Source organism: Dermacentor variabilis, chromosome 11 (genome assembly GCF_050947875.1).
Source record: "Dermacentor variabilis isolate Ectoservices chromosome 11, ASM5094787v1, whole genome shotgun sequence".
NCBI classification, from domain to species: domain Eukaryota; kingdom Metazoa; phylum Arthropoda; class Arachnida; order Ixodida; family Ixodidae; genus Dermacentor; species Dermacentor variabilis.
In genome coordinates, this window is record NC_134578.1 from 79,018,147 (window position 1) to 79,090,235 (window position 72,089).

General features: G+C 44.5%; 2 protein-coding genes across 3 annotated transcripts; one reads left to right on the forward strand and one right to left on the reverse strand.

Annotated features, from left to right (window-relative positions):
• Positions 1-228: 228 nt before the first annotated feature.
• LOC142563688 (venom metalloproteinase antarease TserMP_A-like) lies at positions 229-45,734 on the reverse strand. Of its 2 annotated transcripts, XM_075674284.1 has the most exons (13): positions 45,580-45,734; positions 44,965-45,131; positions 44,233-44,325; positions 39,630-39,753; positions 31,219-31,370; positions 28,925-28,996; positions 21,317-21,441; positions 21,055-21,104; positions 14,122-14,230; positions 13,920-14,051; positions 13,646-13,796; positions 3,819-3,932; positions 229-1,078 (listed from the first exon to the last, which is right to left on the reverse strand). In XM_075674284.1, the coding sequence occupies exons 1-13, from the start codon at positions 45,626-45,628 to the stop codon at positions 1,031-1,033; spliced, it is 1,386 nt and encodes a 461-aa protein (XP_075530399.1). In that variant the 5' UTR covers positions 45,629-45,734; the 3' UTR covers positions 229-1,030. The 2 variants fall into 2 exon arrangements, with proteins under 2 accessions (XP_075530399.1, XP_075530400.1); XM_075674285.1 differs by lacking the exon at positions 44,233-44,325.
• A 6,991-nt stretch (positions 45,735-52,725) lies between these two features.
• On the forward strand, positions 52,726-70,514 carry LOC142563691 (uncharacterized). The gene is made up of 5 exons (XM_075674287.1): positions 52,726-52,985; positions 59,501-59,706; positions 64,785-64,888; positions 68,269-68,370; positions 70,275-70,514. The coding sequence occupies exons 1-5, from the start codon at positions 52,878-52,880 to the stop codon at positions 70,478-70,480; spliced, it is 726 nt and encodes a 241-aa protein (XP_075530402.1). The 5' UTR covers positions 52,726-52,877; the 3' UTR covers positions 70,481-70,514.
• The last annotated feature ends 1,575 nt before the right edge of the window (positions 70,515-72,089 follow it).

A 72,089-nucleotide genomic window follows, 5' to 3' on the forward strand; every position in this document is an offset into this window, starting at 1 on the left:
TCACTGCTGTGTGCTCAAATTCAATTAGTGGCACTTGTGACGCTTTGCTTTGCTTCATGCTTCGGCAATAGCGATGCTGTCGGTGACAAACGTTCTGACGACGAAAAAAATCATCGTTGTGGAGTCGTCGAGGATAGCAATGGTTGTCGTCGGTGTAGCAGAATGGGCGGACTGACAAAGCCAATATAATTTTGACCACAACTGATCTCATCGTCATGAACCACTATAAAGCGTTCTCACTTTTATTCAAACAATCAAATAGATTTCTAAACGCGTTTAACCCTTCGCGTGCACCGATTAGAACCGTTGATGACTTGGGAGAAATGTTTAACACTGCTGCATACTTATTGCGTGTTTCTTTTGCACAAGGCGCGCGGTCACCGCGATGGGGAAAACGAATTGAATCCACATTATTTAGGACCCCTCCCAGTAGGTGCAGCATGGAATGCATCTTTCTTGACTTTGCAGTCGGTTCGTTGCTGTGATCAGAAAATGGCTTCTATATATTTTCCATATTGCAACTTCTGACACTTACACGGTATTGCTCATCTAACTCTTCAAAGAAGGAGATCAACTGGTTTGGAATACATATTTTCCACGCCCCCCTAAACCTGCTCAGAACTGAATGTTAACAACATTGTTTGTGTCATCAGTAGTGTTGCATTTTTTGCCAGATATTCTTGGCAATTGTTCTTTGAGGCGTTTCTTCATAACTGTGTGTGCGGTTAACTTCCATTCGCTATATGGGGTTCCGCGCTAGATACGGAGCATCGTGGAACATTGAATACACGTCTAATAAGAAGGCTAGATCATCGCTGGTGTAGGTAATGAAGAATAACCATTGCGGTCTTCGAGTAACAGATTGAAAAAGAGCTTTAGCGGTAACTAGATACAACATGATGCTTAAACGACCAGAAGTACACAGACAATCAATTGTTCTTGCTACCCACACCATGCACCCAGAAAACAAGGCAAAAGAGATTTCGTTGGTTTCTTTGGAGATTTTAACATAAGCCGAGGAGCATGTCCTTTAATGCTGAATATATGTGTGGTTTCCGCAGACTCCTCTTTGGCATGTCTAGAAGAAGAAAGAACAAAGTTTTAGGGAACATCAATCAATAGATAAAACTCGTGCGAAGCTTGATACACCTATAAATATTTTATGCGATTGATTTTGGAGGAACATTGGGAGAAAGCTTTAGTTCGAGGCAAACTCATATCAAAAAAGGACACAGCGAAAAATAGACAAGGACACGAGAGAGCGACACGCACACAGCCCTGACTTGCAACAGTTTATTCATGAAGCCATGAAGGAATGAATATATAGGGTGCTACCATGCGCAATGTGTGAATGGCCGGCAAAAAAAAAAAAAAACCTGGAACATATTCGCAATGCTGATAATGATAGCCGCGTACCTACAGAGCGCAGGGAATGATTTCCATTCTATCCCTTTCAAGATACGCTATTTCCCAAGATGAAAGTGCATTCAAAGAACAGGCGCACAAGCTATCAAACTTCCTAATAAAACCTGCTTCAATGATTTCACGTGTCACCTGTGAACTAAGTTTATACAGCCCATTGCTTTTCTACTAAGTAGGACTTACACCGTGGGGTCCCGGCAATAATACCCAGATGGCCCTGTACCATGTTGGACAAATTGTTAGGCTTCTCCCTGAGACGATCATTTATGCACCGTCCTGTCTGTCCCGCGTACTTTCTTCCACGAGAGAGGGGAATCACATACACCACGCCACTGATGCAGGGCACTAAACCCTTCCTGTTTTTTTACAGTACAATTGCCACGCCTGGCTTGTGAAGTAACGCTGCAACGCTATAGTAGTTTTTCAGAAACGGAAAAATACACCGCAATGAAAGCTTGCTGCCCTATCCTCTTCAGTTTGTGGGACAAATAAAGTTTAAAGGAAAGTACTCCTAGTTTTTTTCTCTTTTGCCGTGGCGGGCGCGGCGCTCGATCTGCATCGCAGTGCTTGATTTCATTGAAAAGCTTTTCTGCGACAGCTGATACTAAAGCCAGACAACAAGCAGTCAACTTGTGCATCAAGACTTTTAGCATACAATGCGGACATGACCTTCTCAGGGTACTGACGAGGCAGACATTACCGATTCCTCTTTTGAATAAAACTGAACCTGCCGACTGGAAAGAGAGAAGCGGTTTGCTGTCCTTGGTTTGAACGACCAGCACAAATGTCTACTGGACATGCACAGCCTGACCTGCAAAAACGTTAAACAGTTATTTTCGGGTAGCTCGTGAATAAACTCTCGTATGTCCGTACTGTGAGCTTGTCGCTCTCTCGCGTCCTTGTCTTCCTTGCGCTGTGTCCTTTTTCCAATGAATCACCAACAATCCCAAGCTTCCATGCTGAAACTTATATCTTCCTATTCAAATGAATTTAAAACACGGAAACACTATTAAGAATACCAGTGGACTAATTTGACAGAAAATTGTTGGTTTTCAGAGAACAGTTTCTGCCAACTGTACTCATCCTAATTTTGATATAAAATGTCGAGCCTGTTACTATATTTACGGAATATTCGCAGGTAGAAAAAGTGAAAAGCGCAACTTATAAACGCTATGAGCTGCACGGAAAACCGATTTCGGAATTCGGTAAACGGCATGTGTGAGAGTATCCTTTGCAAATGGATGCTCTCGCGAGTCCATGTATGGATTTGCATCTCACGTGATTTTACTGCAGCTTTAGGACCACTTTGCGCAATTTCTACTCGCAAAGTACCCTTATACATCAGAGACGTGTATCACACATGAAATCATTGCGATTTAGGCATAATAAAAGGTGCCATTTCCAGAATTACTATGTCGTTGTTTATTGCTAAGCTCTCATGTTCTAATTTCATAATATAGTTTTCTCAAATCTCGTGATCTTCAATACGGTTGCTGAAAAGAAGTTATGGCAGCATTTTGCTTGCTAGAGGCCGCTTGCTAATGTCACTAAAAATAATTCTTACTTCAAGCAAGAAATATAATAAAAATTGATACAATGAAAGAAACTTTTTTCTTGTTCCGCTCTGTTGAAATACATCGTAGCTCGAAAATTAGAGCTTCATCATATCGTGTAGAGCTGTACACTGCTTTGGAAATTAGGTAATATATGTCAGCTCAGAAATCATTATCTTGTGGTCAGGTGAGATATACTTTTAGACATAGCATATTTAGGCCAATCTTTTATAACTTGTTCTTATATATATTTATAACGAAAACCAACATATTTCTAAAATCAGTCCCGAAAACAACACAAAGTGCTTCTTGCAGCTGTAGCGTGGTCACACTTATTGGAGCATATCCTGGTCAGTTTCTGTGAATATTTCAACAAAGCACGTTTTACCTAAATGCGAAGGTTCCACAAAACTTGTCTAATTGGACACGCTGTGATATAAGCTATCCATTTTAGTATGCAGAACAAAAGTCTCCAAGATATTCTTTCGATATTGCTTCCATTTTTATTGAGTTTCAGGCAAAAATTAAAACACGAATAAAAACCAATCCTTAAATTTTCAGCTAGCAATGAAGCGAATATTTCCGCCAAATTATGCTCAAAAATAAGTTCGTTTCTTCAATACGACGCTCACTTTAACACTTAGGTGCGCTATTTTTCAGGCTGTGACTAATATGCACATATCGAAAATGTGAAGTTACGGTAAGCATTGCAACATCTACCACCCAAGAAAAGCAGTTGATCATCGTAAGCATTCGGTTTTGTTACCGTTATTTCTACTTACTTTCTATCATGATGGTTCTATTCGACATCAACAGTGTTTTCACCATTTACGCAATACAAACCTCTCCCTTAAAGCATTCCATTCCATCCGGTATATTAGCTTCAAGGCACAATTTTATTCGATAGCTCGGTGAATGGCAGCAATCCATTTTGCACTTCCTGGCACTACGTTCACTCTGAAAAGAAAACCACGGTTCTCGTGATTGTTTTTGTCCTGCTGATTTCTCTTCAATAAACACAGTTTTGTCGGCTTGTAAAGCATGCTTTGTAAAAAGTCAACCACTGGAGGCACTTTTCAGGTACCCGTCTCCACCTTCTGCTACAAAATGCATTCGCCTGGCACATTTTAACGCCCTTAAGTGCGCAATAGATAATTATCCGAACACAATAACTGGACGGTGAGCGCCGTTTGAAAACAACCTTACACTCTTAGTCAATACCGGCTTAAAATCAACGCATATAACGCGCAAAGTAGATCAAAATTTCGACGCTTATTCCGGGCTCACACGAAGCGGCCACTGCGTACGCGGCCTGTTTTAAGCGGTTCTTGCATAAACGGCCCGCATTTAACGGCCCCATTCGTTGCAGAGAAGGGGCCGCTTAGAAAGCGTCAAGCATAAAGCCAAATCACTATGCGGTATTTCAGATCAAATCTGTCCGCCTTAATAAGCAGCTCAAATATTATGCAGCCATACGGGAATTTTTCATGAATTTTTTTTTTGGACAAGCGCCACCCCGACGGGTTTTGCACGAGGTTAAATATAGATAGGTTAGGAGCCACTTCATAGGAAATGGGGAAGACTCGTCACATGTCGACAGATTGGGAATGGAACCAGGGTACACCGCGTGACAATCGTACAGCCTAGTCACTATACCACATCGCTACGCTGACACGGAGGATTCGCATAGCCATTTGTACGTACATTTGTGCTTCCGAGGCAGCCGTCTTACGTCTATTGGTCACCGTAGCGATCATGTGTGGTAGTCATATTTCGTGTAACTGTTGACGACGCTTATGTGGTAGGTGATAGTAAAGATGTACTTGTATACGCTTTCAACAGCTGTCATGTGCGACGGGAAGGCTAAGAGTGGTAAGATAACAGAGCGTAGGAACTACGCGAAAACAAGCTGCTTCGTTGGTGTTCTTCAATGCTTTCTCTTTATTCGCTCTGCTGGAGATTGCACGATGCAGTCGCTTTTTAACCGGGAACTTGGCTTTGTCTGAGAAACGTTCAACCTCGTTCAGTCAAATATGATCCGCCGCCAACATGGACGCCTGCAAATGTAACTGACTGCACTGGCTTCAAAGTTGCGCTGCCTCGTCGTTATACCGAGAATACGGCTACACTATTCTGAGATGCCGAATAAACGGGTGGGATTTTGCCGGCACGTCTGTAAGTTTGTTGAACCGACGAATATTTTCATTCACTTCCGCTGGCCGCAACAAGGATGCACCGTCCGTAAGACTAACAGATATAGCTTGTGTAAGTACCGTAAAAATGCTCCCGAACCGTGCGTTTTATGCAGCTCCGTTGTAGTGATCAATTCATTGTTTGTTTTGGATCAGTAAAGCGCGTCACCATATCCTTTCGTGAGCCTAACGTAACTCTGAATACGTTAGGCTCATATCGGTAGGCAAGTATCCGAAGCTTCACTGCTTTGCACACCCCAGCTTGTTTTCACCTATTTACATGCCAGGTGCGCGTCAGCGCAGCGAACGTGGCCATACCTGCAGTGCTCTCGATAATAAAGGAAGGAAGGGAGGAAAGAAATGAGGGTATGGTTAAAGAGTTTACATTGTGGGACTTAACATACCGAGACTTCTGCGGATTACGAGGGACGAAGTAATGGAGAGCTCCAGATTAATTGTGACATCCTGGGGTTAATTAACGCGCACCTAAACGGTGACACAGGGGTCTTTGCTTGAGACAAGCGGAATGCGACAGGCGGGGCCGAAGCATTAGAGCCACCAGGTTACCGCGGCAGGTGTCGTCAAAATAACGATTCAGCTGTTGGAAAATGTATACCGAGGCGCTATTTTGCCTGCCCATCGAAGCTGATACCGGCTCCGTTCCTAGCCTTTCCAGTCGATGGCTACGACGGCAAATGAACATGGGTTAATGGCGACTTGCCCAGTGTCTTGTACTACGTTTGTATGATCAGCACTACCGCAATGAGCAATTCCTGCTGTCTGAAATGCAAGAAATTCTCCGTGCGCAAGACGAGCTGAATTCATGCACAAAGTACTTTTAGTCATGTCCATGCATGGTATAGAAATACCAAATGTATTAAAGTGGACACGGTGTATTATCCGGGGACTACGATATTGTGATGTGCGTCATTTAAAGTAAGGGGTAAAACTCAGAAGTATAAGCCCCCATCGGTAATGTAACTGTCTGTGTCTTCCTTTTGTGCAGAATGGCTGCTCGGGCTTGTCACCGTACTGCATGATAGTAAGGGCTTATGCGACGTGTGATGAGGTCCGCATGAATTCTCGTCCTTAGATCAGGGGGCCTAAATGTCGTCTGGTCTCCGCAGAACTTTGTGCTTAGGGACCAGCGAAGTCGGGTTAGCACGAAGTGCCCCTGGGGTGTTGCGTTCCGACTTTCGCACTGCGCCATGGGTATTGCTGAGGAGAGTTCCTCGTATGTGTTCGTCATGTTCAGTTCACTGAGGTGGTCTGCGCTCGTGTTTTTGGGCAGGCCGAGTTCAGCTTCGCAGGCGATTCGGACCCGTTGATTTGCTTCGTCGATGTCGGTTTGTATGGAGGCTTGGAAAGGGAGAGCCTGGATGATTATGCTTATGACGAAGACCTGCACAAGTTTCATAATGTCTGTCGCCATCCTACCCTCTCTCTTACATGTAATTATGTTAAAGATGCTAGTAACACTGCGCACTGAGGTTAATAAGATGGACAGCTGCAGCTGTCCGATCTCTTGCGGCTTGCCAGGCTTTGGAAACACAGTGCTGTTATACGATTTCCATGGCGCTGGTACCTGACCTCCCTAACTCCAGACGTGATCGTTGAACAGATACAAAACCTATCCGATGGCCGTGTCACTGAGATTACGGATCATAGCCTTGACTACGTGGTCTGGTCCTGGTGCCGTGTTCTTTTTTGAAAGACTGCGCGTCTGCACAATATTCCACGAAGTTTATGGGGACGACCATAACTTCGTTGACTGCCCCATGGTGCTCATTGGGTGTTGTACTAGGCGCTTGAGCCACACCAGTGTAGGTGGCTTGATTTGTTGCAATAGCTGTCTTTCTCTCTTGATACTCTCCTATGAGTTGCGGCATGACATTAGCCGTGTCTGTACGCCTACTGGGCGGATGCAGCATGCATCGAAGTATGGCCTATGGCTTCTTTGTGCTCAGTGTGCCTTTGACGGAATTACATAAGCTGTACCAGTTGCTGTTGTTGAGTGTTTAAACGTAGGTGCTTGCTTCTACCTCCAATTGATCGATTGGTCACCCTAGCTTGCCGTTGTGGCGCCGTCTTTTCCACCTCTTGTTCTGACTTTACGAGCTTCCTAGAGATGAGCCAGGTGGATGTCTATAGGCGGCCTGTCCAATGTGGTTTCGAAGCACTAAATGGTGGCATTATAAGGTTCCTTGAGGATTTTAGGCCACTCTCTTGTAGTGAGCCGTGTCGAGGTGATGTCAGCTGGCCTTATCGATATTTATTCCAGTCCGTCAGCCTGGCTGATTTTAAGGGTAGGTGGACTTTTGCCATGTTCAATGTAGTGCATAGAATGTAGCATTTGCTGGCTAAATTTTCCTCGAGGTTACTCCAGGTAACACCGTTATTCATCGCTGATAATGGTAAGATCCGGCCTAGCGTACAGAGCCACGCTGTTTCCCATCCTTGTAATAACTCTCGCTTGTGTAAGCAGCAGTATCTCGTGGGCGTGGTTGATGCGGAACAACTTGATTCCCTCACACATGGCGCTTGTACCGACAGTCGGTGTCCCATGGATCGAATTCACGAAGGAGAATCAGTCGGTCCTGCTCTTAAATTAGTGTGGATGCGTGGTCGAGGGTTGTAAACATATCGTTCCTGCGTTCGTGGCTGTACACGTGCACAAATATACATTTATGCAGTCCGTTCTTGACCGTCCAAATGGCGACTATTTCACGATGTGTTTCCATCCTCGGCGCTACGGTGGTGGCTACGGCTCAGTCCTTCCTTACCAGGTTCACTACACCTGTCTGGTTGGCGTCGATGTAAAGACGGTAAACCACAATTGGTTTCGGTGAGTTGCCAACCTCTTGTAAGCAAATGATGTCTGGTGGGACTAGCGCCACCTTGATGTATGCTGTGAGTGTAGCTTGTTTGTTATGTAGTGAGCGACGGTTCGATAGCCAAAGAACAAGATTCGCTTATTGTCTTGGTAGTTTGCAAATCATGTTAGGGAGCGCCCGAAGTTGCTTCCTCCGTCTCCGCGGTTACGATGCATTTGATAATCGGCTCATTGTCGCCAATGGTAGGTGGTCACTTGCGGTTCGTCTTAGCCCCTTGGAAAGACTCATCCACGTACCTTTGGCGCGCTTCGAACTCCTTCTACATGGACGGTATATTGGTCCTTATATTTTCTGGTAGTTCCTGTTTGACTTGAGCGAAAATACCTCCCATTTGCTATGTTAGCGTTTTTTGCGGCTCCGCGAAGAGTATCGCAGGTGATATTGGTGAACGTGGTGAGGTGCGCAACGGGACCCTCGCGCATTGGAGATGTTCTGGGTGTTGTTTCTGCAGCACAGATGAGACTACATAAATCACAAGCCAGAAATGAGGAAATTCTCGTTGCGAATGCCACGAGCTCCAACCGCGTCCAATATTGAAATGCCTATGGGAACATCGTACCTTCAATGTACAAAAATTAGCCTTCGTGACATCGTGGCTCAAGTGTCATCTGACGTTGAAGGAGTTAAAGATTTTCCCCCGCTAACACGCCACAAGTTACGATAGCTCTTTGGGCTGGTCAAATTGTTTAGTAGCTTGTGGCGCTGTGCTTCCCCAGCCTTCGGCGACCTTCTTCGCAACGCAAGCAGCCAGTTTCCGACAAGTTGCTGGTCTTCTGAAGCCTCGGCTGCCTTCATGGCCGCGAAACAAGCCGTTGCAATAGCAGTGCTTTTTGTTCATCTAAGGTTTGATGCTCCATTTGTAATTGTTATGTAAGCTTCACGAATGTTCATCGGAGCTGCACTTCCACAACTTGTTCTCTTTGACTTTCTTCACAAAACATCGTTGCATGTATTGAAGCAAGAAAATAACTGGAACGGTAAGGCACTTTTCCAGAAAGTTCGGGAAGTGATGTCTCAAAACTGGTCTCATCTTGAGAATTCGTTTTAACTACATCCACCATGACTGCATTTGTATATGCAAGTACATGGCTGCACTTGTAAATTGTGACATGAGCCCTAAGGTAATTAGTTAAAAACGAAAATGTTTGTTCATTAGTCGATAATATATTTCATTTTTTGTGTAATTTCCGCGTCTTCGAGTAGACCAGATTATGAAGAATTGTGCTACCTGCCACAGGCAACCTTTGAAATTTTTAAAGTGTTCTCTCAAACACCACGTATATTCATTTTTTTATTGTTTGCTTAGTTTGTGGTACATATACTCCTCCATGAACGTAGTGCGAGATAAACTTTAATAAAAGCAGCGCCGAAAACATGTCGAGGTCGCGCGCTCACTATGCATTTAATTATTTGAGGCAAGTACGACCTTGATTCATGTGAGTAGATGCACCACTGTCTTAGTGCCAGATGGTGAATAAGGGAACACTGCAAGATCATTTAGTCATTCCATCTATTCCAGCCTAAAGGTACAGGGTCGACCAATCACATTTATCTGGTTCTTGAAAAAGCTTCTCCGTAAGGGGAAAACAATCCGTAAGGCATTCTCACAAAATCGCAAAGTAGATGAGACTTGTCATGCAATGCAAAGAAAAGCTGTATTGTAGTTTTTCTCAGAGTTTCATTTTCATATACAGGCTGCTGGAAAGCTTTTTTCACAAAAAAAAACAATAAATGTGGTTCATATGCAATGCAACAAGATAACTGCAGACTGTTGGTATTTCTGTTAGGCATATGGCAGTAGTCTGAATTTTCAGATTCCGTGCATGATTGGTAGCAGTTTTCCATTGAAGAGGACAATGCATGACTCATGACAATTGATTACCTGCCAACTACACACACCATGCTGTGCGACAGCGTTATACAACACTTTCTTGTGCTTCATGTCATTAGCTTTTAATGATTGTCACCTGTATACTGCATAAAGTAGTGTGTTCTTTCAATCTCTTTGACGTACTTTGTGACGCAGTCTCATTTTATTCTGATAGCAATTATATCGTCACGGGGATTCTCGAGTACATGGCGGATAGACGAAACTGTATATTACAATATTTACAGGCTGATGCCGCAGATTGACTCGCAGCACCTCTAGTGGCATGTCGTGTGCTCTTTCTCTTCGCAGAGCGAAGCGATCGTTTAACAACATGCTAATGTGTGATGCCTGGTAACAGTATGAACTTCTTTTTCTTGTCCTTGTTCCCTGGTGAAATGGCATAACGCGCTCTGGGAGATCGGCCTTAAATCTGGTGAAGGAACTGCTAGCATCATTTTTTGAATAAGTTAGAGTGAAACGAAACAAGTATCTTGCAAATGAGATTGAAAGCGTCTATTCTTGGACATATGACTTATGAATTAACTAAATGTCTTGTGAATTTTGTGCCCCATGTGACAATTTTCAAAAATTGTAACATACAGTTTGTTTTGTCTGACGCAGAAAGATGCAGAGGGCTTCACAAACATTCTTGTGGCTATAACCGGGTATGGTAGCCCCAAAGGAAAGAGTTGCAGGAAGAGTCGAATTCAAGCCAAGCTTTGGGAAGGGTTCTTCTAAAAATCCTTTCGTTTCAATAACAAAACGGCGGCATCTCAAAAAGGAGTGTTCCAGAGATTCACTCTCATTGCATAAAGGGCACGTGGGATATGTAGCCAGACCAGACCTGCGGAGGTAAAAGTTCAGTGGGGGGACTCGGCACTGTAGTCTTGTAATCGGAGCATCAATTTTTCTGAGTAGCACCATTTGTTGTTTCAATTAAAACTGAGATGCGGGAAATTAGATGTTGCCAATGATGACTGCGCTAATGTATTTGTATTAGCATATTTTCTTAATCGCGATGCAATGATGAAAGCTGACGAAGGTAAAATGACGATTATGGGACCATTATGGGACGCTATTGCGAGTGTATCTGCAAATTCGTTTAAGGCTAGGTCTTTGTGACCTGGCACGCGCACTAAACGAACGAGACGTGTCTTGAGAGAAAATAAAAGAAAGTTTTTAATAAATCTGATAATTTGATTGTGGTTAGTCAAGAACAGACAGAGATGCAATCAGTTAAGATTATGGATGATGACACAGATGGTGGTAATGCTGAGACAATTGCCAATAATACCGCCTAATCGGAAAAGACCAATTTAGTTGTGGTGATATAATGCCCACACCTGCATTTTTCCACACACGAAAGCATCAGTTCCTACAACGGTCTTTGCATTCAGGTGTGCAAGGTGGTCTTTCAGAATACTATTCAGATATTGATAGGGTAGATGTTTAGCACTGTTGGAAATATCATCAAATTTATTATTAGCACCTGGAACCGATGAATTTAGTAAGACCTCTTCGCATAGGGGAACATTTAATGGGTCCAATAGTTTTTGAGGGAAAACAACTTGAGGGCCACGTCAGAGATACCACTGATACTTAAAAAAAGAGGCCGGTTCATTAGCGAAAACATATTGTGATCTCCTCTGTGGTGATGGATATATCTTTAGAAAAGTTTGCACTGTTAGGATATGAACTCGCATGAGGACAGAATGCAGGCGTGGTTCTTATTATATAGTTAGCGACAAATTTATAAGCGTAATGCCTCTCGTTCTAATGGAATCACAGGTCGAATTCTGTATGCAGGTCCGCCAGAACACAATACGCTGCCAAGCTCTATTATCGGGCAAACGTAGATGCAATAGAACATAATGCGTACATGCCGACGCAGCCCTGACCGATTGCTGCTGAGCCTGCGCACCATTCTTGCTGCGCGTGCTCGATTTGAGGTAATATGCTCTACATGTGGACACCAATTAAGCTTTTCGGCGTACATTACTCCCAAATATTTACGTGAATTCACCTGTGGGATACTGTCTTGTCAATAAAGAAGAAAAATTTGCACAGGAACGCTTTGAGGGAAAATTAGGGCGGCGGTTTTCCTGATATTAAGAGAGAGGTTAATTTCATCAAACCACATTTCTAGGAGTTTCGTATAATGCTGTAGTTTCTGATACAAAACATGTAAGCCTACCGATGCAGCAAAATGCAATGTCCTCACGCATAAGTACACATGTACATCTTGTTTCAAAGGTACAATACTGAGTAAAACACTAAGTAGCAATGAAGGTAGGATGCGCGTAAAAAGCAGTAAAATTCCCTTGTGTTTCAAAATTCACAAACCTATGCGACAAAATATTTTGGCAGCAACATTAGGCTTATATGTTCTACGCTGCCACACGCATTAGCGATATTTGTAGTGACTAAGGTTGCATATTTTTTTTACATCAAGCAAGTTGAATACTACTTTGTAGGTTGAAATGGGCACACCAAATTGAGCACCCGCGTCTGAAGCCAATTTGGCATGGGCTCAAAATGATGTTCTTTATCAACCAATTATCTAGGCGGTCGTGTAAGATTCTTTCGGAGTGTTTTACTACATTATATGTAAGAGATATTGGCCTAATGTTATCTAATTCTTAACCGGCGCCTTGCTTTTTTTACCTATGGTATAACTTTTCCAAGTCGCCATTTCGGTGTATTGACGATTTTGTAATGGAATGGTTTACCATGGTGCGTAATGCATGTGATCATATCCTAAATAAATTTAGATTATTGGGTTAGTATTGTCATCGAGGCCTGGCGCTGAATTAGGCACTGTCTTAGTACATTTTCCAGCTCCGAAACTGTAACTTCTTCAAAGTCTTCACCACGAGCAGGCAGCGTAGCGCGGTTGGGCAAAATCGACCTAAAGCGACATTCTAGTCGTTTAGCCGTATCTCTACTGGCGAATTCTGGCAGTCGCCGTTGTCATCGTCATCGCAGGATGGGGTGGTACATATACAAGAATTGGTAGGCCAGGCTGACGCTCTAATAATAAAAGACCAAAGTAGCCATGATCATGTTTTATGGTTTCGACTGATTGTTTCGTCAGAATTTTGGCAATCGTTGAACGCAAATAAAAGTCAAAACGCATTTCGTCCGCGTTGTGACCTGTTCTCCTAGTGAAGTAACAACATCTGTGGCGTATAATTGCAAAGTAATATAATTTATTTGGCACTGGCGTCCGTGCTCTTCAGGGATATAACATTTCAGTGGGCGCTGGCTAATGCCGATGGTTTTCCGTCGGTCTCATCCAGTTTTAGCCCACGCAAAGTCGCAATGTGACGCCTGCAACACCACTTTTGGTGCTCAGCCACCAGCATTTCAAATACCTACCCGGCAGAACTTGCCTTGAGTGCTGTTGCGAGCGATGTCACGCTTGCAGATGTTACAACAGCGTTCGTAGAGTTTATGGACAACGATGTCCTTGCTATCGCTGTCAGTCTATCTCTCTTCGTGGAGAACGATTAACTGGTTTTGTAATTTTCTGTGCACATTTCACACACCCTCATATCTTCAGGTATGAGGCCCTCAGTGTTTCAGTTGATCAATCTTGCCCATAGCTAGATCATGCAACCTTGCATACTACGCTAATAGTCCATGCTTTATGCTATGATGGCATCAAATTTTCAGGAAAAGGTGTTTCGGTTGACGCCTCCATGGCGCGCTCACCTTTACGGAGTAGACATTCTCTTGTTCGTCATCTACCTTCAGGTATTTCCTACAGTAATGCTCCTCATTAACAATTTGTCCTGGAAGTGCTTTGTGTCGGGACATGTAGTTCGTAAGCGCAACTATTATTGTGCAATGCCATGGCAGTTTCCTGCAAAAAAGAGAATTCCTTTTGACCACTTTTAACCGCTGCATAACTTGACTCATTAAAAATTGGTCATTCTAAGGAATTGGTGAAATAAAAAAAAAGCAGTAATGAAATGACACTTCTTACTTCACAGCATTGCGTATCTCCTCTACAGTGCAGGAAGAAAGCCGATATTTTTTTACTCCTCCATCCAGGTAACTCATGAGATATCCTTCTGACCACGGGCACTTTGGAGGATCATCGTGTTCCGCCCCCAACCTGCCATGTGGAAATACGATTCAGTCTTTAAGAGCAAGTGTTTGTTACTTTGGGTTAAAAGAAGACTTACACATGAGCAAGTTCATGAGCCATGACAGCTACTCCAAGGAATGATGTTGCAGTATCTTCGCTTAAGCCGACTGCGTACTTAGTGCAGACGGTATCTTGCTTTGAAACTCCTGAACAGGAAATTGAGAACTAGGTTTTTAGTATTTCAATCTTTATGCTGCTCACAGAACTTCTTATTTATGACTTAACGTAATACAGGACCATGGCAAACAAACCACATCAAATAATATACAAACAGCCTAATATCCAAGATGCGAAAAATCATCTACAAAATTGCCCCTTTTATACGTATCTTCAAGATGAATTGCTTTTGAAGTGCTGTGCAATGCATCAATTACCATATCGCTAGCGGTTAGCAATGTTTCCAACTATCTTATTTTTATGAATGAACATTGGGTCTGTCTTCTTGTGCAATTTTCTGACACATAATCATGCTTTACAGGGGAGCCGTCACGCCGCCCTGGTTTTATAGGACGAACATGCAGGGAGCTTGGTGCTCAGAGCGATTCCAGGAAAATTGCCGTGGTGTTGCTTCTGAGTATCCGATAGCGCTCGCATGGTTTCGTTTACTTAAATTGCTTATCCGAAGTCGAAGAGAATAAATAAGAACCTGTGTCCCTGTCTTACATATTGTCACGAAATGACACTTGAAAATATGCACAGCGTTGGCAAGAGCTGGACAAGATGGCGTCTGTGCTCTACAGCATGCGTCGTCACTCTCCACTTGCTCTTCAGCGTTCGCATGTTCCTGAGCGCGCGTCCCAGTCTTAGGGCTCGCTCGTGACAATTTTACTCGCGAATAACTTTCTGTGGCAATGAAGGGAAAGCTATAGAGGCAAAGCGTTCACAAGGGAGCACGCTTCTGGAAAGAGTCCCGTGTTTTCATCCACATTAGTTTAAGTTGGGGAAGAGAAAACATAAACACCTTATTAGCAATAAGTAAATAAAATAGAACACAAGGCCTAATGTAAACGTTTATTTGCTCGGCGGCTTTCCCTTCCACGTCTGGGCAACCACGAAACCGTCGCACGTGAAGCTGCGTCGATTGAGCGTCTGTTGCGAGCAATCAAAAGAACTGTCAAACGCTGGCGGACTACTTGGCGCCGTAACACATGCACAGCAGGCATGCGCCCGTAGCTTTCCCTTTGTTGCCACAGAAATGTGTCCGCTAGTATAGTGGCATTATGCCGACACTAAAGAAAAGAAGAAGCATATACAGTGCTAAATAGCGGGCACGTCCTGTGCTACCGGGGCTTAGCGGATAGAAGAGAACTAGGAGTCGGATTCCTGGTTAATAAGAATATAGCTGGTAACATACAGGAATTCTATAGCATTAACGAGAGGGTGGCAGGTCTTATTGTGAAACTTAATAAGAGGTACAAAATGAAGATTGTACAGGTCTACGCCCCTACATCCACTCATGATGACCAGGAAGTCGAAAGCTTCTATGAAGACGTGGAATCGGCGGTGGGTAGAGTGAAAACTAAATACTCTATACTAATGGGCGATTTTAATGCCAAGGTAGGCAAGAAGCAGGCTGGAGACAAGGCAGTGGGGGAATATGCCATAGGCACTAGGAATAGCAGGGGAGAGTTATTAGTAGAGTTTGCGGAACAGAATAATATGAGGATAATGAATACCTTCTTCCGCAAGCGGGATAGCCGAAAGTGGACGCGGAGGAGCCCGAACGGCGAGACTAGAAATGAAATAGACTTCATACTCTGCACTAACCCTGGCATCATAGAAGATGTGGACGTGCTCGGCAAGGTGCGCTGCAGTGACCACAGGATGGTAAGAACTCGAATAAGCCTAGACCTGAGGAGGGAACGGAAGAAACTGGTACATAAGAAGCCGCTCAATGAGTTAGCGGTAAGAGGGAAAATAGAGGAATTCCAGATCAAGCTACAGAACAGGTATTCAGCTTTAACTCAGGAAGAGGACCTTAGTGTTGAAGCAATGAACGACAATCTTGTGGGCATCATTAAGGAGTGTGCAACGGAAGTCGGTGGTAACTCCGCTAGGCAGGATACCAGCAAACTATCGCAGGAGACGAAAGATCTGATCAAGAAACGCCAATGTATGAAAGCATCTAACCCTACAGCTAGAATAGAACTGGCAGAACTTTCGAAGTTAATCAACAAGCGTAAAACAGCTGACATAAGGAAGTATAATATGGATAGAATTGAAAATGCTCGCAGGAGCGGAGGAAGCCTAAAAACAGTGAAGAAGAAACTAGGAATTAGCAAGAATCAGCTGTATACGTTAAGAGACAAAGCCGGCAATATCATTACTAATATCGATGAGATAGTTCAAGTGGCTGAGGAGTTCTATAGAGATTTATACAGTACCAGTGGCACCCACGACGATAATGGAAGAGAAAATAGTCTAGAGGAATTCGAAATCCCGAAGGTAACGCCGGAAGAAGTAAAGAAAGCCTTGGGAGATATGCAAAGGGGGAAGGCAGCTGGGGAGGATCAGGTAACAGCAGATTTGTTGAAGGATGGTGGACAGATTGTTCTAGAGAAACTGGCCACCCTGTATACGCAATGCCTTATGACCTCGAGCGTACCGGAATCTTGGAAGAACGCTAACATATTCCTAATCCATAAGAAAGGGGACGCCAAAGACTTGAAAAATTATAGACCGATCAGCTTACTGTCCGTTGCCTACAAAGTATTTACTAAGGTAATTGCAAATAGAATCAGGAACACCTTAGACTTCTGTCAACCAAAGGACCAGGCAGGATTCCGTAAAGGCTACTCAACAATAGACCATATTCCCACTATCAATCAAGTGATAGAGAAATGTGCAGAATATAACCAACCCTTATATATAGCTTTCATTGATTACGAGAAAGCGTTTGATTCTGTCGAAACCTCAGCAGTCATGGAGGCATTAAGGAATCAGGGTGTAGATGAGCCATATGTAAAAATACTGGAAGATATCTATAGCGGCTCCACAGCCACCGTAGTCCTCCATAAAGCAAGCAACAAAATCCCAATAAAGAAAGGCGTCAGGCAGGGAGACACGATATCTCCAATGCTATTCACAGCGTGTTTACAGGAGCTATTCTGAGACCTGGATTGGGAAGAATTGGGGATAAAAGGTAATGGAGAATACCTTAGTAACTTGCGATTCGCTGATGATATTGCCTTGCTTAGTAACTCAGGGGACCAATTGCAATGCATGCTCACTGACCTGGAGAGGCAAAGCAGAAGAGTGGGTCTAAAAATTAATATGCAGAAAACTAAAGTAATTCTTAACAGTCTCGGGAGAGAACAGCAATTTACAATAGGCAGCGAGGCACTGGAAGTCGTAAGGGAATACATCTACTTAGGGCAGGTAGCGACGGCGGATCCGGATCATGAGACGGAAATAATCTGAAGAATAAGAATGGGCTGGAGTGCGTTTGGCAGGCAGTCCCAAATCATGAACAGCAGGTTGCCGTTATCCCTCAAGAGAAAAGTATATAATAGCTGTGTCTTACTACTACCCACCTACGGGGCAGAAACCTGGAGGCTTACGAAAAGGGTTCTACTCAAATTGAGGACGACACAACGAGCTATGGAAAGGAGAATGATAGGTGTAACGTTAAGGGATAAGAAAAGAGCAGACTGGGTGAGGAAACAAACGCGAGTTAATGACATCTTAGCTGAAATCAAGAAAAAGAAATGGGCATGGGCAGGACATGTAATGAGGTGGGAAGATAACCGATGGTCATTAAGGGTTACGGACTGGATCCCAAGGGAAGGGAAGCGTAGCAGGGGCGGCAGAAAGTGAGGTGGGCGGATGAGATTAAGAAGTTTGCAGGGACGGCATGGCCACAATTAGTACATGACCGGGGTTGTTGGAGAAGTATGGGAGAGGCCTTTGCCCTGCAGTGGGCGTAACAAGGCTGATTATGATGATGATGATGAAAGAAAAGCACACACCCGATGCTTACTCAACAAGATAGAGAACAACAGAGCAGTGCACGCATAGGAAACACCGGACTGTGTTGGGCTTTATAATGAAATTGAAGAAGATGTGTGAGCTCTGTGTTGCGCCGCCTTAAAACGCGAATATATGTTTGGGCGAAAAACGTGGACTATTTTTTAATGTTGTTGCCTACACCGAAGCGACGCTACGCGACTCTATCCGGACTGATCTCGTAGTTCACTTCACTAACGCGCCGTATCCCTTTGTAAGGTCCAAAGTATCGACTAAGCAGCTTCTCAGACGACGCCTGGGGTCGGTTCAGAGTCCATACTCAGACTTGGTCACCTAATTGGTATTCGACTTGCCGATTGCGAATGTTGAAGCACCATGCGTCTTTACCTTGGTGCATCGTGATGTGTATGCTCGCGAGTTGACGAGCTTCTGCGTGCTGAGTAAGTAGATCGGCGCCCAAAGCATGTGAAGCGTCGATGTCGAGCGGAAGCACTGGGTCTAGCATAGTGTGGAGCTCACACACGTAGACGATATGGAATGGCGTGAATCGCGTCGTTTTCGCAATAGTGGTCATGTGCGCGAATGTAACGTACGCCAGTACGTTATTTCAGGTTTTATGCTGAACATCTAGATAGATAAATAGATAGCACGTCAGCAATGCTTTTGGTTCACCGTTCCATCAGTCTGCTGGTCTATGGGTAACTTCGTTGGTCGTGCCACGTTTTAGAGTTTTCGTCTCGACGTAGCGTGTCACGTAGTCTCTGGCGACTATATTCCACTTGTGTCTGCTGGCTCACAAGGAAAATGGTCGCAGAAGATTCTTGCCGATTTGGTCAAACGGTGAGCTAGGTGGTGGGATGGGTTGGATTAACCCCGCGGGCTTTATAGACGGAGATTTTCGGCGTTGGCATTCGCGCCAGCTTCGCACCTAGTGCTTCACCAGGGTGGGAAGCCTCGGCTGGCTTAGTCTGGCGTACGTAATGCGTGCTCTGGCAAGGCTATGTAGAAATCCCAAGTGTACAGATGCGGGCTTAACGTGGAAGCAAAGAGAATGCAATCACCGAGGTCGGCAGCTGCACCCAGCAGATACTGTAGGCCGCTGGCACTCGTCTTTTCTTTTTCTTGTAGGGAACCCCCTTTCGAAGACAGAAGGACGAGAGACTGTCAACAAGGTGCCGCGGAATTTTAACATTCTTCCTTTCTAGGTGATCGATGGGAGGGCGTATTTCCGCGTCCTTGTGCTGCCGTAAGATCAGGTCAGGTGCGCTGAGGGCCCGTAAGAATCCACCGTCTTCGTCCATGACATTACTGCAAGGACCAACGGGAGCATGCGACAACGTGTCCGCTCGTTCGTGTTCGCGGCGTGATTAGTAGACGATGGTAAGACATAACTGCTGATGGAGGCCCCATCGTGTCAATCACCCAGGTAGGTCTCTTATTTATTGTGGTGGCTTCGGTCAAGAATTCCGCCAGGGTTTTCGGCTGGCTTTAAACAAGGTCACTTAATAGTTCTTCCTGAACCCCACTCATCAAATGGCGCAGATTCTTTTCCTCTGGCATGTTTGGGCCCACCCAACGAAAGAGGCGCGTCATATCCTCGCCGCACAACGTGCCGCTCTCATTCGGCAGATGGTTGCAGCGAAGGAGCGCCCGTTCGGCTCGTGCAAGGCGATTAGCATCGGTGCAGGTTTCGAGCAAGGAACGGCGGAACTTGAGCCATGATTTGATGAAGTACACGTTTAACTTCGCTACCTCGCTCCACTCATTGATCTGTACAACGCGGTCAAACTGAGCCAACCAGCCTTCTACATCTTCGAAGATATCTCTGTGGAAGACTTTCGAAACTTGTAGATTCTGAAGCAGGTAACGAGTTGTTGTGGTGATGCCTTGCATAACGGTAGGCGGAGTCGTCGTCGTTCCTTCGTACAGAACTCCCTACATACTGCGTCATGGGGTCATCGACGCTGTTTTGGAGAGATTATCACTCTCAGGAGGCAATCCTCGGAGTCGCATGCTCGCCCGGTGGACTTGTGTTCACAAGTATAGGGTTGACACTCCTGCAACCAGTAAGGGATAGTGGCATCGGATGAACCATGCGCCGCACCTCCACCACTCTTGCCACGAAATGACAACTGAAGATGTGCATAGAGGCGGCAAGACAGACAGCTGGCAAAGATGGCATGGATACTCTAAAACCTGGCGTCGTCAGTATACACTTCCTTTTCTTCAGTGCCCACATCTCGCAGAGGTCGCCTCCCAGTATTAAGTTGTTTCTTAGCGCTGGTTCATAACACCTAGTGGCAATATGTACATGTAGTTATCTCGTATTAACGTAAAAACACTGTTCTCACTAGTTTGGCAACATATCCTCATGATATGGTGCAGAAACTACCGTGTATGGTTCCACGAATAAGGTTTGTTGAATTTCCATCGGCTGCAGTGCAGCTATATTATTGCAGATCAATAAATATATGGGTTGCAGAGAAATCCGACACTTTCGAAATTTCATGACACTGGAAGCTGTTTCACAATACTAAACCCGTGATGTGAGTACGAGCGTAAAAGTAGGCTTTGTGTCGAGTACTTCAAACTAAGTTTAGGCCATTAAGACAGGCCATTTAATAAAAGCATTATCTAACCACGGATGCCGATCCCACAAGGTTCTGCAAACGTGTCAAGCTGGAGTGAAAAACACTCATTTGGTGTCCCCTGTGATTGTCTAGCCGCTGATGCCAACAGATATTTGTTTTAATTACATAACACGGGATAAACAATCACTGCCTCCAAATATCATATAATTGTGCTTGATATGCCTCTAAGGCACTCTTAGGTTGGTCTGTAACTTCTCATGAGACAATTACTTACTCATAAGACCTTTTAAATCGTGGCTCGGCTGACGAGTTTGCCAATTTCCATACGTGAATTATTGTACCGACATTCAAATTACAGCCTTGTTCCGTAACAACGCAGCAGTTTTACTTATTTATAAAACATGTAAACTCACCATTGTAGCTTCTATCCAGAACACCATTTTCATAGCGGGCCATGTCTCGGCTACAAGCAAATGGAACATTTAACATTTTATTGGGTCGTGACCCATGTTAGTGAACAAACTTCTAACGAGAAGCGTTTATGTTTTTTGGAAGTGTCGAGCTCAACCTACGACACCAGGTCAGAGGGTGCTAGAACCTTTGTAACTCAGTTACGGAAAACTCTTTTTTTTATTTGTACGAGCACTTTAGAAATAGACGTCAGTGCCAGCTCACCCAGTTATAAGATGCACCATGTCAGGTGCTCCCGATATTCTTCCTTCTTTGTAATATTTTACCAAGCCGTCCAATGTTTCTGCCCCAATAATAGCACCATCTATAATTTTAGCAAAACCATCTTCCTGCAAGAAAATCCAGAAAACAAACACCGTTATTACGGCATCGATAAATGGAAGCAGCATTGTTTACTTTTAGAATATTTTGCGTAAAACATATCACTTGAACTAATCATATATCATTTGAACAAAACATATCACTTGAACAAATCATATATGCTTTGTGGGCGACACCTATATTCTTACCACGTTGATACATGTCTACTAGGACGCGTTTCGTTTAGAGCGAACAAACTAAAGAATGATTGTCTGTTCGAGATAGTGACATTGCGTCAGATAAATTTGGTTACAAAAAGCAGCCAACGGCGTATGACTCTGTCCACTTCCACTACGTTGCAAATCTTACACGTTATGTTTTGGGCTATAAAGTTTACAAGACGTGTCCGAAATGTTGAATATCGCCCCCCAGATGCGATTAGTAATTCTGAAAGTTCGGGGTCAAATCCCCGATCAATCATTTACGATTTAGCAGCGATGTAGAAAAGTAAACTAATCATGTGCATTTATGGCAGCATCAATACACACCGTGACATATTTTGAGGCCATGACGATGTATTTTGCACCAAACACAGTTTTAAATCTCGTAACTTGGTATAATCAATTTTGCGTAATAAGAGTAGTGGGAAAAGCGCACTAGCACGTCAAACCAAGGTAAACAAGGTGTTCATGTCTGACAATGTCTATTCTCTAAAGGAACATCAATATGCACAGGCCTGTGAGAATAAAGGAAATGGCAATAGCTTATTGTGATCACATCGAGTGATAATCAAGCGAGCTTCTCTTTCTGCCCAAAACGCAGGTGTATGCCACTTTTAACTTTGCAACCGAAATATGAAAACCTAATAAAATACACATATCATCTCCAGAAAACACAACTGGAGGGACAATAACACCTAAACAATCTGAGCATATATTTTGTCTGTCTGCATAACTGTAGGCTGCATTGGCGCTAGGACACCTGAACAATGACCGCAAGTGGGGCTACGTGACCACACTTTACAACTGGAAATTATTCGCTATGCACCACCTGCAGTAACAGCGCGTTTCCAAGGAGCCGTGCACTATTAGAAAAATAGGTACTTTGTGCGTTGGTGCCATATTACCTTGAGCTTTTGACACAGGGCTATGCGCAGCCTGTAGGACTTTTATTATTTCGGATTTTTAATAGTTGGCGCTCAGCCTATGTACGCTTTCCCAAGCACAGGGACAGACTAAGATGCCGCCAGCCATCGCCCACACGTTCTAACTCGGAACCGAAGAATTAGGCTATAATAATTTTCAAGCAACCTGTCTCAAAATTTACACAACTTTCGTTCGCGCTGGTGCTTGAATATTTGCCATAGCAGATACAATTGCTGCTGGAAATTATTTCATTATTTTCTCTTACAATTTCTGTTATTATGGCTTGCCTTTATTTAGGTACACTCGACGGCAGTTCTTCTCTTAGACAAGTAAATTGTCTACGCAAATATACAGTGTGATTCAGCGAACACTTTCAAAATATTTTAAACGTTTCTAGTGGCGGATAGCTCAAATCTAGTTGATGAGCCGGTCTACTCGAAGCGGCGGACAGTACATGCACAAAAAGTTGAAATGCAAGGTCTACTAATTAACAAGCATTCACTAATGAACTTTTAGCTAATTATCTTATGACCCATATATCAAATTATATAGTCTAGCAGTGGACTGCGCAAGTCGGATCCACTTGGAGCGAATTTTCAGGACGACACCAGGTTCGAGATATAATTTCCCGAACTTTGCGGAAAAGTGAATTGGCGTTCCAGTTACTTGTGTGCTTGAGTGCATGAAACGACGTTTTGTTAACAAATTAAGTGGAACGCCAATTCACTTCTTCGCAATCTTGTGGAATTTATATTTCGAAACAGGTGGCATATTTCAAATATTTTCCAAGAACGGCCTTGCGAACTCCAAGGCTACAATTTTTAAATTGCAATATGGGCCATATTGTAGTTAGTTAGAACCTTTAGTGAATTTTTATTAATTAGTCGATTTTGCATCTCAATTTTCTGTGAAAGTATTGTCTGCTGCTTTGAGTAACCCAGCTCATTAACTAGAATTGTGATCTGTGCCACAGGTAAATATTAAAGACATATAAAAGTGTTCGCTGAAACAGCCTGTATAACGTTCGTGCTGTGATGCACAAAATTATTTTGACACTTGCTCAGACGAAATTGCTCACCGTGGCCGGTGCCTGCACATTTGTGCTATTACAGGTTCTGCACAGTGAGCTCTTTTTAAATATATTGCTACAGGACAGTATTTGCAATGACGAAGAGGCGAGCAGCGAGAAGACGACGACGATGATTGCAGGCTAGCGCAGGCTGTCGCCGCTTGGCCAAGTGCGACGTATTCCCTTTTAAATATACTTGTATGTAGCTTTTCGTCTGCGTCTTCCTACGTAACATATCTGGTGGAGGTGGACGTTCCCTGTAGCTCGTCACGGAGCTTCGCAGTGGACAGTACGTCGAGCCTTCCTTCATGGCTCCCGGCGATGACAACTCGACTCCAGCCGCCTCCGACACCCGCTGCCACTTCAACGACCTACATCACTCTCAACGCTCCCCGGGATCCTGGCGTATTCTCGGGAAAAGATGGGGAAGATGTCGAGGACAGGATCAGTCTGTACGAAAACGTCAGCCGCAATAACCGGTGGCACCCTACCATCATGCTCGCCAACGTAGTCTTTTACCTCAGTGGCACACCACGAGTTTGGTTTAGGACGCACAAAGATGAGCTCACCAGTTGGGATTCGCTTAAGCAAAAGCTCCGAGACTTGTTCGGCAACCCATACGGTCACCAACTTGCCGCGCAGAAGGCATTATCCAGCCGTGTGCAGACGTCAATGGAGCCCTACCTCACGTACATTCAGGAAGTCTTGGCTCTGTGCCGCAAAGTTGACGCACATATGACTGAGTCGGACAAGGTTTCCCACATCTTCAAAGGCATTGCCGATGACGCCCTCAACTTGCTCGTTTTTAACAACGTGGAGACGGTTGATGCAGTTATAAAAGTGTGCCGCCGCCTAGAACTCGCTAAAAGCCGACGTATCGATAGCAGTTGGCCCGTCTGCCCAAAACCCCAGCGACATCTTCCTGTGCCGACGCTCCTTGTCCCAGAAAGACTGGTGATGTTACCAGGATCTCCCGGCGTCAGATTGAGGCCGCCTAGCAGGCCGCCTTCGACTCCAGCCTCACCAACGCACCTGCAGTCACAGTTTCCCTGATCCAGGCAGTTGTCCGCCAGGAGTTCGAAAACATGGGTCTTCACCCCCATCTTCTCGGCCCATCACGCTGATACCCACTTGGCTTCGTCGATTCCGCACCGTCCCGCATCTTCTTACCCACCATGTTTCCGCAACCTATCTGAACGGCGCACTGCTGACGACAAGTCCATTTGTTTTCCCTGCCATCGAATCGGGCACATTTCTCGGCACTGTCGCAGTCGCTGGAGTTCCCAGACCCAGTCTGCTTATACTGCCTACTCTCGCCCCTCAGGTGGCCCTTCTCGTTCCTATGCCGCACACTCCTATAATGCAGCCGCTGATTCACCTGCGCCGAACCGCCCCTATTCTCGTTTGCCTTCGCCCCAACGACGACAATCTCGCTCTCCCCAGCCCCGTTGCTCCTACTCGCCGACTCCCTTCGGACGCCGCTCCCAGCCAGAAACCTAGACGATACGGCGCCTCGAGGTGACGCTGCATTGCTCCCTACGCTGCCAAATCCACTACTGACGTTGCCCACTCATCTGAATCTTCTTGACGTGCAAGTCGACGGTGTTTCTGTATCTGCTCTTATAGACACTAGCGCGCATTTGTCGGTAATGTGCGCTGACCTTCGTAACCGCCTGAAGAAAATAATGACACCCGCCATGACGCCTGTTGTCGGTGTCGCCAATGGCGGAACAGCCCCCGTAATTGGTATGTGTGCCACCCGCGTCTCCTTCGCCGATCGCTCCACTATCGTGCTATTCGCAGTCATCGCCCACTGTCCCCGCGACATCATCCTCAGCTTAGAGTTCCTCTGCGCACATTCTGCTGTCATCGATTGTTCCGCCAGTACTCTCCGCCTTGACCTGCTTGTTCTGGATGCCGCTGACCCGCACGTCAGTCGCCTCAGTTCCCTCGACTTCGTTTGCTTGCCACCTTCAGCACTGACTTAATTTGACTTAGTGTCATCCCCACCAGTGCCCGACGGTCACTACATTGCGGCTCCTATGCAAGACGTCTTACTTAAACACTGGATCACAGTACCTCATACAGTTTTATCTATTACGGCGAATTGCGCCTGCGTGCCAGTGGTCAATTTCGGCTTGACGACGCAAGTGATGCCACGCGGGATGTCTCTGACCCAGCTTTTCTCATTCGAGGATCACTCAGTAGCGTCTATTGCAGCAGTCGACAATTCAGCCGATCCTCCTCCACCATCGCAGTCGGCAACTTGTATAATCGCCGACTTAGAGAAAATGATTGAGCCCGACATGCCGTCCCAGCACGCTCGTGAGCTCTACCGCGTTCTGTTTTCCTGCCACGATATTTTTTACTTTAACGATCGTCGTTTGTCTCAAACTACAGCTGTTAAATATCGCATTAATACCGGCGATGCCGCTCCTATTGATCGCCGCCCGTATCGAGTGTCACCGGCTGAGTGTCAAGTTATTCACGCAGAAGTTCGCAAAATGCTTGCCAAGAACATTATTGAACCGTCGTGTAGTCCATGGGCGTCACCTGTTGTAGTGTTAAAATGTAAGATAGCTCATGGCGCTTTTGCGTGGATTATCGACACCTTAACAGGGTTACCAAAAAGGACGTGTATCCCCTACCTCGGATTGATGACGCTCTTGACTGCCTCCACAGTGTTCGCTGCTTCTCCTCTATTGACCTTCGCTCCGGCTACTAGCAGATTGCCGTAGACGATCTCGACCACGAGAAGACTGCTCTTGTAACAACCGACGTTTTTATCAATTCAAAGTGATACCGTTCGGTCTATGTAACGCTCCTACCAATTTTGAACGCATGGTGGACTCCCTTCTTCACGGTTTCAAATGGTCCACATGCCTGTGCTACTTGGACTACGTTATAGTATTCTCCCCAACGTTCGCTAGGCACCTCGAGCGCCTCTCAGCAGTCCTGGACGTTTTTCGTCGAGCCGGTATGCAAGTCAACGCATCGAACTGCCAATTCGGCCGTCGCCAGATTGACGTCCTTGGGCATCTCGTTGACGCGAACGAGGTGCAATCGGACCCCGGGAAGGTCCATGCTGTTACGCATTTCCCTGTTCCGAAGTGTGTCAAGAATGTGCGCAGCTTCATCAGCCTATGTTCGTACTTCCGCCGTTTCGTGAAAAATTTCGCGGCCATAGCGAGACCACTAACCGAGCTTTTGAAAAAAGACGCCCCTTTTCAGTGGGGCGATAAGGAGGCCTCTGCATTCTCGCATCTAATCGACCTTCGCACGACGCCTCCCGTTCTGGCCCATTTCGATCCTTCTACGCCTACCGAAGTACTCACTCATGCCAGCGGTCACGGGATTGGCGCAGTTCTGGCTCAACGCCAGCGCGGCAACGACCGTGTTATCGCTTACGCCAGAAGGCTCCTCTCACCCTCGGAGCGCAAATATTCCATCGCTGAGCGTGAGTGTCTGGCCCTAGTTTGGTGGGTTACGAAGTTCCGCCCATACTTATATGGCCCGACCCTTTTCCGTTGTCACAGGCTATCACACGCTTTGCTGTTTATGCTCATTGAAAGATCCAACAGGAAGACTTGGTCGCTTAGCCTTACGCCTCCAAGAATATTCGTGTACTGTCACCTACAAATCTGGCCGACTACACAAGGACGCTGACTGCCTGTCTCGCTACCCGGTAGACGAGCCTGACGACGCCGACGGCATTTTCTGTGTCTGCCTTCGCTAACATAGCCGATGAGCAGTACCGAGACCTATCGCAGCGAGCACTCATCGAGCGTCTGCGCTCTACACCTACCGACGCATCCGTTCGCCGATATGTCCTCCAGGACGGCATTCTGTACCGAAGGAACTTCCTCCCTGACGGATCTGATCTTCTCGTTGTCATGCCAAAAAATCTACGACAGACTGTGTTGTTTGAGATGCATTACGCACCCACTGCAGGACATGTTGGGGTGACCCACACGTACGACCGCGTCCGCCGCCGCTTCTATTGGCCTGGTCTCGCTCGCTCCGTCCGACGCTATGTTGCTGCCTGTGATCCCTGCCAGCGTCGGAAAACACCTCAGGTGCTACCTGCCGGTCATCTGCAGCCGATCACCGTCCCTGGGGAACAGTTCTATCGTGTTGGATTAGACCACCTAGGTCCCTTTCCCAAGTCATCCTGTGGGAACAAACGGGTAGCCGTCGCAACTGATTACGCCACCCGATACGCTATCACGCGGGCTCTCCCTACCACTTGCGCCACCGACGTCGCGGACTTTCTCTTCCGTGACATGATCTTACTTCATGGCGCCCCCCGACAGCTGCTTACTGACCGCGGTCGTAACTTCCTCTCGAAGGTTATCGCCGACATTGTGCGTTCCTGCTTCACTCAACACAAGCTGAGTACCTTATACCATCCTCAAACCAATGGCCTGACAGATCGGTTAAACCGTACTCTTACGGATATGCTGTCCAAGTACGTTTCCAAGGACCACCACGACTGGGACATTGCCCTTCCTTACGTCCCATTTGCGTGTAACTCTTCCCGACAAGACACCGGCGGATTTTCTCCATTTTATCTAATGTACGGCCGCGAACACACCTTGCCCCTTGACACGGCACTTGCTCCTGCTGCGATCTCAACAAGCGAGTATGCGCGCTACGCCATCGCCTTCGCCGACCATGCACGCCAGCTTGCCCGCGCTCGACTGACGGCTTCGCAAACCACTCAGCAGTGTCAGTACAACGCCCGCCACCGTGAAGTACAGTTTTTGCCTGGTGTGCTCGTGCTCCTCTGGTCTCCTTCTCGTCCCGTCGGACTTTCAGAGAAGCTCCTTTCGCGATACACAGGGCCCTGCCGCATGCTGCGCCAGGTGATGCCTGTGACGTACGAAATTGCTCCTGTGAGTTCAACCTCGTCCTCTACTCTGGCATCTAGTGATATTGTGCACGTCAGAAGGCTCAAGGCCTACTACACCGCTTCCGAGTGCGGCCTGTAATAGTTCCGGGGCGGCGCTTTTGCCGCCGGGGGTACGGCTACGGAACAGTATTTGCAATGACGAAAAGGCGAGCAGTGAGAAGACGACGACGACGATTGGAGGCTAGCGCGGGCTTGTGCCTCTTGGCCAAGTGCGGCGTATTCCCTTGTAAATATATTTGTATATAGCTTTTCGTCTGCATCTTCCTACGTAACAATAGTAATACCTGTTCATCATCTGTGTTTGTGAAAGAACTTATGATAGTACCGTTTAATGAAACGAGATTCACCTTAAGGAAAAGATTTGTGCAATAAAGAAATATACTTACCATACTCCTTGTTACTCCGACTAGCATGAACTTTATCTTTGGTTTCGTCATGTCCAGATATCTTAAGTTCACCTAAAGCATACGGTTAGTTTATCAGCATTTCCAAAGATGTGGATGATAATATTCATTACATGTTAAAAGCTCCCGTTACCACAACACCTTATTACATCTATAAATAATCGTCTAAAGCTCAAAGGAATTGAAGGACAGCAAAAAACAATTTAGTGAAATATAAACTCCTCTTGGGTGCTGAAAACGCCATGGTATCGATTACAATGTAGAGGAAAAAAATTCTCAGATAACAGAGCTATGCGTTTGCAAGGAGGTGCATTGTTGAATTTCACCATCCCATTGCGGAAGCGCCCTTTAGACCTCGTTCTGCAGCTCCAACAAAAATCACAGATACAACATGAATATGCTAATCAGATTTTACTGAACGTTCTAAACAGACTGGTTGCACTTTTACGTCCACAATAACAAGAGCATTGACTAGAAAGGTGGAACACGGGCCGGTTTAAAATTTATAAACGCTGGGTTCCTGGTTTTCGTACGTATGTATATTCCTTTGCTTTTATCGCTCGAATGCTTCTTTGTGATCCATTTGACTGCTAATAAGTAGTTTCATGGTTTTATGTTGCGACAGATTTCCTTTTTCCTACAAGTGGTCTTACATTAAAAAAATTCAGTGGAGTTTTAGCGGTTCATGTCAGAGAAATGCGTTAGCATTGTGTTAAACCTGTTTGTCGTCCCGCATCAATGCTTTACACCTTATTCAACTGATCAAAGATTTTTGCTTGGAAGCTCATTCGATGCTTTACCTGCATATTTGAGGAGCGAATAACAACTGACACTGGTCAGGAGCAGAAGACTGTCAGTTGCAAATTGTATAGATGTATTGTTTGCTTATGTACGTGGTGTTGATTAATAAGCTTTCCATAATTAAAAAAATCACCTGTTGCTGATAACCTAATTCTAGTCTGTGATCAATTGTTGTTCTATGGTGCAAGGGGCAATTATGACCTAAGCGCCAGAAAAAAGTTGAGGAGTTCGCAGTGGATCGATAAATTCCCAGAGGTAGGTGCGACGTGGCAATAAAGTGGCCTAAAAATGGTGGCTACAAAATGCGTAAAACCTACACCTAATATCATTATGACAATATCTATTAAGGTGTACTGGGCACGTGAATGATAGATTGAGAAAAAAATGGTTATACGATAAAATACATCAAGGCAAACGTTTACAAGAAGCACTACTGCCTTAACAGAACCCTTGAGACGTAAAATTCTTGGATGCATGTGCCGTACTAAAGTAGTATCACAGCGGTATCCAATGGAGAGGAGATGCGCCACGAAATCGCGAAATCATACGGATAACAACGTGTAAGACAACATCATTTAACAAACTTAGGGCTAGTGTGGTGTAAAAAAACCAACCTGAACCGTGTAACATTACGGGATAAAGGAGGGTGCGCTGCTGGTATATTGCAGGAAAACGTTTCTTTCTCTCTGTTTCGGCTTCCCGACACTCTAGGGAGATGAAGGGGACGATCAGCATCAGACCACATCTACCACAGGTTGGTGGTTCTTTTCCAATAAGCAAAAAAGTATGTGTGCCGCATGTGTGTCCGATTCTGAGACGACAGAATAGGACATTTCTTCTTAATGTGTTTGGTCATGTTTTCGTTGCGCAGCGCCAATAACATAATTGTGGATTGATTAGGTTAAACTTACTATTTGTTTGGGCATCCCGCAAGTGCTGCCGGTGACTTAGTTTCTTTCGGAGGAATGGCTTTAGACACAAGGCAGGGATAGCAGTGGTATGAGCGATAGCTTGCCATGCAATTGATGTGGAAACTAGGTTAGCCAGCATATCAACCTCAATGCCGCGAATGTCAATGTGAATGTTTATAGTGAATTACAGCTGAGACATGTACGATATGCAGATAACAGAATAAAGCTCAGTAAGCACAGGGTTTGGGTGTTTACACGTTGACCTTAGTGCTCTTACGACGCTTAGAGAGTCCCTGTACATAAGGGTCTTGTATAGCTTTGCTTTCTTGATTTGTTCACCAGCGAAGAGCATTGCCTTCGTTTCCGCGCAAGAGATGCTTGTTTCCGGGTACGTCACACCGGATTCGGAGAAAGATGGATACAAAATGCTGCATGGCTTTGTGTGTGGGTCCAAAGATTCCATAAACTGAGCTAATACATGGGAAATTGTATAGCTTTTATGCGGTTCAGTCGGATTGTGAACGACCCGAAATAATTTTTGTAGATGTAGGTAAACATACTCACTGCATTTGTCATCACAGCCATGTATGAAATAAGATCCTCCTTCGTTTTAAAATATTTTTGGTGCTCTTTATCGGAGACGATGTGAAGCTCTACGACGAATGTTTCGACGTGGGCTTTCTGTCTAAAAATGTGTCTCCAAATTCGTCCGCTGCCTAAAATGTGGGTCAATATGATCGAAAATATCGTTATTTTGTCACAATAACCATCTTTTTTTACGAAGAACTAAAGCATAGTGTACATTTGTGTGAGTTAGAGATGTGACTGCATGTGATTCTAGCAAAAAGCTCGAGTTAGGCTTCAGCAGAATTTAAAAAAAGGTGAACCCGGTTAAACAATCTGCGTTCGCGAACTTATCATACAAACTTGTCTAGGACCCGTTATGGAAGGTTCTTCTTATGCAAAATCGCGTCCTATGAGGGAGAGAGAGAGACAGAGAGAAACATACAAAGAGGAGAAAGTGCAATGATATTGATACGCGTGCTTGTTCATATGTTTCCAGTTATATTTTTGATCACCTAACGAATGTTGAATGTTATTGCTTGGCAAAGGACGCGCGTGCATGTATCAGAATGTTCTAGATTCTTGCAATCGATTCTCTTTGTTGTCTGTGTGATCGACCGTAACTATCGTAGAGTAGGAAAACTGGAAGTATGGACTCTGCGTCGTTCTTCACTTCATTTTGTACCGGACACTCCCTGCAAGTACAAGCCGTGAGTACGTTGCGACTAACTAGCAGGATAGCCGCATATAAGAAGAACTGCTACAAGAATATGGACCTCTTTCCGAGAAAACCATAGGAACTGCGGACAAGCCAACAACCGCAATGGCAGCCCCAGCGTTCCCCGTCCGGCTGCAACCACCCAGGAAGCCGGTCTTCCCCGGCTCATGTTTGAAGATCAGGAAAACTGGATAAGCACATATGCAAGTATCTCTACATTAAAAAACTGGAGCTCCGACGACAAGCTGCAGCATGCTTACTTACTTCGTCTTGCAAGACGCCACCGGGACTTGGTTCAAGAATAGTGAATCCAGCCTGACAACGTGAGATCGCCTCTGCGATATCTTAGCGAACACCTTTACGAGTGATGTCGGCAAAAAAGGGGGTATTTCTGCTTCGTTACGCCGATCCAGACATGTCCGAAGAAAGGAAAGTCCGCTTCCTTATGTTGGTTATGAAGCAAGTCCTTTTCGTAGGATTATTCAGCAACCCGTTCAAGATAGCCGTGGAATTTCACAGCTTTAGCGAAGACGCTTCAAATGCAAAGAAGAAAATATAACAGTCAAGTGCTCACGCAGAAGTGTGAATTCCAAGAACTAGGCTCTGACGACATCCGATAGACCAGCAGTAACATTGTACGCCAATGAAGCAAGATGTTTTCTTGGGCTAGTCTCAATCCATGACATTCTTTATGAAGAAAATTTAGCGCTCACTGGAAGTTTTCGACGTGAAGTCCGAATCGTCGCAGCGCCAACCGGAATCGATGTCCCACACCCTCTTTGCCCATCTTCACGTTTCTCCACCGAGCTAGTGCCCGGGCCCTACCGCAATCTCGTCGCCTGCCGCCACTGCCGACAGCCAGCTCACCTGTGGGCCCGCGCAATCCCCCCAAAAATGACGGATATTAGGTGCACAGCGGCCGCCACATAATCTGCTGCCACTGTGGAGAACCGAGCCGCTTGTACCACCGGAGCTCATGCCACGAAGTAGGACCACGAAGGTTAGTCGTCAACACACCGCTCGCAAAACTAGGCGAACGTCCACGAGGCATCACCCAAGACCTCGCAATGACACAGCACAAGCCTCAACGATGTTCTCGTCCACCAGGGCGTTCTCGCTCGCCGCAGCGCCGACCCTATACGGTCCCTGCTCGTAGCCGGTTCATTAGCAGGGAACCTAAAAGCCAAAACCGTTGGAGGGCCGGTTGCTGGTCATTCTTTGCTGTTGACGCCGTAACATACATCTCGGCGATGTAGAGACGACAGGGCGTCACTCGAACGAAGCCTCGAAGTCAAGAAAAACCGTCGCGATAAAACCCGACGACGCGGCGTAACAGCGCCAGGAAAACGCGACTGAGCCGAGATCCGACGCGATGTAACTGCAATGCAAGGTCAAGAACCACCGGCCCTGACGTTCATATATATATATATATATATATATCCATAACATCCCCACCCAAGTTACCGCAGTAGCCGACTGTTTCATTATCAGTGGATCCTTAGACGCAGAGTTGACGAAACTATAGTCTCCATGGACGATATGAGATAGCTGGGAGGCACCTAATAACAACGACCGGAATTGGCATGACCAACACGACCAGTCTTACCTTGCGATGTTTGGGATTGTGTAAGAATGCTCACGGGAGGTAATAGTAGGCCTGGAGTTGCTCAACTAAGCCGGTGCAGTCATCAACTTGTGATCCAGGCTGACCATGTTCTCCATGAACGAAGCGATACTACCTGTATAGGACTCTAAGTTACAGTGCCTTGAATGTCCTCGAAGGCTATGGGCATACCACCTCGCTCAAGCGTGATCATTTGCATCAACACCAACATATCCGGACACGTACAAGGCGTCTTCGATTGCGACCATAATTTACTGCTCAACCGCTAAATTTACATCGCAAGATGCATCGCTCGAATAGTTGGAGGAAAAGCAAAATAGGCGTTGACAAACTTCAGCCATGATTAGACAGACCTCAACAACATTATTACAATCAGGTTACGGCAAGAAAATTGTGTGAGCCAACAGCGTCAGGATCCGGAAGGATTCTACCTCGATATACCAGGCTGGCCATTGTATCGGTAGCAGTAATCTACTATAATCAAACCGAACGTCCCGAACGAAGACTGCCTTTCAGAAAAGCAAACAACGATGCAACGAAACTCAAGTGAGCTGACGTGCTGAGACCTCATCCTAAAATCACAAGGAGCCCCCCCCCCCCCCCCCCCGACGCCTCTTTTTACTACTCTATTCCCAAGTGTGCTCCCAAACGTGAACAGCATCCTCAACAAATACTATTCTATGCTAAGCAGCAACCAGGAACTTGAGACCTTTTCCGACTTGCCCAGAGTAGCCTACACGGACAGCACTATTTGCAAGAACATTCTTGTGCGTGCCTAAAGATGGCAAAGGCAACGCCAAGATTCGGTCCCGGAGACCCTTCCAGGAGCTGTATCTGCAAATATATGCAATCTGCTGCTACAGTAAAAAGTATCGCGTTGGAATACTTTCAGAAGGAAACATTGAGTTTCGCCTGCAGGTCAATCAACCTAATCTGCTGTCTAGAGAACGTGACTTCTAGCAAGCAGTATATAAGTGAGGCAGGACCACAAATTCACACAAGAATGTACGGCCATCGCCCAGATACAAAAAACACTTTAGCTAAAGCAATGACAAGACACCTAGTTGAACATGGCGCTTTATTACATGGAACATGGCGGTATACTACATTGAACCAGGCTCTATAAAATAGAAACGAATTTCCATTATCCGCGCGAAAGGACATGTACGGAAAAATACGTCATACACAAGTTTAAATGCCTACTAATGTTGCAGAAGGCAACTTAACCCCTTCAGCGACGATGTCCACGTTTGGGGACGCAAACTTGAATCACCCGCCGGCGCACGACAAGTGCCACTTGGGGAATTCAGTCGCTCTGGGCAGTTTCGTAGGTGCACCTCAAATGAACGCCAATGTCATCTCGGTTTAGGATTAGAAAGCTCAAGCACAAATAGCCATTCAAGATGCACGCCTCGCATTCTACGAGTCAGCACGTGAGTACTCCGAAAAATCAATTAATTTTGCGGGCACACGTGCTGGATAGCAAATTATTTTTATTGTGATTTTTGTTTAGGTATCGTACGTTTGCTTATAACATTTAATTTAGCTTAACTCGAGCAAATCTCCTACTACTAAGAGGAAGATATTTGCGTGCTGAAACGTGCACAGCGCGCCTGAATGCCTGCAATCCTAGTAGACATACGGAAATAGCTTACGCAATTTACGCGTGTTTTACTGATTTGTAGAGCGTGCTTTGCGTCTTGTAGGTTTTGAAGATCACTCCCGCTCAATAACGAGAGCAGCCAAGTCAGCAGCTGAGCAATTTTTATTAAATATTGTAGATAGAAACGCATCAAAGCCTTCCCGGACGATGAGGTGGATGAGGCAGTTGAAGTAACAATGTCAGTTTCCCAAAAATTCTGTAGTAATACTACTGATTGTCTCATTGTCGCATTTTCCCCTATCTTTATTTCATCTGAGCACCGTCTCGAGAGAGTGAACAACGGGAACAGGTCCTGCTGGCGAGGACGAAGAGCCCCAGCCGCCCGAGCCACCCCAGCCTAAATGTAAACAGAAAACGGAAGTGAAGTGGATTGATGAGAATTTTATGCCTACAAGCACCGATTGCAAATTCAATCACCGAGAAGGAACCGCTACGCTGGAGCCTTTCCAGTACTCTTTAAAGTATTTTACAGAAGAAATGCTTAGTGATCTAGCCTAGTTCACAATCATTCATGCAATGCTCCAAAACTCCAGAAGGTATGATGGCATCAACCACTGGTCAAAGCACGTCGCTATGACCTCCGTTTAGGATGCGAGAGTCATGAATGCAATTCAGGTCCAGAGTTTACTGTCGCAAGGGTGTTTTTGCTTGTCTGCTGCAAACGACTGCTTTTTCGAATTTCATACTAAAATATGAAATCCAGTGTTGTAGCACTCAAACGTTTCCAAAAATCGTTTGCTTTCTGAAGCAAATTACTCAAGACAAACGATTTCTAACCCTGAAGCCTCACTCCTAGTCAAAGATGAAGGATGCCATAGAGGCGCCGTGTGCACAACTCTGGATGCGAGTTAACCTTTACCTTTTTGGCGCAAGATATAAAATTGATTTTATTCTGTGAAATATGTTGCAGTGTGTTACAGAGCTATATTCGAATGTGATTTAGAACTCTTGTTGTTCAAATAATTAGTTTGTACCTGAACTGGTAATACTGACTAAAAGCAGTATCTTAAACATTACTTGCTATACCTACAACAAAAGCATAACAATACCTTATGCCAACACTTAATGTAGACTCTTTGCCTCGCCTATTCCTCTCGTTTCAGATCTTCCCTTTACCTCTACTGCCGGCTGACCCCACCGGCTGACCGCTCCCTCTAAAACCATAAACGCACGCCGCCTATGACTGCTTCTGTTCAGTTCAGATGAGTTTTCCGATCCCCTCCCATTCCCTGCCCCAACAACCTACCCAAGCCACTCTCTTTATCCATTTCTTAAATTTATTTATATATCCTCCTTCCCAATCCCCACTCGTTCTCGCTCGTATTCGAAACAACGTTGAGAAACGTGAAATGAGGGCGCTAATTATATTTTGAGCCTGTTTTTTACAACCAGCCACCGCCAGCAACGAGTGCACCTGACATTACCCTATTACCATGTTGAAAATAACCTACCAAGAATTACAAGCTGCCTTTGACGATGATGGGTCCACATATCGAAACGTACGCCAACCTTTCTCAGGCATCTTATCTCTAACTGTGCGCTACAGTATACTAGACTTCACATTTATTCCAACAGCCACGTACCAATGTCTAGATCTGACGTAGAACAAAACGGACAAGTCGCATTTGTATATAGGTATAAGGATATGATGGGCTCAGAAGAGAAGTTCAGCCGAAAAGAGGCAAGGAAAGACGCCTTACCTTCCCTACGGTATTTAACTAGTGTCATATACTAAGGTACTCTCACATAAAACCAGTGCTATGCATACAGAAAGAGAAACATTTTGAAAGCCTAAGGGACCTTATTTAGTCGGGAAACAAGTCGACACCAGAAATGAGGAATGACGGATGTAGTAGAAGCCTAGGTTTTTTGAAGGAAATATCTCCCGACGTTTCACAGATAGCTCATTCTTCTCAAGTGAAAAAAAAAGAAGAAAGCCTGAGCCTTTAGTGGTACGCCCACCAAAATTACAGTGTAAGGATGAGGAACTGCTCCATAGGAACAGCATTTACGGGAGGACGAACTAGAGGGTGTTCGCGGCGAAGACGATTTCCATCGTTCTCAGCAGAACCTTCTTAACTGCGCGCCCGCTGTCGAAGGCGAGCTACGCTTTGCGCTGCTGTCTGAAAAGCAGTCTGATGAGCCCGACGTTGTCTGGTTGTAGCCGCGCGCGTAGTTCATAGGTTCACTTCTTCAGTAGCGGTTCCTAACTTGTGAGGCACCGCCATAAATTATCCGAAGTGTAAACGCGGATATCGCGACTACGGAGCGTACATGACACATCTCTTTACCTTTGACGCGATAAGATGCTGTTGAGGATGTTGATGATTGGTTGGCATCGCCTTCGGTAGCAGGCGGTGGCATAAAGTTCAGCCTGCTTGATACAACGAGGTCCAGTTCCATGCAACATGCAAATGCTACTTGTCGGGTCGCCTAGTGAAATACGACGCAACTACAATGCAAAGCTTGGTCGTATCGATGCTACGCGGCGCGCATGTCTATTCGCGCGTGAGAAGTGGTACGATTCGATTCTATTTATCCTACTGAGGATGATGATCGGTTGGCATCCCCTTTGAAGCGGCCTGTAACAAACAGTTGCCTAGCCTACTTGATCTAATACGGTATGACACATGTATACATGTTTTTCGTTCTAGCACTCTTTCATACATCTGCTTAATATTCTTTCTCTTCCTCAAGGCAATCCATTGCTTTCTTGCCAAATCGTCCATATCAGGTAGGAGCCACATTTTTGATAGGGAGCGCAAACGAGTTTGTAGCGCTACCTATGCAACTGCCACATGACGTGCCGCCTTGTGTAATGACATGCAACTGCAATACGAAGTGTGCTCTTATTGACGCTAGACGGGCGCGCATCTCACATTCCTTGAGAAGTGGCACGATACGATGTTAAAGAAGATTATGGTGACAATGATTAATATTTAATGGCACCCCTTTTCGAAGGGGGTGTGACAAGTAATCACCCAGCCTGCTTGATATCATCAAGTACGCCATGCATGTTTTTCATAGTGTGTTTTTTCACACCTCCTAAATATGTTTCTCCTCAAAACAATCCAACCCTTTCTTGTTCAGTGTCCCATAGTAGGTAGGAGCTTGACGAGAGCACCGGTAGCGACGGCGGTGGCGGAGAATATAGCCAAGCGAAGTGGCTCATGGAATGAGCGCATAACAGCTTACGCTGTAAAAACCACACATTACCAATAGTTTGAGGCCGCACCTGATAACTTATCAAACAACAGTTGCTATGATTATTTAAGGAAGTACTGCAGCCATTAACCTGTTAAAATTGTGTGGCCTTCTAAAAAGGGAAGATCCCCAATATGTGCGGTTTCAATATTTGACTGCCCTGTTTAATAATAGTGTAGGCTTACATGTAATGACCAAATATTTTTAGTGATATAGCCTAAAACTTGGAGCCATATGCCATATTATGTTATCAAGAACACAAATGGAATGCCTAATACATGGCACGAGACTAACCAACCCCGCATGATTGTTGGTTGGCTGGCTTTTAGAAAAATCAACACACATAGAGACCACTTAGACATACAGACACATGAATCGATAGTATAGATTAGAAGGCATGTACTTTAGATGGACGTTGTATGTAATATGCTCGAGGGCATGTGGCAGATCCTTTATAATTATGAATTTCCGATTTATGTTGTCCTCGAACATAAACGAATACGATCATTACAATAGTGCGATACTGACGTAGGGTTTCAGACTCTGAGTATACAAAGGTAGCATGAGCAAAAGCGAATGCATGAGCAATCAGCAAATAATAGTTAGAACTGAGAAGTTCAGCGTAGATGGCAGTGGCGTAGATAGGGAAAATTGGTACATGTAATATTGCGTTGCAAAACAGAAGCCACTTACTAAGTTCAGAAGGCGATTTGATGCTCAGATCAACCAAACTGTGGTTTATAACCGTAATAGAATTGGCCTATCAATAAGTAAACTTACAGGTACGTGTTTGAATCAACTAGGTTACTGTTGCTGCATCAGCTTTATTATTAAAGTACGTACTACCCTTATTATCGAATCTTTAGCATGTATAGCACAATACGATTACAGAAAAACCGCTAATTTGCTGCTCAAAAACACGTTCTACATTTAATTAGCTTTCACTGCTACAACAGTTAATGAATCTTTCTGCAAGGGATGCCTATTCTAAGAAGTTTATAGTTTGAATATTTTTTTGCATTACATGCAATCGGCACTGGATGTTTGTTATAAAACAGTAAAGTTGACACACTGGAATCTTACAATACTACAAAAAATAGTATTGATGCGGTTCCCAATGATAACATGCGGAAAAAAGAACTCCGTTCATGTTGTCAAATAAATTGGTAACAATAATCGATAAATGAGCTAAAATTATTTACCGAAATTTATGAAGCTCTCTGTCTTTTCTTGAACTTCGTAAAGAAGATGGAGCATTTTACCTCGAAGTGTACGATTGGCCATCAGAAGGGGCTTTATTCTTAGGTTGCTGTTTACAATGCCTTCCTGTGAAAGAAAATATTTGATTCAGATACTCTACGCCTGGTTCGGAATCGAACTCGCTATCGAGCTCACTATGGAACTCGCTATCGAGGGGAAACTCAATCGAGCTCATCCCTGAAGCTCCGCTCGGGTCGCCGCTTGTAGGAACTGCCCTCCACCATGTCGGAAAAGCAGTAGCCGAACAGGGCAGCTTCCATTCTGCGTCCTCCTACGGGAACATTTTCTTAAACCGTCAATCGCCATCAGGTGCAACCTCAGACGTTCGCTAGTTTCCGCGTCGACGATGTTGGGGAATCGTCAGAAAATTACGACCGCGTGAGTGCATTGAACTATTGAGACGATTCCGCGAAGCACGTTGATGTAGCCTTCTGTGGAACCAACGTCGCGAAGCCTTAGTTTCTCGACCATGGACGTACCTTTGCCCGTGAATCTTTTTTGAACAGTAACTGCGGCAGAATTTCGCCGTCCTCACTGACGACTCAGAGGTTCTCAACAAGTACCTTGACGAGCGTGTTCTTGCACTCCGGTGAGTCGTACACTTCATACATAGAAGACGCACTCGCCATTTGCGGCCGTGTCAACACATCAATGGCGGGGATCGACCGTGTGTGCCATTTACTGAAAAGCATTGGGACCAGTGTGTTTAATGCTCATGTCGTGATGAGCCCCAATACATTAGATGATATCATCGCTACGGGCGAGCACCTCCATGAACTTTATTAGATTCGTTTGCAGTTTGCCTGATCACAAGGCAACCAGCGACAATGAGCTGCGTGCACTAATCGGTACCAGCATCCGTGAGGAATTGGATGCAAAAATTTCACCGTGTGGTTTCGACGTCACTATAGTTTCGTCTAGAAGCGGCCTACGTAACGTCATGAGCGAAAAATTAGCATCAGTGGCGTGCGCCCTAGGCCCAAGCCCTCTGCCCCAATGGACGGCCACTTATGCTTACATTGCTGCCTTACGTGGCATCACCCTTGCAGCAACCGCCGCAACTTGCAGCTGCACCAGAAGCGTCTTTCTGTGCTTCCCTTCTCTCTCAGGAAATGTACCGGCTCAGTCTTGTGGCAACACCTCCCACTCACCCCTACCGGTGCGCTATTACTGCGGCCTCCGCAAATCAAGGTTTTTTCCGGCACCGTCAAGAGTACGAACGACGTGGTTATAAAGATTTTGAACGATGTGTGCCTGCGGCGCCCGGGCCACAACATCGCCGCTCTTAACAGCGTTCCGGAATCTTGCTCCCCACCACCGCACATCATCGGAATAGTTAAGAATTTCTATTACCTGCGTCATCCTTCTCCTTCGCTGATCCGACGATCCTGTTCTTCTCTTCATCTGGTCACTTTGTCCCCTGACAATCCGTCGGAAAACTAGACAGGGAATCCTAAGGTAGGAAAGCCGCATCTTTCGGACTACATCTAACCCCTCCAGAGCGCCCGTCTAATATACTTCCGGCGTGTGTTGAAGGTGCGCAGATTGAAGCCTTGCTTAATACGGGTACTTGGCTTTCAGTCCTTAGAGCTGATATGTGTTCCTGTTTGCGAAAATGTGTAGTCGTCCTACAATGGCAAATTCCTTTGTTGTGGCAATGCCGTTCTTGTTGAGCCCTCCAGAAATTGCACAGCGCAGGTTTTCATTGAAGGCAGAGGTCACCACATTTAGTATCTCGTGTTGTCTGCCTGTGCACACCAACTCTTTTAGGGAAGTGACGCTCTCATCTGCATCAGATCTGACCTCTTGCGGCGACGTATAATTCTTATAAGAGACACTGGATGCTAACTTAAACTCGATGCACACAGCCTGCATTTTGTCACAGCTGCGAATTATGGGACTCCAACTGGCCATGAGAATATTCTAGCATTGGCATCAAATACCATCTAGAATGGTGATGTATTCCAAGCAATTTGGTGGCCACATGTCTGGCGAACTCATCATCTCTCCGTGCCCCGATTCTGATTCCCCAAGGCGCCACTGTTGCTTGCTTTACGGGCACCGCTTGATCCTGTTGGTATGGAAGCGCGACCTTTGCCTTTATTGTCTGATTATGATGGTACCACAGCTCTGACGGCCACGATAAACGAAGGTTGCACTGTTCTGCAGAAAGAAGGTCGTTTAGTTTGGCTTCAGAAATACCCATCTCTATATGACGTTGACCCAACGCTTTTAGGTCGCACATATATCGCAGTGCAAACATCATTGTACGCTGCCGCCCATGCCGTCTGTCATCCGCAGAGCGCAATATCATCTAGTGAAACCTCACCAACATGCTCACACGCGACGTTAACAGCCGTTATTAAGCTGGTGGTCGTCTAGTGCTGTGCCAGCCGGGAAGAACGGCGGTTCTGTACGATTCTACGTCGATTATAGAGCCCCTAATGAGCTCACGTGCAACAACCTCCACATGATATCGCAAATCTACAATGCTCCTGAATTTCCACAGCGCGTTGATATTTCTGCAATGTCTATCTTCGAGCGGGATAATGATGAATACTTCTGCACGAAGCAGACGAGGACGAAAGCGCTGTTGCAACAATACACGGATGGTACTAGTCTAACGTACTACCTCACCGATGACTTCAGGTGCTTTTCAGTGATCCAGGCAAGACTCCTTTTTTCGACAATACTCGAGGAAATACTAACTATCAACGGTTCATAAGTCGACGTCTGCTTATCGCCCGCAAACAAATGGCTTAATTGACAGAGTGATTTCATCGCACATGGCCTGATATGATATCTATCTATTACGGACCGGACCACAATAACTGGTACAACATTTCATTTGTGACGTTTGATCATAACGCCGCTGTACAACGAACTAATGGCCACTCCCCTTTCGACGTTGCTTACGGCCATTCGCGTACTGTTACGCTCGATGCCTCTTTCTTAAATGTCCCTACTAGCTCCTCGGCTTCTGCGTCCGAATAGCTTGTCTCAAGAAGCGATGAATGTCGACAACGTGCTCAACCGAATACAGAAGCCAGTGAATAAGGCAGAAAGTAGCGTTACGGCCGGTCTCGCCGCGACGTTTCTATTCGTCCTGGATATGAGGTGCTGCTCTAAAATCCCTTTCGTTCCACTGGCTTGTGTGACAAATTCATGTCGCGTTTTCTAGGCGCTTCAATTATTATAGAAGAAATCTCCCCTCTGAACTACCGTGTCACTCCCGTTGAAGTTCCTTCTAACTGTCGTTGTCACGGTTCTGAGATCATTCACGTCCCGCGTCGCACACTATTAGCATTGTGCTTCTTGTCGGTCAAAGTTGCGGCCAGGCTGCCCGATTTAGCGCCCGGGGGACATGAATGTGAGGATTGAGTGCGCATTTCATTTTCCGCATCTCCACTTTCTATCGCGGCCGTAATAGTGGGTGGGTCTATTGCAAGAAAAAAATACTTGCGACGTAACCGTTGTCTTAATATATATATATATATATCATCATCATCATCAGCCTGGTTACGCCCACTGCAGGGCAAAGGCCTCTCCCATACTTCTCCAACAACCCCGGTCATGTACTAATTGTGGCCATGCCGTCCCTGCAAACTTCTTAATCTCATCCGCCCACCTAACTTTCTGCCGCCCCCTGCTACGCTTCCCTTCCCTTGGGATCCAGTCCGTAACCCTTAATGACCATCGGTTATCTTCCCTCCTCATTACATGTCCTGCCCATGCCCATTTCTTTTTCTTGATTTCAACTAAGATGTCATTAACTCGCGTTTGTTCCCTCACCCAATCTGCTCTTTTCTTATCCCTTAACGTTGCACCTATCATTCTTCTTTCCATAGCTCGTTGTGTCGTCCTCAATTTGAGTAGAACCCTTTTCGTAAGCCTCCAGGTTTCTGCCCCGTAGGTGAGTACTGGTAAGACACAGCTATTATATACTTTTCTCTTGAGGGATAACGGCAACCTGCTGTTCATGATTTGGGAATGCCTGCCAAACGCACTCCAGCCCATTCTTATTCTTCTGATTATTTCTGTCTCATGATCCGGATTCGCCGTCACTACCTGCCCTAAGTAGATGTATTCCCTTACGACTTCCAGTGCCTCGCTGCCTATTGTAAATTGCTGTTCTCTCCCGAGACTGTTAAGCATTACTTTAGTTTTCTGCATATTAATTTTTAGACCAACTCTTCTGCTTTGCCTCTCCAGGTCAGTGAGCATGCATTGCAATTGGTCCCCTGAGTTACTAAGCAAGGCAATATCATCAGCGAATCGCAAGTTACTAAGGTATTCTCCATTAACTTTTATCCCCAATTCTTCCCAATCCAGGTCTCTGAATACCTCCTGTAAACACGCTGTGAACAGCATTGGAGATATCGTATCTCCCTGCCTGACGCCTTTCTTTATTGGGATATATATATATATATATATATATATATATATATATATATATATATATATATATATATATATATATATATATATGCCATCGAAGGTGTACATGACACACAGCGTGCGCTAATTGCATTAAAAGAAGCTTACGATTTGCGCTGTGCGACCTCTTATATTCATGATCACAGAAGACTGATGATATTCGTCGTGGTACAAACTTTCTTGAAGAGCAGACGTATGGATCTGCAAGCAAAAATTTCACTGTTGTTACCCGCGACTACGATGGTTGATGATAAATACCGGGTGTTTCTAATCGGCTAATGAAGGAGGACGTAATTACGAGATTTTTAGGTAATTTCTTCACAGGACATATTGCAATTTATGAATTGTAACCATGAACTTTCCAGAGACATCCACTTGTAACGAAATATAAGGATTTCCGGCAAAAATACAATATTGTTCCGCTTATTCCTTCTTTAAACGACAGCTTTATGCACAGAAGCACAAACTGGGACGCGCGGGCATTCTGTCGCACATTTTATGCTGCAAAGTGTTTTATGTCGAATCATTGGTCCTATCTCTATGAAAACATAAATGGCACCAACGTCCAATGTTTTTGGTGTCCATAGATATATATCTAGCCTGGGTATTTTCATACTTACCCTGACCAGCCTTGTTTTTCAGACTTTACAAAAGAATGTTCACTAGCAATTAAAATAATGGGGAACGCAAGTTCCGTTTAAGCTTGTAAGTGCGCATTTCATGAAACGCCTGATCGTAAGACGACGTTTATAGAAAATTATAAGCTGAATATTCCCGTAAAGAAGTTGCCACAGCGACGTACCATGGGAGAAGCATTTTCTTGACATGTCACGAACTTACCTCTTCAGTCTGGCTGCCTTCTTCCCGGCTCGTTGTCATCAGTAGTTTGGTTGCCAATACATCACTTTTCTTCAAATTAAGGATAATATCGTCAGTGAGTTGGAGAACGAAGTTGGAAGCGGTCGTGCGCTCTTGCAGAATGGTTGGGTATACAAGAAATCTGTTCTCTACAGAAGTAAATAGATTAGTGACGCATAGCAAGTCGTTATAACATCATCGCTTTAGGGCATGGATACCATGTAGCGGCAATTTTAACGGATTTATTTGCCAATGTCCAACAAAGCTGCTACAATTTTCAAATATTAATGCGATGCGATAAACTAACAGTCTTTAGAGAAATATTCAGTAAGAAATAAGGTTTGTTTACGTAAACAAGAGCTTGGGCTGAAATATGACTACGGCTGTTTGTACAATGACGTGGCCTTTGGATATGTTCATGGAGTCAGGTAGATCTCGTCTACCTCATACTTTAATAAGGGCACGAATTGAATAAAAACAATTAACTGATCAATTTTCTCCACTGTAAGTTATGGAAAGGTTTGGTACCGTAATTGTGATCAGTGAGTTTTTTAAAGCTCTTGTTACACGAATCTAAACTTGTGTTCTCAAAGTTACCTGCGGAAGAGAAGACGGCCAGTCTTGCCAATACAATGATTGCGAGCATTTCCAACCTTCCCGCCTCCGTCAAGTGATGCAGTCTGATACTGCGCCCTTTTGCTCAAGCGCGAATCCCCGTCTCTGTTGTAGAGAAGAGATCATCGCAGAAAAAGAAAATTTGGCCTCCTCCTGCTATAACATCACTGCAGAGAAAAGTTCTTGATCGCACCCTTAGGTGAAAACATCGTGCTCACTTTGACTGCTTTTGTTTTGTGATTCAAGTAAGAAGAGTGCGCTAAAGTGCACCAAATGATGTTTCGACATTCTACTTTTGTGGTCATGGTTCGAAATTTTGCCGTAACACAAAGCGTGATTGTTCAAACAACTCGTGGAGTGAAAAGTCAGCAACAAGGAAGACACTAAATTTCAGTCGCTGTGAAGAAAGGGACGGGCAACCTTCTCTTTGACGTACATTTCGCGAAGCAGACCACGTGCGTTCAAGAAAATCATAAAAGAGCCGTGCCATAATATCTGATATTGTATGACAAAAGGTGATCAACCACATCAAACGGTAAGGTTTGTGGCACAATGGACACAGCATGCTGACGCAATATGAACAATGACAAATACTTTGATGCTAAATATTCCGGCTCAACTTGCTTCGTCGAAGCAAATATAGAAAATATCGCTAAAGTAAACATATTGCTCCTAGTAGAGAGATAGCCAAATATGCGGCTCGTGAAAAGTGCAGGAAGTAGCCAAAAGATGTTAATCGCAGTATTACAATAAGGGTGACATAGCCCTTGTTTCACTTTTTTACATCCATTTTGGTGCAGTTGCCGAAATTAAGAACATACTAATATCGCATACGCAATGCCGAAGTTGTGTCTTCGGGCAGGTACCAAGTGGTACAGACCCAGTGCCAACCGACCAAAGCCACAAGTTCTTTACTAGACCAGAGAGCAGCCAACATCAAGTTCTCTATTCGGCCCATGTCTGCTACGCCACATAGCAGCCAGCGCATACCTATTGTATAGCGGAGAACTTGAGCCATGGATTGTAAGAGGCTAGGTAGAGTACAATGGGGGGACCCGGATTGTGAGTAAGATTGCCAAGTAACGCCGATCGCATTAAATGTTGGTCGATCTCTGACACCGTCTTATCCTTTTGTTGGGGTTTCCGCATCTTGACATATAACCGTGTTAGCAAGTGACCGCATCGTTAAAAATCTCATTACAGGAGATGGACAGTTTTATAGCAGTAGCACTCAGCGTTTCACTAAAGCGTACCTTCAAGTATATTTAGAAAGTTGTGTTGAAGCCGCCCGCTTGTTTCCTTTTTACGTGGTGCGTCAATGGCCGACTTGGCCTTGTGGTTCTCTTACAAAGCTTCACGGTGTAAACAAAGCAGTGGTGACACGATGCGCGAGATGCACACAACAACCGCCGCTTTCCTGCTTCCTAGAAATCTTGAAGGGGAGGCATGTGTGCGCTGACTATGGCCAGACAGTAATGCATTGTTTTGACGAACTGACCAAGAGCTGGCGCATACTGACCATCGGACTTGCTGTAATGTCATGGCTGACTTATAATAACAAGGAGCAAAAAATAATGGCTTGCTTGCTACCGACAGCAGGATAATATTGAACTGGCACAGTCAAGGCATTATTATCTGCATATCAGGGACATTTCCTGACTACAACCAGAAACTTTCGCTACTTATTCGAGAGAAATTTTACGAATGATGTAACTCGTAAGCATTTTGAAGAAAGCTTACTGTTTCTTCTTTTGGATAATGCCATATTTATTTAGTTGTCTCTCCTAGCTTTGAAGCTCGGAAATCGAATAACAAACATTTCTCTGAGAATATATTACTGCTAGAGAAGGCCTGTTGCTCCTAGGCGCATGTTGTGGATGTGCCCGTTGTTTGAAAATTTGAACATTTCGTTCCAGGTAAACATTTTGTTCCGAGCTCAAAATATACATGAAGGACATACGAACACCTTAAATCTTAAGCTGCCATTGCATAAACAAGGACAATAGGCCCCCATTTACTTTCTTGAATTCCGGTCTATGAAGGCAAACTATAAATAATAATCGTGATAAAAAAACAAATCAGGAAGGGTTGCTGAGCATTCCTTACCTGACGATTCTTGTCTCGCACATTAAGTGGACCTTGATATTATTAAAAATATGTAGAACATATCATGTTGTGCATAGCAGCAACAATGCCCTTGTTATGACCCTTAAGTTATCTTTTTTTTAAACGAATTCATGAATACGGCCAACTGCCTCACATCTACTGCAATATGCTAGAAAAACGCCGACGCTTGAATAGTTTCGCAATTTAACCAAACGGATTAGTTATCAAAATCTTTTACCATAAACTAGAAAGTGCTGCTGCTCTGTCATTTCCTAGGCATAGGATAACACCGTATTGGAACCATATTTCTTTTTTTAGCATTACTAGCATTCGCTGTGGCGGAAGGGCACAATAGTCCTTTTTGTAGTATTGTGTGTCTGTGTTTTTCTTTTCCTTTTTTGCTGGTGCGCCGCGCTTCGCGGGACAGAGTGAATGTGCGAGATTGAAGAAAACGAAAAGCGAAGCAAGGAAGGCGTGCTGAGGGCAGTAGGCACCGAAAGCGGAAGAAACAAAAGAAAGAAGTGTTGCACGAGGATGTTGACATTTCTTGTTGTTGTTAAAAACTTTAATTAAAACTTTATTAGGTGTTCGGGCCACGTAGGCCCCTGGGCCCCCGCACGACCGTATTCCACTCAAGTGTTTATGTTCCGTAGGTCCATAACACTGGCAGCGCGACTGGTCGCGATAGTCTGCGTTGCCGGGTCCTCAGAGCGGAGCACGGTCTCCCATCCTCCCACGATGTCAGGTGTTCCAGGCCCCGCGGGGGGAGGTCCACCGGGCAAACCGAGAGGATGTGGATGGCGAATGCGAACGGTTCGGCACAGAGGGTGCAGGCGGGGGTGGGGAAAGAGGGGTGGTAATGGGATAGGGTGACAGTGGAGGGGAGTGTGTGGGTCTGGAGTCACCTCCAATGTATCGCATGCCTGTTGTCTAGGGATGGGTGAGGCGGGGGGTAGATCGGACGTACTGCTCTATAAGCCTGCGTGAGATCGCTGAAAGAGTGCATGCGCTCCTTCGTGAATCCCGGATCGGAGGCCACCTGAGCCCGGTTAATAGAACCTCGGGCTAAAAGGTTGGCAGCCTCGTTTCCGGGATTCCCGGAGTGCGCAGGCACCCATATCAGCTCCACATGGTGGGGTGGAGGTGCAATGGACGAGTCCAGTATCAAAAAGCAGGAACATGGACTCGGCCTCGTGCAAAATTTAGTATAGCTGTTTTTGAATCTGTTATGATGTACCGGGCTTCCCTATGGGTGATGGCAATGGCAATCGCAGCTTCATCTGCAGCTTCTGGGGAAGTGTGTGGGGGGAGGGGTAGTGTGATGAGTAGGGAGGGGAGGAGTTCACCACGGCGGCAACCGCTTGCTGTCCCATGCATGCAGCGTCCACCGATACGGCGTCCGGTTCGGGGCCGAAATAGCGATGGAGCGCCTTAGCTCGATCTCGGCGGCGCTCCTCGTGGTGTTGTGGGTGCATGTTCCTCGGGAGCGGCTTAATATGCAGCTCCCGGTGGATGTGGCGTGGGGTGGCAGCTAGTGTAGGGTCGTTGGCCGGTATCCGAATTCCGAGGGAGTCCAGGATGTGCCGCCCAGTGGACGGTCGTGTCAGACGAATGTATTGGGCCTGTCGGTGGGTTTTCTACAAGTTCCCCGATAGTGTCGTGGAGGCCCAGGACGAGTAGTCGGTCTGTGGGTGTATGAATGGGTAGTTTTAGTGCTACTTTGTACACCTTGCGTATTAAGGTATCTAGGGCATTAGTATCTTGTCGGGATAAGTGTAAATATGGGGTTGCGTAAAGCACACGGCAGACGACGAACGCATGGATGAGGCGACATAGGTCGCGCTCCTTCATGCATCTGTGGTGGGTTGAAAACCGGCGAATGAGGTGTGAAATCGCACCTGCAATCTGCTTGAGTTTCTTCAGGGTGGTGGTGTTCTTACCATCACTCTGGAATGGAGTCCCAGTATGCGGAGGGTTTCAACCTCCGGCACTGGGCGTCCGTCCAGCTCGATCGTGATGGGGGAGCATGGGGAGTAGCGATTACGAGGTCCGATGAGTAATAGTTCGGATTTTTCTGGGGAGCAAGAAAGACCGATACTGGCAGCATAATTTTGGGTCAGGGTGGCTGCTGACTGGAGAGTGTCCTCTATGCCACCATCACTGCCGTGGGTAGTCCACAGCGTGATGTCGTCGGCATAGAGGGCGTGTTCGAGATTGGGTATGTTTGCCAATTGTCGGGCCAGGGGGATTAGGGTGATATTAAATAAAAAGGGGGACAGAACGCACCCTTGCGGGGTGCCAACACTCCGTAAAGTAAAAGAGAGGGAGGTGAGTGGACCAAAGTGTATCTCAGCAAAGTGTATCTGTATGAAAATGACGTTCGCATGACGTGCCCTCCCTCCAACACTGGTTGAAGTAGTCCGTAATCTGTGTGATGGGTTGATCATCCAGATTACGAAGCATTGATTTGGTTACCTGGTCGGCGCCAGGTGCGGAGCTGGTACGGAGAGTCAGGAGGGCCGCTCTGACTTCCGTCTCCGTTATGTCCGTGTCGAGTGTGGGGTCGGGCTGCCCTGTGTAGGGAGGCAAGCGAGTCGGTGTGCCTGGGGAGGTGTAAGTTTTTTTAAGTGTGTCTATAAGGTTGTCAGCGTTGTCTGTGTGTGCGTGGATGAGTCTTGTTACACGGTGTTCTGTTGCTGTTTTTGTCTGCGTCGGATCTATAAGGTGGCGGAGGAGTTGCCAGGCCCGCTTGGTGGACAGGTTCCCGACAATGCCGTCGCATATCTGGCCCCAGTTGGACCGGCAGAGCTCCTCAGAATGTTGTTGGATATGGGTTTGCAGCGCGGCCAGCCGCTTTTTAAGTGTCCTGTTTAGCTTATTCCTCTTCCACCGTTCTAAGAGGCTGTGATAGGCCTCCCAGAGGTGGGCCAATCGAGTGTCTAATGTAGGGGTTTCTGTAGGGGTTTCAGTGAGTTTTGTGTTGCATTGGACGTCATCCTGGAGGGATTTCACCCAGGTGTCGATATCGGAAATAGGGATGCCAGAGCGGGCCGCCCGAGTGGTGCGGGGAGAGTCCCAGTTTATGAGTTTGTGTGTCATGTAAGTGTGACGGGGTTGTTTGTATAGGACAGTGACCTGTATAATGTAATGATCGCTGCCTAGTGTGTATCGTGTTCTGGTCCAGGTGACGCCTCGGAGAGAGTGGGTCAGCACCAGGTCCGGGCTGGTGTCCGTGCTGACGCTATTTCCGATCCGAGTGGGCGTCAGGAAGTTGTTGTGTACGGTGAAGTGGAGGTTATGGACGAGCAGCCAGAGCCTGCGACCTCGGTGTGTTGTTGTTTTGTATCCCCAGTCTGTATGTTGACTGTTGAAGTCTCCGCCGACTAACAGGGGGTGCTTTCCTGCCAGCTGGTGCATCGATCGAAGTGTAATTTCCTTGAGATCGACGAGTTTGAGGGCGGTCTCTTGGCACATTTGGTGTCGGCCAATTAGGCACAAACCACGGTTCAATGATTACTTGATTACTTCTCTACACATTTCCATTGAAGCATCCTGAAGGTTGCGTTTGCAAGGCAGCCACCGTGTGATATTTTATTTTACTTATATTTTTGTAGTTGTTTGATTACTGTTTATTTGATTTTTATTATTTAGTGTTTGTATAGTTCCTCTCAAAATCTATCATATCAGGTAGTTGCCAAATGTTTCCTTATGAATGTTCTCCTCTAGCCATTTTGGTATGTTGTTGGGTGTACGTTTCAATCCATCCAGTGTGGCGATTCCTTCTCGGGTATAAGAACCATATTTTGAGGCAAGCACAACGAGAAGGTGCGGAGGAACTCAAGCAGCGATGCAGCGACGTGGGCCAGGCAATTGCGCTGCTCCGGTTGAAGTGCTCCTTCCGTTGTTCCAGCTACAGTTTAAGCGGGCCAGATGCGGAGGCCCGTTCTAGATAAAGGACGAGACCTGCTGAACGGCTCCTGCCAAGGCGCAATCGCTGAAGGGCGCATCTAGGTGTAGGCCCACCGAGGTGCTGTCCGCGCGAGTCGTCATTGGGTCGCAGCCCTCTTGCGCTGCGGCCGGTCATCGGTGTGGTGTCCTTAACATAGGCAGGCGCCGCATGCGGTGGCGCCACCCTGTGGAGGCGACGGTGCCAGCCGCAGAAACCGTGACACTTCCGCTTCCGCTATCCGTGACCACCCTAGCACGCAACGACGACATACCTTTCATATCCCTTGAAGCTGTGAAACGATGTTGACAATTTTTGTAACTCTAGGCGTGCCTAACGATAGGGTGGTACTGTTTTTTTTATCGCGATGTCTGTTTCTGGCCTGAGCGTCGTGTCTGCTTATCGTGTGAAACATGATGTTCGATGTTTTGGTTTTCTCTTTTTTTTGCCCAGCGTCTGTGCGAAAGATAAATGTAAGCTTTGTTTCTTGTTTTCTAGTGCACCTTTCCGGTACTTTCTCGTCCCGAAACAAAAACTAGTCGGGAATGCCACTAACCACCATATTAGCCATAAACAGACTTGAATAAACTTTTCCTTCCCTACTTTTGTATTATGGAGGCTTTTCCATGTATCTGACAGAAGAAAAAGAGCACGGCTTTTGCCCCTACACGTTTATTTTTTTTTCTGAGGAGGATAGTTGATGAAGAAACTCTAACAATATAAAAATAATAAGCCTAGCTTGTTTTAAATACTGCCTCACTAGTAATATTGTGGTGAATTTCTGATTTGGCGTGTGCATTGTAAGGTCCTCAAGGATACGCTGAAATAAAAACTACGCTTTTTGCACTTACGTGTCAGCTCGTCTACTTGAACCAAACGAAAAACGTTAGCGCTTATAATAATGGGTTAGTTTTGAGCCGAAAAATATATCATGGGAGGTCTTCTTTATCCACCTGCGCTGCCTACTAGCAAATGCTACGAATAAGAACAAAGCAGGCTCTCAACAGCCAATGGAGACGTCGTTTTTTTTACTTTATTAGTTGGCACTCTGTTCATAAATACAGAAGCATTTCAGCGTCATACTCATAATATGCTGCCTAGGCGCAGGACCCATGCAGACAATGCACGAGAAAAGTGCGGAGAATCGGAAGGCGAGGTTTCCACAGCGAAAAGACGCAGCCAGTTTCTTTTAGGGAGAGCACCGGTTTAGGTGGATGTGAGCATTATTATGTTAATTCATGCTTTGCTCGTTATCTACTTTTCAATCAGCGAAGCGCAATGCGGAAAGGGTAGCACTGAACTCATGGAAAATTCAATAGTAAGAGATGGCTGGCACGTAAGTAATTATATTATCTTCTTTATATTATTGTTGATTAGCAGCAACATTTTAGCGCAGAATCCCCAGCTAATTAGATGGCTTAGGGAATACAGGCCGTTTGTCCAAGAGCACACGTGCGTACTTGTTTGTCCTACTAAAAAGCCAAATAGTAAGGTCTAAAATTAACGAAATGAACACAATTATCAGTGTGTTTATAACCTCAGAATACGTGAATGAGCACTGCAATACACTGATATGAATAATTAATTTATTTATTTTTATTTATTCTTTATTACTACCCTCAAGGCCCGGAGGCGTTAAAGAGGGGAATGGTACATGATAACAGAGTAAATTATACGGGAAACATAACCTATACAAAATGTAAGTTCCTTATTATACAATGAGAGCTAGTAGGGTGTAGAAATAAAAGTAGAACTACATGTTGAAATAACAGCTAAGGTGAGAACTATTTATGGCACAGTTATGGATACGAGTGCGCGAAAACTAACAGGGTCTTGAATGCAGTCAATTGATCTGGGAAAGCCTTTCCATTCCTTAGAAGTACGCGGTATGGAAGAGTCAAGGTATGTTTTCGTTCGGCACGGCGCAATACCGACTTTGTTGACACTGGTTATGTGTGAAGACGTGTAGGATGATGGGGACATTAAGTGAGGACGTAGCTGTGAAGTGCGATAATAGATATAGTAATACAATTACAGGCGCGAGCGCTTGGGGTGGGAAGCAAGTGGATTGAGTTCGAGTGTGTTTCTTAATTCAGTGATGCTAGTTGTGCGATGATAGTTGGCGGTGATAAATCTAGCGCCGTTATTGCTGACAAGTTCAAGTGCAGTAACGAGAGTTTTAGAAAAAGGATCCTATATTGAAGACGCGTATCCAAGTTTTTTTCTGACTAGTGTTTTGTAATGAAGTAGTTTCAGAGAGAAAGGGGCAGAGAAGTTTTGACGGAGGTAACCTAGCCTGCGGTTAGCTTTGTTAATCGTGATACTTGTGTGTATAGTATAGTTGAGGAATGATGTTATGTTCCCGCTGAGATAGCGGTAGGAAGCAACAGGCTCCAGGATAACATCATTGAGGCAATAGCAGCGGGATGTAGATGAGTTTCCAGTTACGCGCACAACTTAGCACTTGTTAGGATTTAGTTGCATAAGCCAGGTGTCACACCAGTTGCATATGGTGTCAAGGTCAGTTTGAAGGGCATTAGTGTCGTTATCGTTGCAAATTTGACGGAAAATGACGCAGTCATCACCAAATAAAAGAATATTAGAAGAAACACAATCAGGCCAGTGGTGAATACATATTTGGATCATCAGGTGACCGAAAGCAGTGGAAGCCCTGTGGAAGCCCAGAATGGAAAGATTTAGCAGATGATCTGTGACCATTGCATTGAACAAAATGAAGACGGTTAGTTAAGAACTGCTCAAGCTACTTAAGAAAAGTTGTATCTATATTAATTTTGTTTAACTTAAAAAGAAGTAGTTTGTCACATATTTTTTCGAATGCCTTTGAGTAATCAAGCAAAATACAATCGGCCATGGAAGTACGATCCAAAATTAGGTGTAGTTTGGGGTGAATGAGACAAGCTGGGTTTAAGAAGAGGGGGATTTTCGAAAGCTGGGTGTTGGGAAGAAGAATAAGATAAGATTGATTCTAGAAATTACGTATCTTCAGAAGACAGAATATTTTACACATTTTTGAGGGAATGCTGGTTAAGGAGATGGGGCGATAATTGTTAGGCAAAGTGTTATTACCATACTTATGGAGTGGAATGACCTTCCCGCGCAACCAGTAAGCGCAGTTATGGTGGATGTCACGAGACTGCTCAAATACTTTCGAAAGAATAATGTCAAATAGGAGATGGTGTTTTTTTTACATTTTTCTAATTAATGATGTCTGTTCCAGGCGAGAAAGAAAGGTTTAGTGAATCTATTTCCGTAGCAGCACCGCATTACTCGATAATCCTTGGGATTATAGGACGGTATTCGGGGTAGGACGGTGGGAGTGGTAGGTTAGTTATTGGGAAAGCTTTATTAAGAGTGGAGGAACACTCGTCATCTGACATAATAGCACCGGTATCGTTAACAAGGTTGATAATAATTTGAATGGAAGGGTTAGTAATGCACCAAAACTTTAAGAGATTGTAAGTTGACATGGCAGGCAACGTTTCGTGAAGAAATTTAGTTCTAGCTAGAGCTGGTAGCGAGACGTACATACCGTTAGCAGTAGGGTAGGCATTGCAATGCGTGTCACAAGTCTGAGTGGCACGGTATGCCCGCTTTATTCTATTTCGCAGGCGCTTTAAGGGAGCGTAGAACTAAGGAGCGTTGATATTGGAGGAGAGCTTGCGCAAGAGGATTCACTTCTGTACGATTTCGTGAAGTTTAGTTTTCAAAAGTTGCCAGTTATCATCAGCAGGCCGGTTATCGAAATTATTAAAGAATAATTCGAGAAAATTCGATATTTTATTGTTAATTGACTGAAAGTTTGCTATATCGTAATCTAACATAAGTTTAGAACTCGCGTGCTTCCTTGAGATCGTGTTAATATTAAATTGCTGAAGTAGGTGGTCACCTAAACGACGTAAGTACAAAATATTAGACGCAAGTTCAGGGCATGACGTTAGTATTAAATCTGACGTGTTGGCTGTCCCATTTGCAAGCCTGGTTGACTTGCAGGCCAGTTGTGAAAGCGCAAACAATGAGCATGGATTCAAAAAATTTGTTAGATTTTGCAGCTGGGGGATGATCTGCAGGCGCAACTGAAAACCATTGTATGCTTGGGATATGAAAATCACCCATAGAAAGAATGGAGTGTTTGGAAATTGAGTGTTAATAGTGATTAGTAGGTCACGTAACTTACTGAGAACGTCCCTCGCGTGCGAAGGCAAATGAAAACACGCACAAAATATAAATTTGCGATAACCTAGCTCGGCAACTGAACAAATGTTTTCTATTTGAGAGATCACAGCGGTAAGCAGCGACAATACATGCTTCTTTATGGCTAGCAGTACGCCGCCGCCAACGCGCAACATGAGATCGCATTGATAAATTGCAAATTGTGAGACGCTCGAGAAAGCATCACGATCATTAATGTTTGGATGCAGCCAGGTTTCAGTTGCGGCAATGATATCAGCGTCACATGAATCAAGAGTTCAAAGTGTCGACGTGTTTAGGAAGGCTGCGCGAGTCGCAGGTTTGAAAGGCCAAGCCTGGAGCACCGACCTAACTGTGTCATAACGGAACATCACGTTCCCTCGCTTATTTCTATGGGGAAGTGTCACGTAGCAATCTGTGTGCTGTCGAACTACCAACAGCACCGTTTAGTTCACGAGTAGTGACTGACAGTTCAACTTCCGTAATACTGTTAGTCGCTGGGTCGTACGCAAAGAATGACAGAATGACAGCAAAAATACAAAAAATTGACAGCTCGTTCAAAACAAAATTGATGTTTAGCTTACCTAGAATACAGTTGATCTATATTACGGTTATCGCAATTCGGATCTCATGGTTCCATGTGCCTGGGTAAGAAGAGAACTCATACATGTTTTCATGCCTTTGAACGGTGCTTTTAAATATTACGATATCGTTCGAAATATACTTTCAGGTGTCAGTTCAATTTTTACGATGTTCCTTCTTGTCTTTGCGTCTCGTTGTCTCTGTGTTGCACGTTGGATTGCCATTCGTTTAATATTTTTTTCTTCGATCTTGTTCCCAAAGCTATATTAGCGTGCTTAAACCTGGTATCTTTACTCGATAGTAGGCTCAAATTTTGTTTGTGCTCCAATGCCTAATTTTAGTCAGGATATTACAGGCTCGATTGCGCAACATTTGGACGACACACACAGAAGAGAAACACACACCACAGAGCGCTTATAGAGCCTCTAATATGCTATACCAACATGCCCAGTCCTCAACCTTGGCAAGTTTCGTCTCCACTTCAATGGGCCCTTTTAATTGTCTTAGCGTTCTGTGGTGTGTGTTTTTTTCCTCTGTGTGTCGTCCAAATGTTGCGCAATCGAGCCTATAATATGCTATACCAACACGCCCAGTCCTCAACCTTGGCAAGTTTAGTCAGGACCTATGAAATATTGAAATTGTTTACTTAAGGGCTTAGCAGTAGTGTAGTGGCGAAAAAAGTTGAACACATTGAAATCGAAATTTGCAGAAAATGTTAAGGACGGTTGAATATGAATAGACGACGAATTCCTAAAATGGTACTATTTGAACCTGCTGCTAGGAATATAAATTGTGCCTAGCGATGACGCACACACCATACCAGAAAAAAAAACATGAACTGGAAAGAAGGGACGCGTCGTTAGCTTCACCGATGTCATTCCCGTCATCCCACTTCGTTTCATCAGTGCGAGTAGCACCATGCTGTCAAGATAAGGAGTGTGGGAGAGGCTGTGCAGCACATAGGCCCCATCAACGGTAATTTCTGTCTACGCTCCATTTCTGACCCTCATTGCGTATAGCCATTCTCACACCACAAATATTTAGCGGTGCACTTGACTACGATTGCGGTGTTTTCGATATCTAAAGGAAATATCAGAGTCATGCTGCCGCAGACTTCCTGCTTGTATTCTAGATAACATCATGCCGTTCGAACAAAAGATGACGTAAAGTGCTTCGCCTTACTCCTGTACGGGCCTTCGTGCTCAAACCAAACCAAAGAACCAAAGTTTCCAACAGTGCCTGCGGTGTATTGCTGAAATAATTATCTTTTTCAACCTGTAACATGCGCTGTTGTGCAGCCTTCCATATTGTTTGTTATAGTACGTTAGACTACTGCATTAGTGAACAAGTGACCACGAGTGTAAGAGCTTCAACCATAGCAGACGGACACCGCCTCGGCCTTGCGACCTTCTACTATGTATCCTTTAAGGACTTGTTGGTTTAGATATTCACAAACCTTGACAGCATGCATCCTTAGGACACACAATCTGTCTTTAGGTATACGTGGCAAGCAATAATTTATCAAGAAATATTTCACGTAATCTTTTATATTGCTTGCAGGTTCACGTGCAGTTATAATGAAAAGGCGTCTGAGTATATAAGCCTGGTCTGCTGTTACTTGCACTCACTTCTTGGCCAGGTGGTTTCTAACGCCAAAGATATTAACACTACGCCCTTCTGTTTTGCGAAATGTCAAAGTGACCGTGAATATTAAAGTTCACCTTTACGGAGCCCATAAGTATGTCTTAACAAGGGTGCAATTGTAAAATATTGATAAAGTCACAATCCCAATGCGGATAAGAGGAGCGCAACTATAAGTTCTCTAGTAACAGGACACCGCATAACGACATACTTTTTAATTAGACTAATGGCGACCTGTTCTGTGGCCCTGTCGCTGTGCGTTGACAATAAGAGATAAATTACAAAAGAGAAACAACTCAAACGTGGTTAGTACTCTACTAGTTTCTTTCTGTCCGCAAGGAGGATTGTGAAAACATAACCAAAATAAGTGAAAACTCGCACCTGTTTTCTAATTTTTCCTAACAGTATTCGAATTTTAAATACCAGTCTCATAGTTAGTGCGATTGAATTCGTATGCTATTTGGGAATCTGATATTCTAAATTGTCGAAGATTCATTTCTTGAGAATATACAAGGCACATAGGCAGTTATTGGAGTCTAAAAGGCGAGGAAATGACAGAAGTGGGGAATGTTTCAAACAATTCTGCCGCATTCGATCAGTCGCTCTTGGCTAGGGACACCGGATTCTGAGCAAACACCCAGTGCGGATACATTGTGCTGAATAATTTTGCCTTTCACAATTGATGCCTCACTTTTAGCCAACCTCTATGTGAGTTTGTTTCCTGAATTTAGGCAGAGCAACTTATCACTTAACCATACACATCGTGTTCTTGTCCAGTTTAAACTATTTAAAGAAATATAGTATGACATCTTTCACCTTTCACGAACCCAACACTATTCGTGCATCAGGTGCAAGCTGTTCCTTTCTCTCTTTACTCTTATTTTCATGGTGCACAATATAACAATAGAGAGCTGTTTTTCACTTACAAGCTCTTACTTACAGGGGTTTATTTGCTAACAGGATTACATACATTCAATAGTGCCTGTGAAGAAGTAACGCAAGTCGGGTCACGAAGCCCCTTCTTTTCTGAGGCTTTATCAAAACATTATATCGCATTTTTCGGTCTTAACAAAATCTATTTTCAACTCATAATTTGGAAGTTTCATTTAAAGAATATTTTTATCAAATTTTATTCAGCAACTGAAATATTCGACGGTCCCTATAAAATATTTAATGGGGTATTGTGTTGGGTTGGTCTGTATTTACTGAACTTGAATAAAGCACCACGTAATATAGGACCCCGACGAGACAAGACTAACAGTATATGTTCTTTTCACAGCACTATTTTTTTAACACTGTATTTTTCAAGTTCTACATGTTAAGCTTTCCCGCGCAAGTAAAGTTGAATGAAAATGTCAACTGTGTTGATCATGTCATCAGGGACTTTTTGATTACTTGTTGTCTTTTTCACCATTGCAGTTTTTTGCACGTCGCCTACGATTCGTGATGTTGAAGAGGACCTACAATGTCACTGGGGGGCTCAACAACTCCATGTGTATCATGGTTCCATTTCCGCCCAAGATAGATAGGACGCGACATGCGCTGAATGCGACGTTCACTTATCGCAACTTGAGCTCCACGTTTAAGCTGCATCCTGAAAATACTGCAGACAACACTTCTTATTGGTAAGAGAATACAAAAATTTCTCAGGACTCAATGCTTCTACTAAAAGAGGACGTGAGATCTTTGCCAAAACTCTCATTATTCTTCTCCACACATACGCGTTCACTTCTAGCATATTAGTACATTTACCTAGACGGTACATCATTTAATTCGACGAACAGCTGCCCATCCGAGTTGCAGTTTGTAAACAGAAGCAGTAGAAGGCACCGAGATTATAGAATTGAATGTGCTGGCGTAAAAAAAGAAATAAAGCTTTGGCACTTTTGCTTATAGTTCTTCACTTTCATCGCCTACATTTCCCCTACAAGATATCGGTGCATTGCGCCGATAGTTAGCCAGTTTCCTCGACAAGCCCTCCTAAATTCATGGCCTGATTAACGACATCAAATCATCCGGCCACGCAGTTCGACAATAATGATGATGATGATAATGATGACGATGTTTAGCCATGGAGTCGAGCGTACTAGGGGCCCGAGCAAAAAATTCTACGGCCGGAGGTAGAGTGAAAGAAACTTTTATTCAGAGTTCACAGGTAGACTGGAAAAGAAGGAAGTGAAATTCCGAATACTACACGAACGAGGAGACACCATAACTGAAACAACAATGAAAAATATGTTAATGAAGGAGGTATGAAAGTCATCATCATCATCATCATCATCAGCCTAGTTACGCCCACTTCAGGGCAAAGGCCTCTCCCATACTTCTCCAACTACCCCGGTCATGTACTAATTGTGGCCATGTTGTCCCTGCAAACGTCTTAATGTCATCCGCCCACCTAACTTTCTGCCGCGCCCTGCTACGCATCCCTTCCCTTGGAATCCAGTCCGTAACCCTTAGTGACCATCGGTTATCTTCCCTCCTCATTACATGTCCGGCCCATGCCCATTTCTTTTTCTTGATTTCAACTAAGATGTCGTTTACCCGCGTTTGTTGCCTCACCCAATCTGCTCTTTTCTTATCCCTTAACGTTACACCCATCATTCTTCTTTCCATAGCTCGTTGTGTCGTCCTCAATTTCAGCAGCACCCTTTTCGTAAGCCTCCAGGTTTCTGCCCCATATGTGAGTACTGGTAACACACAGCTGTTATACACTTTCCTTTTGACGAATAGCGGCAACCTACTGTTCATGATTTGAGAATGCCTGCCAAACGCACCCCAGCCCATTCTTATTCTTCTGGTTATTTCAGTCTCATGATCCGGATCCGTGGTCACTACCTGTCCTAAGTAGATGTATTCCCTTACCACTTCCAGTGCCTCGCTACCTATTGTAAACTGCTGTTCTCTTCCGAGACTGTTAAACAATACTTTAGTTTTCTGCAGATTAACTTTCAGACCCACCCTTCTGCTTTGCCTCTCCAGGTCAGTGAGCATGCATTGCAATTGGTCTCCTGAGTTACTAAGCAAGGCAATATCATCAGCGAATCGCAAGTTGCTAAGGTATTCTCCATCAACTTTTATCCCCAATTCTTCCCACTCCAGGCCTCTGAATACCTCCTGTAAACATGCTATGAATAGCATTGGAGATATCGTATCTCCCTGTCTGACGCCTTTCTTTATAGGGATTTTGTTGCTTTCTTTGTGGAGGACTACGGTGGCTGTGGAGCCGCTATAGATATCTTCCAGTATCTTTACATATGGCTCATCTACACCCTGATTGCGTAATGCCTCCATGACTGCTGAGGTTTCGACTGAATCAAACGCTTTCTCGTAATCAATGAAAGCTATATATAAGGGTTGGTTATATTCTGCACATTTCTTTATCACTTGATTGATAGTGTGAATATGGTCTATTGTTGAGTAGCCTTTACGATATCCTGCCTGGTCATTTGGTTGACAGAAGTCTAAGGCGTTCCTGATCCTATTTGCGATTACCTTAGTAAATACTTTGTAGGCGACGGACAGTAAGCTGATCGGTCTATAGTTTTTCAAGTCTTTGGCGTCCCCTTTCTTATGGATTAGGATTATGTTAGCGTTCTTCCAAGACTCCGGTACGCTCGAGGTTATGAGGCATTGCCTATACAGGGTGGCCAGTTTCTCTAGAACAATCTGACCACCATCTTTCAACAGATCTGCTGTTACCTGATCCTCCCCAGCTGCCTTCCCCCTTTGCATAGCTCCCAAGGCTTTCTTTACTTCTTCCGGCGTTACCTGTGGGATTTCGAATTCCTCTAGGTTATTCTCTCTTCCACTATCGTCGTGGGTGCCAGTGGTACTGTATAAATCTCTATAGAACTCCTCAGCCACTTGAACTATCTCATCCATATTAGTAACGATATTGCCGGCTTTGTCTCTTAACGCACACATCTGATTCTTGCCTATTCCTAGTTTCTTCTTCAGGGTTTTTAGGCTTCCTCCGTTCCTGAGAGCCTGTTCAATTCTATCCATATTATAGTTTCTGATGTCTGCTGTCTTACGCTTGTTGATTAACTTGGAAAGTTCTGCCAGTTCTATTCTAGCTGTAGGGTTAGAGGCTTTCATACATTGGCGTTTCTTGATCAGATCTTTCGTCTCCCGCGATAGCGCACTGGTTTCCTGTCTAACGGCGTTACCACCGACTTCTATTGCGCACTCCTTAATGATGCCCATGAGATTGTCGTTCATTGCTTCAACACTAAGGTCCTCTTCCTGAGTTAAAGCCGAATACCTGTTCTGTAGCTTGATCCGGAATTCCTCTAGTTTCCCTCTTACCACTAACTCATTGATTGGCTTCTTGTGTACCAGTTTCTTCCGTTCCCTCCTCAAGTCTAGGCTAATTCGAGTTCTTGCCATCCTATGGTCACTGCAGCGTACCTTGCCGAGCACGTCTACATCTTGTATGATGCCAGGGTTCGCGCAGAGTATGAAGTCTATTTCATTTCTAGTCTCACCATTCGGGCTCCTCCACGTCCACTTTCGACTAACCCGCTTGCGGAAAAAGGTGTTCATTATCCGCATATTATTCTGTTCTGCAAACTCTACTAATAATTCTCCTCTGCTATTCCTAGAGCCTATGCCATATTCCCCCACTGACTTGTCTCCAGCCTGCTTCTTGCATACCCTGGCATTGAAGTCGCCCATCAGTATAGTGTATTTTGTTTTGACTTTACCCATCGTCGATTCCACGTCTTCATAAAAGCTTTCGATTTCCTGGTCATCATGACTGCATGCGGGGGCATAGACTTGTACCACCTTCAATTTGTACCTCTTATTAGGTTTCACAACAAGACCTGCCACCTTCTCGTTAATGCTATAGAATTCCTGTATGTTACCAGCTATTTCCTTATTAATCAGGAAAGTACTCGTAACTTAAGTTTTTAGAAAATTACCTCAGTTAAAAAAATAAACTGATGAGTGAAAAATAGCAAGGTGAAAGTATCCAAACGTCAGGACGGAATTTGTTCAGCGTCACTTAAGATATAAAATTGTGCAAAACATTCATTTCTCTGTCATACAATGTGGCGTTGAAATTGCAAATGATGTACTACAAGAATTGTCCTGCGAAGTATAACCTGAATCAGAAAAAAAATTGGCAGCAAATTCATTCATTGTAATCGTTTGGCGACTCTTATGTGATTGACTGTAATCTTGTGATGTGAGCGCAATTGGGGACGGTTTGTTTTTATGATGATTACATGAAAACAGGTACATACCCAGAGACACATGTCATGTCAGCCAAGTTTGCGTGAGAGAGGTTCATTGTCGTGCATATCCACTGATCTATGTTGGCGCTAAACGAATTATTGGGCAGGAACCCACAGCGATTGTCATTGTTCCTCTGCACAGGTGGCATATGGCATGAGAAATAGGCTTAAAAGTTTATTGTTTGTACTAGATAACTAGAAAATGTTCAGGTCGCAGTAAAATTATTATTAAATATGAGAGCCACACCCACTGACCCAAGTTGATGGGTAATATATAGGTACCTAGTGCCTCCTGTAGTTCCAACGACTAACTTTGAACGTGATTCCTTCAGCATAGAAACCCAACGCGGTTACCATTTCGCAATGGAAAGCCCAGTAAATAAAGTTGACGTGAAAGGGGTTAGGTGCATGCGCATGCTTATATACAGCATTACCGCAATTCGCGTTACGTTCTGTAAAAAGCTTGCAATCGAATTAAAATCTCACTCTTACTATGGCGAGCCTCAACACAAATTTGTAAGATGTGGTCTGATGTTGGTGAGCGTGATTGCGAATTACACTGGACAAGTATGACGGTTAGAAGTATTACGTCTTAGTTAAGGCGGTTGACCGTGATTATGCTGACTACGAGTTTGCTTTGATCCTCAGCTAGTGACCTATATCGGCATTTAGTGAATTAGTTGCTCCTTTTTCTTAATTGTTGTTCCTGGCAAAGCCAACTAGGCGCGGAGGAAGACCATGGAAACGAGCCCAACAACTATCTCGGCTCGCCGAAGCATTGCAAGCACGGTGAAACCCCTGCAAGACAAGGTGTGCGGACCGTCTATGCACTCAGCCGCGCAGGCCGCTCTGCGCTGCCACGGCAATGCCAGAAGTCTAGACGCACGCTCACCCATTCCACATAGCGCGCGCTCGATTGCGGTACCAGGCCCTTACCTTGCCTCCACCATCCCTTCTGCCTTGTAAACACTGATGATGTGAGTTAGAATGCATCGCGCAGAACACGATTGCGTGCATCAATCATTCTGCTATCGTCTTTCACCTCTCACCCTCGTAGCCACAGCATATGGTGTGCGATGGAAGCTTAACGCACTTGAACTTTTACGGAACATCCTGGTGACGTAGAAACCTCGCCTACGGTGCCTGGATGGTTATTTAGAAATAACGGCTGCGCTCTGCCAATTAGAACAAGAGGCATATCTGCAGCGTAGCGTACAATTAAGCTGCAATTATTCGGCAGCGCTAATTACGGCGCTTCTTTAGCAGTCGCTGTTTTCCAGATTGCTACTCAGGGCACAGAAACATACTTTCTGCTCACAGACGCGTGAAGGAGGCAGCTGCAATATAGATTTCTGAAGGCTGGCGAAAGGTATTACATATACATTTTCAAACTGTCTGAAAAAAAGCTGTAAGGTACGCTGACGTTTAAACTGAAACTGACGTTTTCTTTATCGTTTCAGGCCCATTGCAATATTTCAGTTACATTTCTATGCGCGTAAACTCAAAGGAGGAGCAAGCTTACGAAAGACAGGTTTGGACTTTGTGAATCCAACGACTGTGATGCGTAAGTACACGCAAAAATACTATGAGTATGTGGTAAATTGATTTGCAAATAGAATTTTAAATTACTAAATAAATAGTCTTACCACCGTGGTGATGACTTGATGAATAGATTCATACTTCTACCAGTTCCCGAAATCTATTGATGCGGCTGCGCATTGCTAACCTTAGTTTCACTGCAGATGTGTACACTCATCTTGTGGAACTATATATATATATATATATATATATAAATTCAGCCGGTCTGTATTCGTTCATAGGTTACTTACAGAAATAGTGGCAGAATGGGACGTTTCAGCCAGATAACCGGCCTTTGTAAGAGTGTGTATATGATGTTTCTGTGCAGAATGTTTGTAGCCTGGTATATCTTCTATTTGTATTTTTTCCTACATTCCCTTCTTACCTTTTCGAATAATATTTTTCATAATTTTGCACTTTTCGAACTGTAGCAAGCGGTTTCTTTCCGCTTTACAATAGCAAACCTGACTGACAACGTGCGTTGTCTCCACCCACAGCTAAAACTGGCAAAGCAAGAAGCTCATGTAGGCTACTCTACACAAACCCTGATTAATTGCGGTCCTTCAGCCGAAAGTTCGAGTAAAGAAACGCCGCAATGAACCATGATATATATATATATATATATATATATATATATATATATATATATATATATATATATATGTATATATATATATATATATATATATATATATATATATATAATATTATATAATATATATAATAATATTAGCTTAGCTAGAGATATGTAGGCGCCCGGAGTGGATCAAATGTAATGGGCGTCTCTAACAGTTGAAGTTTATTCAACTAACACACGCAGATTACACGGTCACTTTTGCGGTAAACGATTTTAACTTGCGTCGGTACGCAGTGTTCGGGGAGCATTTCGTGAAGAGCGGGAACGCAGTTTTCGGAATTTTCACACTAGCTCAAGTGCGACTGAAATCTAGAGCAGGCGGTGCCCTGCATTTTGTACAAAGCCCTTTACGATGTCAGGGATAGTTGTGTATTTCTAAACACTTGCTTTCGGCGCACGAAGCTTTATTGACATTCAGCCTGAACGCATCTATGCCAACTCTAGACACCAAGTTCTCTCTATTTTTTTTCCTACTGGCTGAAATTTTAAGACTTGCACTACCTCCTTTATCACACCACGAAAACCCCCGGATGCATGTCAAAAAGTGAATTGACCCGGAGAAGAATTGCTCGCAATAAAACTGCAATAAATGATGAACTATTACCAGTTACATAAATATTGCTAACGTTCTGAAATCCGACACATATATGTTCTTGCCTGTGTAGGCACCACTGTTATGTTTATGTTTAACATGCAGCGTAGACGAATTGCACAAACCTATACTTGAATATATATATATATGTTTAATGGTCATCAATGTTAACAGATGGATGGAATTTCCGTCGCTAACGGCGCAGCGTCATTGTCAGGCTTGCTGTTGTGTTTAGATGAAACTCCCTGAATTCAAAAATGGGTCACTGAATGTCCAATTTCTTCATGAACATCTTGGGGCAAATGTGCCTCAAGAAAATCAAACTGAAGTTGTCCACATATAAAAAGTGTCTTAACGGTTAGAGCCAGAAAGTTACTCACGAAAATTTTATTTATTATGCGTTTAATGATGCTTTTTTTCTGGATTAAAATCATGTTCGCCAAAGTAAATAAACCTTCCGTTGAAGCATATTTGATGTGGTTGCTACAGGTGCGTATTGAAATTATTCTTCCTTTTAAGTTTGAGGACCATGTATGTATTTATCTTTGAATGATGGCACACAAAACGAGAAGCTTGTCCATGTAGCTTTATGTTACAATAATTCACTGTATAACTGATGTCATATCAGAATCAATGGCAACCCCCATCGCGTTATCTAATTAGAGAATATAAAGATTTTCAAGGAGTGGCATGGTATAATTTGTCATAACTTAGCGCAATGACGTTTTTAATTGTCCTGGTTGTTTCATTGTGCATCGCCAAGCTAACAGCCGTAAAAACCCGTAAAATATTTTATCAACTCCCGTGGCGGCACCCTTTTACAGGATATAAACTATTCAGACGATCCAGGCGCTTTGGCGCTTTCATGCTGCCCCGCTTCAATGGGGAATGCACGAAGCCAGCACGAAGGTTTCTAAAATCTTCAGAACCGTAGGGTTCGTAATGCTGCAACAGCAACCGAGTGAAGAGGATGCACTGTCAGGCATTTTTTTATCAGCTCAACAGTGCAGCCTGGACACATTTCTGCCTTCCGCTTTTGGCATAGGCTTTGTGAATGCACAGGTCTTAGCAGTAGGGATAGTAAAGGTCAAGCCAACGTGTTCTAATAATGAACGCCGACTAACACCAGTTGTTTGCCTTTAGTCTTAGTTAATGCGCCATTGAGGTATGACGCTTGCAAAGCTTTTGGCGGCACTCCTGATCCTGCCAGCGTTATGAGACACCCGGCAGCTGTCTGGGCGATGTTTCTTTCCCGAAGCTTCTGACTTGCGTGCTGAGTCACGACGCGTCATCCTGGCAGATTTGCGCATTACTTGAACGCCGCCCGAGGGCGTCCATCAATACGGTACACCTTGCTATAGCTGTCAGTGGGTCACTGGAATTTATACTGGATGCTCTCCAGCAATGACGACTGCGATTGGTCAATATAATCCTAGAGACCACGCCCGTAATCTCTATAGGGCCCACTTTCGATGTGCCAACCTTCGCTTCCCCCCCCTCCTCAAGTAGCCAAGGACCGAGGAGAGACACATCTCTACTAATTAGAAAACTGGAACGCACCATCTAGAAATGGAGGAATAACGAATTGCATTAATTTGAAATAGACGAAACAGGTTAAACGATTGAGAAATGACCCACTAATCGCAACTCCTAATAAAGTTTAATTGTTTTTGCACAAAAGCAATAAATAATAAGTACGCTCCATATACAAAGAAGCTAAATTATAATAAAATATAATTATGGATTTAAAACAACAGGTACGCAAAGCTCCTACCATCTGCTGAGATGTCTGCATCGTATAATGGTACTACTAATCGTGCTATTAACACTTGCAAATACAAGTCTGCATTACAGCACTTCTTTGTTTGTTTTCCATGAGTTCGCCCACTAGCCTGCTGACGTGAAAGAAACAACCCGCAAAAATACGTAGGTGATTCTTTATACTGATATCTTACCTACGCCTAGTGTTATTTTGTACGATCAACACTACCAAAAATCTCAAATTGATTTCCTGCTCTTGATAAAGTGCTCCCTGTTAGTTTTGCGAAAGTGAAAACTAAGATACCACCTCCAACGCGTATGCAGGAGACTGCAAGTAGTGTTTGACTTAAATGAAACTGGTATTTTTCCGACACAGGTGAATACGGATATGCTCTTTCCCCACCATTTTGGCGTATCATGTACTGCAACAGCCGCTGTGCCGTTGTTGACGTCCGCCAGTTGACGTTCATCACGACTTGTAAGTTCCCAAAGGACGCCGCAAAGTTGCCCGTTTCTTCAGAAAATCAAATCTTGTAACATATCTCGCACGGTTTACCTTCATTCGGCGAAAACAATTGTCGTTTGAATTCATGTAAATTTCTCCCTCAATTGTTATGCTTGCTGGAATGTCTGACGGTATTTTTACGTTTATTTCATTATATACATGCCCTTAGGAGAGCGCTCGCAAGAACTGTATCATGTGAGAGGCCAAATATATTTCGTGGATCAAATTGCAAAATATTATTACCTTCAGTGAGAGCGTCGCAATTCAGTAACACCAAATTAACAGGTTTCTACAGCAAGCTTCGGCCTTCGAAGGCTCGCAATACTGATGCTACTTTCTAAATTCATTTACATGAGGTGTAGTTTATTGAAATAACACGCTCTGTGCTAGAGAAGGGACCCAAATAGTATTTTGGCCCAGCTGATATTCTTGTTACAAAGTGATCAAAAGGTTTTCGACAGCAGTAATCAATTTGAAGCATGAATCAATTTTCAGTAGGCTATACCTTCCTTTTCAAGACTCTTTACGAGTAAGTGATACAAATTCGGCCGAAACCTTGTGCTGCACTCGTCATGGTACCTGAACCTAGGTATGTTGCATTCAAAAATCATAAAGAAAAACATGTAAACAAGTGCTTCTTTGAAACGCCAGAAAAGCAACTTGCCGCAGGTGGGGAACGATCCCACCTGTGGGTATATTGACCGGTAGCCTTCGCCCAAAAAGATGACGTTCTCGTGACGCATGTGGCAGAAAGGATGTTCCACATCCGCCGCCAAAATTTGTGAGTGGTGGCGCTGGCTAACACTCTCAGGGTTCTACTAGGATTCATAAATACTCAAGTGGTTGGGTAAACGGTGCCGCGGTAGCTCAGATGGTAGAGCGACGCACGTGAAATGCGAAGGTTGTGAGATCGTTCCCCACCTGGGGGAAGTTGTGTTTTCATCGACTTTCATTTCCATTAATTTATCGTTTCTTTATACATTTATTAAGCGCAAGTAATTTTCCCGATGTTGTCCTTAGTGTCAGTGTTTGTTGGCTTCTTATGATATACCTCGGCGCAGCCATTTAGTTGAAACCTAAGCGGCCAAAAAGGAACTGTTGCTTCGTGTTAAAATTGGGCGGCCGAATTAAAAAAAATATTCTTTAATACGAAAATGGCTATTTGGCCGAAATAGTACAATGGCGACAGTGCAAAGTAATATTAGAATAACTATAAATTCATCGGCAACCAAGCGTCTTGCATGTTTCTAAGGGAAATGGCAAGTTCCCTCGAGAGTGACCGATTTGGTATCGCAGTACAAATGCAGGTGCTGCAATTCTGGACACCACGAAACTGTACCATTTTCATACTATTTAAACAGGGAAGGCTCCATTTGTTAACGCATGTTAAGAAACCCAATTCAGGAGAATGGAGACAAAACAGCAACAGTGGGATGATTATGTGATCGAATCCGCCACATCGTTTACAAGGATCAGTAACCAAAACACCCTGGTTCTTTCGCAAGTGCCTTGTCGTTTATTTTCTATCGCCGCTTTTACGATGCTCAGATTTTTAGTTGGCTTTGAGTGTTTCCTGTTCACGCTTTTCTAAATGGTGACTGTTGATATAACCTATTATCACACGGACGGCGTTGGCTTCACGTCACATCAGCTTTCGGCGGTATACCTGCTAGCTTGTTTTCAGGAAATCGATTTTAATTCTTGCCATGCGGCTTAACCTTACATTGTATATCTGTTGCTACTAAGCAGTAGGCGGCTAAAGCACTGGCGTGCAAATTCTCCAGCGCGCATTCAATGTTCCACTGTAGAAAACTTTGGAGCATAACTAATTAAACTGGCCAATTCGATTGCCTTTTTCGTTGGTTTGTTTTTTGCAGTTGCAGGTCAGAAGCGCTCCCCCCGCAAGCGACAATGTGAACTGTGGATCAGCGTAAATGTTCGGGAAACCAAGCAAGAAAATGACAACGAAAGGAAACAAATCATTTGCGAAGAATTCTTCAAAAGATGGTGCGACACCACAAATCTACAAGACATATACAATCCGGAGATGTGTGCCCGACAGATTCAGATATCCGGCTCATAGCATCTGTTTTTTAAAGCTGACCAATAGCAATACACTTCACCTGAAATATCGCCACCACATCCAGAAAAAAGTGAATATAAAATAAATGAGGGCAAACGAGCGATTTCGTCTTGCCTCACGTGGGTAATGAAAGCCAACGAGTTGTCCTTTAGAGTATGCCCCCCATCACGAGACCGCAACGCTGTAACATTAGACTGCTATATGTTTTGTGTTAATCAGAGGATATATTAGCAATCGCATGCGAAAGATATGTGTCCTTGGCATCTCAGGGGGGATATCCAGTGGATGCAGAAATCGCCCGCATCAGAAAAGGCAATATCGGTGAAGGTGATTAAAAATATATTGTTTTACGTTTTCATCTTTAATTTTATGGCACCTGTGAAAACTGCGAAATTGAAGCCCTGAACTTGTGCACTCGTGTATACTAAGGACGCATTTTAAAACTTACTCAAGCAAAATTAGCAAAGAGTGCATAGGCGTTCTAGGCATTATTTTTAGGAAGTTCTCGAAAGCGGCATTCTGAAAACTGCGAGCGACAGTTACATTCTATTTTTCGGTGATTATGTGTAAGGATTTACCAAAAATGCCCTTAGGTTTGATGCTTAGAGACGGTCTAAGGTGGCACGACAAAAAAAAAAATAATAACAACGGGCTCAGCCCGACGTGTTTGAGCGAAAGCCAGGCACCATCTGAACCGGTTTAATAGAAGCTGGAGCAACACGCCTGGCCCGCTCGGTCACACGTAGAGTCAACGGTACCAGAAAACTCAACAGTATTTATTGCGGTAAATTAGTTAGTTGTGCACCACGAGGCCGAATTTGCCTTCCATGGCAATTTTAGCGGCGCATTTTCGAATTATAATTTATGCCCATCATCTTCCGCTACGGAGACCCAGGTTTGAGAGCCGCCCACCACCATTGAAGACACTGTACACGTAGGACACATGTACTGGAAGCTGCTCTAACAATTATTGCTTGGAACGTTTGGCGTCGAGCCATTGGGTAGGCCGGTGAAAAGTGTGATGTGATAGTTGGCGACGCCGCATGGTTTGACAGCGCGCTGATCAGTTGACATTTTCCGCTCACATGACATCTGACATTGCGTAGTACGCCCGCACCCCATAGAGCGGTGTCCGTTAGATGATACCTAGTTTGGGCCTGTTGTTCCTATAAGGTGACTAGGTTTGACATGTATGTTAGCAACCATAGTTCTGTTACACAGCCTTAACTTGATTGCTCTTTGTATCTCCATAACGCCACCAGTGCTTAAGGGCATCGTGTGTTCTAGCGGCCCTTGGCCACAATTCCGATTTCTGTCAGATGGAGGAGACGAATCAATCACCTCGCTCTCAGATGAGTCAGCATCCAGAAACAAGTTCTGATTGTTTTTTTTTTGTTGTAGGACACAGCGCTGCTCATTTACCTACTAATATTTATCACAGAGATCACCCGCTCAAACAATAGTAGAAAATGTACATGACGATAATAAACAGCACCAAGTAGCAAAGAATACCGTTTATTGTTATAACCATACTGATAGGGTATTAGTATTTATTCGCGAAAGTCAAAATGTCGTCACCGTCACTGCAACCATCATCGCACAGTCGTCG

What these genes read in the sequence shown, in the direction of transcription:
- LOC142563688 (XM_075674284.1), bottom strand. Translation starts at nt 45,628, where the DNA reads ATGCTCGCAATCATTGTATTGGCAAGACTGGCCGTCTTCTCTTCCGCA. An exon ending in ATGGTGCATCTTATAACTGG is followed by an intron (nt 21,105 to 21,316) that starts GTGAGCTGGCAC and finishes ATTTGCTTGTAG; the next exon opens with CCGAGACATGGCCCGCTATG. An exon ending in GAGATACGCAATGCTGTGAA is followed by an intron (nt 13,797 to 13,919) that starts GTAAGAAGTGTC and finishes TCTTTTTTGCAG; the next exon opens with GAAACTGCCATGGCATTGCA.
- LOC142563691 (XM_075674287.1), top strand. Translation starts at nt 52,878, where the DNA reads ATGTTAATTCATGCTTTGCTCGTTATCTACTTTTCAATCAGCGAAGCG. An exon ending in TAGTAAGAGATGGCTGGCAC is followed by an intron (nt 52,986 to 59,500) that starts GTAAGTAATTAT and finishes TCACCATTGCAG; the next exon opens with TTTTTTGCACGTCGCCTACG. An exon ending in GCAGACAACACTTCTTATTG is followed by an intron (nt 59,707 to 64,784) that starts GTAAGAGAATAC and finishes TTATCGTTTCAG; the next exon opens with GCCCATTGCAATATTTCAGT.